Source organism: Aquarana catesbeiana, linkage group LG06 (genome assembly GCF_042186555.1).
Source record: "Aquarana catesbeiana isolate 2022-GZ linkage group LG06, ASM4218655v1, whole genome shotgun sequence".
NCBI classification, from domain to species: Eukaryota; Metazoa; Chordata; class Amphibia; order Anura; family Ranidae; genus Aquarana; species Aquarana catesbeiana.
In genome coordinates this window covers 127906267-127978355 of record NC_133329.1, presented here as the reverse complement: position 1 = coordinate 127978355, position 72089 = coordinate 127906267, and positions in this window count along the sequence as shown.

Here is a 72089-nt window from a genome sequence, read left to right as displayed (position 1 = left end):
GAAAAAATGAAAGTATGACAGTTGGAAGAAATGACAAAATATGACAGTTGGAAGAAATGAAAAAATATGACAGTTGAAAAAAATGATAAAATATGACAGTTGGAAAAAATGACAGTTGGAAATAATGACAAAATATGACAGTTGGAAAAAATGATAAAATATGATAGTTGTAAAAAATGTTAAAATTGACCAATTGTCCACAAACTTGCGCTTTTTGACCAAAATCACGCTTTTTATCCAAAATTGCACTTTATGATCAAAATTGCCCATAATTGCTCAAAATCACAATTTTCGCCAAAAAATCACCCAAAACTGCTAAAAATTGCACTTTTTGCCAAAAATTGCCTAAAATCACACTTTTTGACCAAAATCACACTTTTTGCCCAAAATTGCACTTTATGACCAAAATTGCACTTTATGACCAAAAAAAATCTCACTTCTTGGAAAAATGAAAGTATGACAGTTGGAAGAAATGACAAAATATGACAGCTGGAAGAAATGAAAAAATATGACAGTTGGAAAAAATGATAAAATATGACAGTTGGAAAAAAATACAAAATATGTCAGTTGGAAAAAATGACAGTTGGAAATAATGACAAAATATGACAGTTGGAAAAAATGATAAAATATGACAGTTGGAAAAATGACAGTTGGAAATAATGACAAAATATGACAGTTGGAAAAAATGTTAAAATTGACCAATTGTCCACAAACTTGCGCTTTTTGACCAAAATCACGCTTTTTACCCAAAATTGCACTTTATGATCAAAATTGCCCATAATTGCTCAAAATCACAATTTTCGCCAAAAAATCACCCAAAACTGCTAAAAATTGCACTTTTTGCCCAAAATTGCCTAAAATCACGCTTTTTGACCAAAATCACACTTTTTGCCCAAAATTGCACTTTATGACCAAAATTGCACTTTATGACCAAAAAAATCTCACTTCTTGGAAAAAATGAAAGTATGACAGTTGGAAGAAATGACAAAATATGACAGTTGGAAGAAATGAAAAAATATGACAGTTGAAAAAATGATAAAATATGACAGTTGGAAAAAATGACAGTTGGAAATAATGACAAAATATGACAGTTGGAAAAAATGATAAAATATGACAGTTGGAAAAAAATACAAAATATGTCAGTTGGAAAAAATGACAGTTGGAAATAATGACAAAATATGACAGTTGGAAAAAATGATAAAATATGATAGTTGTAAAAATGATAAAATATGACAGTTGGAAAAAATGACAGTTGGAAATAATGACAAAATATGACAGTTGGAAAAAATGTTAAAATTGACCAATTGTCCACAAACTTGCGCTTTTTGACCAAAATCACGCTTTTTACCCAAAATTGCACTTTATGATCAAAATTGCCCATAATTGCTCAAAATCACAATTTTCGCCAAAAAATCACCCAAAACTGCTAAAAATTGCACTTTTTGCCCAAAATTGCCTAAAATCACACTTTTTGACCAAAATCACACTTTTTGCCCAAAATTGCACTTTATGACCAAAATTGCACTTTATGACCAAAAAAATCTCACTTCTTGGAAAAAATGAAAGTATGACAGTTGGAAGAAATGACAAAATATTACAGTTGGAAGAAATGAAAAAATATGACAGTTGAAAAAAATGATAAAATATGACAGTTGGAAAAAATGACAGTTGGAAATAATGACAAAATATGACAGTTGGAAAAAATGATAAAATATGATAGTTGTAAAAAATGTTAAAATTGACCAATTGTCCACAAATTTGCGCTTTTTGACCAAAATCACGCTTTTTATCCAAAATTGCACTTTATGATCAAAATTGCCCATAATTGCTCAAAATCACAATTTTCGCCAAAAAATCACCCAAAACTGCTAAAAATTGCACTTTTTGCCAAAAATTGCCTAAAATCACACTTTTTGACCAAAATCACACTTTTTGCCCAAAATTGCACTTTATGACCAAAATTGCACTTTATGACCAAAAAAAATCTCACTTCTTGGAAAAATGAAAGTATGACAGTTGGAAGAAATGACAAAATATGACAGTTGGAAGAAATGAAAAAATATGACAGTTGAAAAAAATGATAAAATATGACAGTTGGAAAAAAATACAAAATATGTCAGTTGGAAAAAATGACAGTTGGAAATAATGACAATATATGACAGTTGGAAAAAATGATAAAATATGACAGTTGGAAAAAATGACAGTTGGAAATAATGACAAAATATGACAGTTGGAAAAAATGTTAAAATTGACCAATTGTCCACAAACTTGCGCTTTTTGACCAAAATCACGCTTTTTACCCAAAATTGCACTTTATGATCAAAATTGCCCATAATTGCTCAAAATCACAATTTTCACCAAAAAATCACCCAAAACTGCTAAAAATTGCACTTTTTGCCCAAAATTGCCTAAAATCACACTTTTTGACCAAAATCACACTTTTTGCCCAAAATTGCACTTTATGACCAAAATTGCACTTTATGACCAAAAAAATCTCACTTCTTGGAAAAAATGAAAGTATGACAGTTGGAAGAAATGACAAAATATGACAGTTGGAAGAAATGAAAAAATATGACAGTTGAAAAAATGATAAAATATGACAGTTGGAAAAAATGACAGTTGGAAATAATGACAAAATATGACAGTTGGAAAAAATGATAAAATATGATAGTTGTAAAAAATGTTAAAATTGACCAATTGTCCACAAACTTGCGCTTTTTGACCAAAATCACGCTTTTTACCCAAAATTGCACTTTATGATCAAAATTGCCCATAATTGCTCAAAATCACAATTTTCGCCAAAAAATCACCCAAAACTGCTAAAAATTGCACTTTTTGCCCAAAATTGCCTAAAATCACACTTTTTGACCAAAATCACACTTTTTGCCCAAAATTGCACTTTATGACCAAAAAAATCTCACTTCTTGGAAAAAATGAAAGTATGACAGTTGGAAGAAATGACAAAATATGACAGTTGGAAGAAATGAAAAAATATGACAGTTGGAAAAAATGATAAAATATGACAGTTGGAAAAAATGACAGTTGGAAATAATGACAAAATATGACAGTTGGAAAAAATGACAAAATATGACAGTTGTAAAAAATGTTAAAATTGACCAATTGTCCACAAACTTGCGCTTTTTGACCAAAATCACGCTTTTTACCCAAAATTGCACTTTATGATCAAAATTGCCCATAATTGCTCAAAATCACAATTTTCGCCAAAAAATCACCCAAAACTGCTAAAAATTGCACTTTTTGCCCAAAATTGGCTAAAATCACACTTTTTGACCAAAATCACACTTTTTGCCCAAAATTGCACTTTATGACCAAAATTTCACTTTATGACCAAAAAAATCTCACTTCTTGGAAAAAATGAAAGTATGACAGTTGGAAGAAATGACAAAATATGACAGTTGGAAGAAATGAAAAAATATGACAGTTGAAAAAAATGATAAAATATGACAGTTGGAAAAAATGACAGTTGGAAATAATGACAAAATATGACAGTTGGAAAAAATGATAAAATTGACCAATTGTCCACAAACTTGCGCTTTTTGACCAAAATCACGCTTTTTACCCAAAATTGCACTTTATGATCAAAATTGCCCATAATTGCTCAAAATCACAATTTTCGCCAAAAAATCATCCAAAACTGCTAAAAATTGCACTTTTTGCCCAAAATTGCCTAAAATCACACTTTTTGACCAAAATCACACTTTTTGCCCAAAATTGCACTTTATGACCAAAATTGCACTTTATGACCAAAAAAATCTCACTTCTTGGAAAAAATGAAAGTATGACAGTTGGAAGAAATGACAAAATATGACAGTTGGAAGAAATGAAAAAATATGACAGTTGAAAAAATGATAAAATATCACAGTTGGAAAAAATGACAGTTGGAAATAATGACAAAATATGACAGTTGGAAAAAATGATAAAATATGACAGTTGGAAAAAAATACAAAATATGTCAGTTGGAAAAAATGACAGTTGGAAATAATGACAAAATATGACAGTTGGAAAAAATGATAAAATATGATAGTTGTAAAAATGATAAAATATGACAGTTGGAAAAAATGACAGTTGGAAATAATGACAAAATATGACAGTTGGAAAAAATGTTAAAATTGACCAATTGTCCACAAACTTGCGCTTTTTGACCAAAATCACGCTTTTTACCCAAAATTGCACTTTATGATCAAAATTGCCCATAATTGCTCAAAATCACAATTTTCGCCAAAAAATCACTCAAAACTGCTAAAAATTGCACTTTTTGCCCAAAATTGCCTAAAATCACACTTTTTGACCAAAATCACACTTTTTGCCCAAAATTGCACTTTATGACCAAAATTGCACTTGATGACCAAAAAAATCTCACTTCTTGGAAAAAATGAAAGTATGACAGTTGGAAGAAATGACAAAATATGACAGTTGGAAGAAATGAAAAAATATGACAGTTGAAAAAAATGATAAAATATGACAGTTGGAAAAAATGACAGTTGGAAAAAATGACAGTTGGAAATAATGACAAAATATGACAGTTGGAAAAAATGATAAAATATGATAGTTGTAAAAAATGTTAAAATTGACCAATTGTCCACAAATTTGCGCTTTTTGACCAAAATCACGCTTTTTATCCAAAATTGCACTTTATGATCAAAATTGCCCATAATTGCTCAAAATCACAATTTTCGCCAAAAAATCACCCAAAACTGCTAAAAATTGCACTTTTTGCCAAAAATTGCCTAAAATCACACTTTTTGACCAAAATCACACTTTTTGCCCAAAATTGCACTTTATGACCAAAATTGCACTTTATGACCAAAAAAAATCTCACTTCTTGGAAAAATGAAAGTATGACAGTTGGAAGAAATGACAAAATATGACAGTTGGAAGAAATGAAAAAATATGACAGTTGGAAAAAATGATAAAATATGACAGTTGGAAAAAAATACAAAATATGTCAGTTGGAAAAAATGACAGTTGGAAATAATGACAAAATATGACAGTTGGAAAAAATGATAAAATATGACAGTTGGAAAAAATGACAGTTGGAAATAATGACAAAATATGACAGTTGGAAAAAATGATAAAATTGACCAATTGTCCACAAACTTGCGCTTTTTGACCAAAATCACGCTTTTTACCCAAAATTGCACTTTATGATCAAAATTGCCCATAATTGCTCAAAATCACAATTTTCGCCAAAAAATCATCCAAAACTGCTAAAAATTGCACTTTTTGCCCAAAATTGCCTAAAATCACACTTTTTGACCAAAATCACACTTTTTGCCCAAAATTGCACTTTATGACCAAAATTGCACTTTATGACCAAAAAAATCTCACTTCTTGGAAAAAATGAAAGTATGACAGTTGGAAGAAATGACAAAATATGACAGTTGGAAGAAATGAAAAAATATGACAGTTGAAAAAATGATAAAATATCACAGTTGGAAAAAATGACAGTTGGAAATAATGACAAAATATGACAGTTGGAAAAAATGATAAAATATGACAGTTGGAAAAAAATACAAAATATGTCAGTTGGAAAAAATGACAGTTGGAAATAATGACAAAATATGACAGTTGGAAAAAATGATAAAATATGATAGTTGTAAAAATGATAAAATATGACAGTTGGAAAAAATGACAGTTGGAAATAATGACAAAATATGACAGTTGGAAAAAATGTTAAAATTGACCAATTGTCCACAAACTTGCGCTTTTTGACCAAAATCACGCTTTTTACCCAAAATTGCACTTTATGATCAAAATTGCCCATAATTGCTCAAAATCACAATTTTCGCCAAAAAATCACTCAAAACTGCTAAAAATTGCACTTTTTGCCCAAAATTGCCTAAAATCACACTTTTTGACCAAAATCACACTTTTTGCCCAAAATTGCACTTTATGACCAAAATTGCACTTGATGACCAAAAAAATCTCACTTCTTGGAAAAAATGAAAGTATGACAGTTGGAAGAAATGACAAAATATGACAGTTGGAAGAAATGAAAAAATATGACAGTTGAAAAAAATGATAAAATATGACAGTTGGAAAAAATGACAGTTGGAAAAAATGACAGTTGGAAATAATGACAAAATATGACAGTTGGAAAAAATGATAAAATATGATAGTTGTAAAAAATGTTAAAATTGACCAATTGTCCACAAATTTGCGCTTTTTGACCAAAATCACGCTTTTTATCCAAAATTGCACTTTATGATCAAAATTGCCCATAATTGCTCAAAATCACAATTTTCGCCAAAAAATCACCCAAAACTGCTAAAAATTGCACTTTTTGCCAAAAATTGCCTAAAATCACACTTTTTGACCAAAATCACACTTTTTGCCCAAAATTGCACTTTATGACCAAAATTGCACTTTATGACCAAAAAAAATCTCACTTCTTGGAAAAATGAAAGTATGACAGTTGGAAGAAATGACAAAATATGACAGTTGGAAGAAATGAAAAAATATGACAGTTGGAAAAAATGATAAAATATGACAGTTGGAAAAAAATACAAAATATGTCAGTTGGAAAAAATGACAGTTGGAAATAATGACAAAATATGACAGTTGGAAAAAATGATAAAATATGACAGTTGGAAAAAATGACAGTTGGAAATAATGACAAAATATGACAGTTGGAAAAAATGTTAAAATTGACCAATTGTCCACAAACTTGCGCTTTTTGACCAAAATCACGCTTTTTACCCAAAATTGCACTTTATGATCAAAATTGCCCATAATTGCTCAAAATCACAATTTTCGCCAAAAAATCATCCAAAACTGCTAAAAATTGCACTTTTTGCCCAAAATTGCCTAAAATCACACTTTTTGACCAAAATCACACTTTTTGCCCAAAATTGCACTTTATGACCAAAATTGCACTTTATGACCAAAAAAATCTCACTTCTTGGAAAAAATGAAAGTATGACAGTTGGAAGAAATGACAAAATATGAAAGTTGGAAGAAATGAAAAAATATGACAGTTGAAAAAATGATAAAATATGACAGTTGGAAAAAATGACAGTTGGAAATAATGACAAAATATGACAGTTGGAAAAAATGATAAAATATGACAGTTGGAAAAAAATACAAAATATGTCAGTTGGAAAAAATGACAGTTGGAAATAATGACAAAATATGACAGTTGGAAAAAATGATAAAATATGATAGTTGTAAAAATGATAAAATATGACAGTTGGAAAAAATGACAGTTGGAAATAATGACAAAATATGACAGTTGGAAAAAATGTTAAAATTGACCAATTGTCCACAAACTTGCGCTTTTTGACCAAAATCACGCTTTTTACCCAAAATTGCACTTTATGATCAAAATTGCCCATAATTGCTCAAAATCACAATTTTCGCCAAAAAATCACTCAAAACTGCTAAAAATTGCACTTTTTGCCCAAAATTGCCTAAAATCACACTTTTTGACCAAAATCACACTTTTTGCCCAAAATTGCACTTTATGACCAAAATTGCACTTGATGACCAAAAAAATCTCACTTCTTGGAAAAAATGAAAGTATGACAGTTGGAAGAAATGACAAAATATGACAGTTGGAAGAAATGAAAAAATATGACAGTTGAAAAAAATGATAAAATATGACAGTTGGAAAAAATGACAGTTGGAAAAAATGACAGTTGGAAATAATGACAAAATATGACAGTTGGAAAAAATGATAAAATATGATAGTTGTAAAAAATGTTAAAATTGACCAATTGTCCACAAATTTGCGCTTTTTGACCAAAATCACGCTTTTTATCCAAAATTGCACTTTATGATCAAAATTGCCCATAATTGCTCAAAATCACAATTTTCGCCAAAAAATCACCCAAAACTGCTAAAAATTGCACTTTTTGCCAAAAATTGCCTAAAATCACACTTTTTGACCAAAATCACACTTTTTGCCCAAAATTGCACTTTATGACCAAAATTGCACTTTATGACCAAAAAAAATCTCACTTCTTGGAAAAATGAAAGTATGACAGTTGGAAGAAATGACAAAATATGACAGTTGGAAGAAATGAAAAAATATGACAGTTGGAAAAAATGATAAAATATGACAGTTGGAAAAAAATACAAAATATGTCAGTTGGAAAAAATGACAGTTGGAAATAATGACAAAATATGACAGTTGGAAAAAATGATAAAATATGACAGTTGGAAAAAATGACAGTTGGAAATAATGACAAAATATGACAGTTGGAAAAAATGTTAAAATTGACCAATTGTCCACAAACTTGCGCTTTTTGACCAAAATCACGCTTTTTACCCAAAATTGCACTTTATGATCAAAATTGCCCATAATTGCTCAAAATCACAATTTTCGCCAAAAAATCATCCAAAACTGCTAAAAATTGCACTTTTTGCCCAAAATTGCCTAAAATCACACTTTTTGACCAAAATCACACTTTTTGCCCAAAATTGCACTTTATGACCAAAATTGCACTTTATGACCAAAAAAATCTCACTTCTTGGAAAAAATGAAAGTATGACAGTTGGAAGAAATGACAAAATATGAAAGTTGGAAGAAATGAAAAAATATGACAGTTGAAAAAATGATAAAATATGACAGTTGGAAAAAATGACAGTTGGAAATAATGACAAAATATGACAGTTGGAAAAAATGATAAAATATGACAGTTGGAAAAAAATACAAAATATGTCAGTTGGAAAAAATGACAGTTGGAAATAATGACAAAATATGACAGTTGGAAAAAATGATAAAATATGATAGTTGTAAAAATGATAAAATATGACAGTTGGAAAAAATGACAGTTGGAAATAATGACAAAATATGACAGTTGGAAAAAATGTTAAAATTGACCAATTGTCCACAAACTTGCGCTTTTTGACCAAAATCACGCTTTTTACCCAAAATTGCACTTTATGATCAAAATTGCCCATAATTGCTCAAAATCACAATTTTCGCCAAAAAATCACCCAAAACTGCTAAAAATTGCACTTTTTGCCCAAAATTGCCTAAAATCACACTTTTTGACCAAAATCACACTTTTTGCCCAAAATTGCACTTTATGACCAAAAAAATCTCACTTCTTGGAAAAAAATGAAAGTATGGCAGTTGGAAGAAATGACAAAATATGACAGTTGGAAGAAATGAAAAAATATGACAGTTGAAAAAAATGATAAAATATGACAGTTGGAAAAAATGACAGTTGGAAATAATGACTGTGACGAAAATATAAGCGTAGGATAGTTTTGCCTTAACTAGATGTGGTGTGATCTGTAGTAGTGTAATTGTAGATGTAGTTTAATTCTGGGTTATTAGAAATATAGTATTCTATGTCAGTCATGCACATATGTTCTTTCATTAGCATTTGAAAAGGACAGATTTTTTCTAGGATCAATGTGACACCTAGATGCCAATAAAAGTTCCCATTAGAGTAAACATAGATTGCCAGCTTCCTGAGGCTCAAAGAAATCTGCTAGTCATCTTGGCCACACGGATCTGCAGGGGGCATTCACAAGGCTCCGGACAGTCTGTAAGCTTTGATTAAAATCAAGAGATCTAAGGAACCATTTTTATCTCTCATAAAAGCTAAAATATTAACGGCAGAGAGATGAAAATAATTCCTTGTGATCGTACACCTGATGGGTTACGTTTACATGTGACTCTGTATGTTTAGCAGGTGTGGAATCCTGGAGAACCACACAAAACCGTTATATGGCGCCTGATTGCGGCAGGCAGGCAGTGATTGGTACTGTTGCGATCGGCATGATGCGCTGGTATCGGAAATCCTATTCATGACCCAGCAATCAGCGCCATTCTGGGCCAATTTGACTCTGGTCATTTCAGAACACAAAACATTTGTGGGCTGAGACAGGAACACCCCCCCAGGGTTGATTGGAAAAGGGCTAAAGTCCAGCCCGCATCCATATTTCAATAAATTGGGTAGCCTGAGATATGGACATTGTTCTTCCACGAAGCCAGTTCGAAACTGGGGAGTTCCCATATGTTCCAGTATGCTTCTACTAACGGAAAGATTTACTTGGTAAAGTTTATTTCTGTTTTTATCCCTTTTTATTTTCATAGCAAATTGCCATTGGTGTGTCTTTCTGCATTTTTTGTATCTTTTTTGGTAACTCCTTTTTCTTTGTATATCTTATATGCACTGCCCACTTTCGGGATATTAAATGATAAAATTAATAAGTGACTTCTGTGTACTAAGCTAGGACTCATATCTCTGGAGAGGTTGTTGTATTTTAGTGCCTAAGTACTCGGTTTAAGTTACGTACCAATCGGTATGCAATTGCACTGTGTGTTGGCAGATTGCATGCAGATTGTAAGCTAACAGATCTTCCAGACAGAGATCTGTGTGTGTGGTGGCTCAGCAGACCAGTCTGCGGACAAACTGTTGGGTGGTGGCAGGCTATCGTTTATTGTGTGTCTGGTGTGTGGGTGTGGGGACAGTGGGAAGAGTGATTAACACCGGGGTTCAAGCTTGCAGGATAGCTGGAGGAATCCTAGAAGTGTGTAGTAATTGCTAGATTGCTCCCCAACCCTTAGAGTGCACCAGATTGTATGTAAGATTTGTATCTGCCTGTGTGTGGTCAGCTAGCTGGATTGGAGTGGAGTCTCCCTCTAGTGGTGGCCAAAGGTAGTGGAGGCTGTGAAAATACTACAGCCAGTCTTACATGCGCAGTATAAGTTCCCCCTTATTCCCTTAGTTCTCATATCCCCGGTCACGGAACGCACGTCGCGGTTAGTTAGTAGTCATGGGCGTGCGAATTCGTGACAGATTGGCGGCAGCGAGCGGAATTTGCTTAGTACATTAGTACATGGTTTATTCATTTAACCTGTGTACTAAAGGTTGGAAGCTTGTTAGAAGCAACTGACCTACAGAAGCTCACTCAGTGCATAATTTTTGTTTTGTAGAAGACATACTTGGCTATTTGCTCCCCACCCCCTCTTGTTTTTTCTTTTCTATCTTTTATTTGGGCAAAAAACTTGAAGATGGTAACCCACGAGATGATATGCTGGTACAAGAGGCAATCCGAAGAGACCGCGATTGACCTCTGTGAGCTAAGAGGCATCAGTACAGTCGGCAAGACGAGGACCCAGCTTTTATGTGCGTTGATAGAGGATGACCATGAACAGTTCACCATGGCATCTAAACCCAGAGACTGTGCCATTCCAGATGACTGTGTGAGACAGCATGATTCTGTTCTCAAACCCTCTCAGCGGAAGAAATCACTACAGCAGATGAAGCAAAGAGGGAGAGAGCACAAACTGAACAGTACCCAAATCCAGCATGGAAATGCAACATCACCTCCATCTGCATCAAGAACTACAAGAGCCAGACCTACATCTGTGGAAACCTTGAAGTGTTTTGTCTGTAACCAAGGTGGACATTACTCGAGCCTTTGTCCAAAGAGGAGGAGGCCTAGCCCACCAGCAAGTGTGAAAAGTGCTCCCCCTACTGTGTTGCTTGTTGGGGAAAATGTAGGAGACCGAGCGGATAACCTGCAGCCAGTTACCGCAAGTAACAGCGTTACAGTCGGACTCCGAGGTATGGGATCAGAGGATGTCCTAGCTCTTCCAGGATTGAGGTGCTGTGAGGATGTGATCCCAGGGGAAGCCATGTTTGTCACCGGAGGTGGAGGAGCCATCTCTGCCGTGCCTATGGCTTGTGTTTCGTTGAACCTGGACTCTGAAAGCCAAATGAAAGAAGTGGGCAGAGCAGATCCCACGTATGTAGGAGGCCATGCGGATAGCCTGCAGCTGGTTACCGCAGGTAACAGTGTTACAGTTGGACTCCGAGCTATGGGATCAGAGGATGTCCTAGCTCTTCCAGGATTGAGGAGCTGTGAGGATGTGATCCCAGGGGAAGCCATGGTTGTCACAGGAGGTGGAGGAGCCATCCCTGTCATGCTTATGGCTTGTGTTTCGTTGAACCTGGACTCTGAAATCCAAATGAAAGAAGTGGGCAGAGCAGATCCCACGTATGTAGGAGGCCATGCGGATAGCCTGCAGCTGGTTACCGCAGGTAACAGTGTTACAGTTGGACTCCAAGTTATGGGATCAGGGGATGTCCTAGCTCTTCCAGGATTGAGGAGCTGTGAGGATGTGATCCCAGGGGAAGCCATGGTTGTCACAGGAGGTGGAGGAGCCATCCCTGCCATGCCTATGGCTTGTGTTTCGTTGAACCAGGAATCTGAAAGCCAGGTGAAAGAAGTGGGCAAAGCAGATCCCACAAATGTAGGAGGCCGTGTGGATACCCTGCAGCTGGTTACCGCAGGTAATAATGTTTCAGTCGGACTCCGAGATACGGGATCCACGGATGTCCTAGCTCTTTCAGGATCGAGGAGCCATGAGGATGTGGTCCCAAAGAAAGCCACAGTTATCACAGGGGTTGGAGGAGTCATCCCTGTGTTACCAACAGCTTGTGTTGCTCTGCTCAGAGGATCAAAAAGCAAAGTGAGAGAAGTAGGCATAGCAGATGCCAGTAATGTACTATCGGGTACTGACCGGGTGCAGTTGGTAGCCCGCTATGAGCCAAATTCATCCCCCCTGAAACCTGCATCTCCACCTGAAGCCCCGGATTCACGTAAAGTACTGTTGGGTGACTCAGTGCACGTTGGGAACTCTGGGGAGGGTCAGGGGACTAGTGACTGTGTGCCAGGTCCTGGCCCTAATGGGTTTCTGGAGCCAAGGCCCAGAGAGGAAACTAAAGTCACAATGAACTCTGAAATTGATAATGTTTTGTGTGATGTAAAAAGTCATGATCTGTGCTGTGCAGATATTCCCTCTGCTGCAGTTGTGACTCCCGGGGCCCACCGGGCTGCCCCGAACTGGTCACTGCCCACTGCTACAGAGGGACTGTCTGTGAAAGGGCCCAATCCAACTGGGTCGGACCCTTGTGAACTTGGTGAAGCAGGCCTGAGGTCCCCTCACACCGTTGTCTCCCTGGTGTCTGTGGCAGATCGCTCTGAGTCCCCTGAGGCTGTTAAAAATGACATCAGCCTGGAAGAGTACAGAGGTCTGGCTGACGGATTGCCAGTTGGGGATGGCGGGATGAGGGTGTATGGGGAACAGGACTGTGACTCTGTAACCACATGTAAAGAAAAGGAATGTTTTGAAGTACCTGCTGAAAAGGCCAATTGTGTTTCAGTAGATCCTGGTACGGACAAGCAAGGTGTGCTTGTAACCTTATGTGAGGCAAAGTCTTCTGTAGTCTGCTCCTCTGCCATCACAGCTACCAGTACTTCCATTGTGGATTCTGGGCTGTGCATCACAGAGGAAAGACCACAGAGTGAGGGGGCAAATCTGATCCAATCTGACTCTACTCCCTTGGCAGTTGTGGCTGACAGCACTGAGTTCTTAGGGGATGATACATTTGTTGCCAGCCCAGAAGAACTCAGGTGTTGTGCCAACAGATGCTCTGCTGAGGATGGAGTAGGAGTATGGGATGTGGGTCAAAGGACAACCCCCGGTGGAATTCAGTCTTCTGTGATCTTCTCCTCTGTCACCACAGTTGCGAGTACTGCTATTGCGGATTCATTGCTGTGTGTCACTGAGGGAATATTACAGGGTGACAGGGCAAATTTGGCCCCATCAGGGCTTACCATCTCAGCAGCTGCAGCTGACAACACCGGGTACTTTCTGGCTGATAAGTCTGATGTTAGCCCAGAGGAACTGAGGTGTTGTGCTGGCAGGCCTTCTGCTGAGGAGGACAGAGTAGGAGAGTATGACACGGGTCAGAGCATGACCCCTGGCAGAATAAAGTCTTTCGTGGCTTTATCCTCTGTCCACACAGCTATGAGTATCATGATTGAGGATTCATTTCTGTGCATAACAGGGGAAGAACCACAGGATTATGGGGGAAAACTGACCCCATCTGAATCTGCTCTCTCAGAGGCTGCAGCTGATGGCACTGCGTTCCTACAGGCTGATATGTTTGGTGTCAGCGTAGAGGAATTCAGGGGTTGTGCTGGCAGGCCTTCTGTTGAGGCAGAACGAGAAAAAGTGTGGGAGACAGGCCAAAGAGTGGAGGCCCTGGTACCCAGGTCATGGAACCAGGCCCAGATCACCCAGGGACGGCCTTATGCCAGGCTCAAACATCTGGGTGTGGTAGCTCATAGAGTACTACCAGATGGCCAGGGCCAATGGCTGAGAATGCTGACAACACACAATGACAAATTTGCCTGTACCCTTTCAGTAGGTAGTCAGTGGCCAGTGGATGAAGTGGATCCGCAGGGCAATCTACTGGCCAATCCTGATCCAGACCCGTTAGGATCAGTCAGAGAGGGGTGCGGTCGCCCTCTCCTATCTGCAAAGGGACAGGCTGAAATGTCGGTGGTGCCAAGCTTCAGTTGGGGGAACCTTCACCCCCCATCTTAGGGAATCTTCCATGCAGACGCGTTAGCTGACCCGTTTAGGCTCAGCTGTGCGTCATCTGGAAGGGGGAGATGTGACGAAAATATAAGCGTAGGATAGTTTTGCCTTAACTAGATGTGGTGTGATCTGTAGTAGTGTAATTGTAGATGTAGTTTAATTCTGGGTTATTAGAAATATAGTATTCTATGTCAGTCATGCACATATGTTCTTTCATTAGCATTTGAAAAGGACAGATTTTTTCTAGGATCAATGTGACACCTAGATGCCAATAAAAGTTCCCATTAGAGTAAACATAGATTGCCAGCTTCCTGAGGCTCAAAGAAATCTGCTAGTCATCTTGGCCACACGGATCTGCAGGGGGCATTCACAAGGCTCCGGACAGTCTGTAAGCTTTGATTAAAATCAAGAGATCTAAGGAACCATTTTTATCTCTCATAAAAGCTAAAATATTAACGGCAGAGAGATGAAAATAATTCCTTGTGATCGTACACCTGATGGGTTACGTTTACATGTGACTCTGTATGTTTAGCAGGTGTGGAATCCTGGAGAACCACACAAAACCGTTATATGGCGCCTGATTGCGGCAGGCAGGCAGTGATTGGTACTGTTGCGATCGGCATGATGCGCTGGTATCGGAAATCCTATTCATGACCCAGCAATCAGCGCCATTCTGGGCCAATTTGACTCTGGTCATTTCAGAACACAAAACATTTGTGGGCTGAGACAGGAACACCCCCCCAGGGTTGATTGGAAAAGGGCTAAAGTCCAGCCCGCATCCATATTTCAATAAATTGGGTAGCCTGAGATATGGACATTGTTCTTCCACGAAGCCAGTTCGAAACTGGGGAGTTCCCATATGTTCCAGTATGCTTCTACTAACGGAAAGATTTACTTGGTAAAGTTTATTTCTGTTTTTATCCCTTTTTATTTTCATAGCAAATTGCCATTGGTGTGTCTTTCTGCATTTTTTGTATCTTTTTTGGTAACTCCTTTTTCTTTGTATATCTTATATGCACTGCCCACTTTCGGGATATTAAATGATAAAATTAATAAGTGACTTCTGTGTACTAAGCTAGGACTCATATCTCTGGAGAGGTTGTTGTATTTTAGTGCCTAAGTACTCGGTTTAAGTTACGTACCAATCGGTATGCAATTGCACTGTGTGTTGGCAGATTGCATGCAGATTGTAAGCTAACAGATCTTCCAGACAGAGATCTGTGTGTGTGGTGGCTCAGCAGACCAGTCTGCGGACAAACTGTTGGGTGGTGGCAGGCTATCGTTTATTGTGTGTCTGGTGTGTGGGTGTGGGGACAGTGGGAAGAGTGATTAACACCGGGGTTCAAGCTTGCAGGATAGCTGGAGGAATCCTAGAAGTGTGTAGTAATTGCTAGATTGCTCCCCAACCCTTAGAGTGCACCAGATTGTATGTAAGATTTGTATCTGCCTGTGTGTGGTCAGCTAGCTGGATTGGAGTGGAGTCTCCCTCTAGTGGTGGCCAAAGGTAGTGGAGGCTGTGAAAATACTACAGCCAGTCTTACATGCGCAGTATAAGTTCCCCCTTATTCCCTTAGTTCTCATATCCCCGGTCACGGAACGCACGTCGCGGTTAGTTAGTAGTCGTGGGCGTGCGAATTCGTGACAATGACAAAATATGACAGTTGGAAAAAAATACAAAATATGTCAGTTGGAAAAAATGACAGTTGGAAATAATGACAAAATATGACAGTTGGAAAAAATGATAAAATATGACAGTTGGAAAAAATGACAGTTGGAAATAATGACAAAATATGACAGTTGGAAAAAATGTTAAAATTGACCAATTGTCCACAAACTTGCGCTTTTTGACCAAAATCACGCTTTTTACCCAAAATTGCACTTTATGATCAAAATTGCCCATAATTGCTCAAAATCACAATTTTCGCCAAAAAATCACCCAAAACTGCTAAAAATTGAACTTTTTGCCCAAAATTGCCTAAAATCACACTTTTTGACCAAAATCACACTTTTTGCCCAAAATTGCACTTTATGACCAAAATTGCACTTTATGACCAAAAATATCTCACTTCTTGGAAAAAATGAAAGTATGACAGTTGGAAGAAATGACAAAATATGACAGTTGGAAGAAATGAAAAAATATGACAGTTGAAAAAATGATAAAATATGACAGTTGGAAAAAATGACAGTTGGAAATAATGACAAAATATGACAGTTGGAAAAAATGATAAAATATGACAGTTGGAAAAAAATACAAAATATGTCAGTTGGAAAAAATGACAGTTGGAAATAATGACAAAATATGACAGTTGGAAAAAATGATAAAATATGATAGTTGTAAAAATGATAAAATATGACAGTTGGAAAAAATGACAGTTGGAAATAATGACAAAATATGACAGTTGGAAAAAATGTTAAAATTGACCAATTGTCCACAAACTTGCGCTTTTTGACCAAAATCACGCTTTTTACCCAAAATTGCACTTTATGATCAAAATTGCCCATAATTGCTCAAAATCACAATTTTCGCCAAAAAATCACTCAAAACTGCTAAAAATTGCACTTTTTGCCCAAAATTGCCTAAAATCACACTTTTTGACCAAAATCACACTTTTTGCCCAAAATTGCACTTTATGACCAAAATTGCACTTGATGACCAAAAAAATCTCACTTCTTGGAAAAAATGAAAGTATGACAGTTGGAAGAAATGACAAAATATGACAGTTGGAAGAAATGAAAAAATATGACAGTTGAAAAAAATGATAAAATATGACAGTTGGAAAAAATGACAGTTGGAAAAAATGACAGTTGGAAATAATGACAAAATATGACAGTTGGAAAAAATGATAAAATATGATAGTTGTAAAAAATGTTAAAATTGACCAATTGTCCACAAATTTGCGCTTTTTGACCAAAATCACGCTTTTTATCCAAAATTGCACTTTATGATCAAAATTGCCCATAATTGCTCAAAATCACAATTTTCGCCAAAAAATCACCCAAAACTGCTAAAAATTGCACTTTTTGCCAAAAATTGCCTAAAATCACTCTTTTTGACCAAAATCACACTTTTTGCCCAAAATTGCACTTTATGACCAAAATTGCACTTTATGACCAAAAAAAATCTCACTTCTTGGAAAAATGAAAGTATGACAGTTGGAAGAAATGACAAAATATGACAGTTGGAAGAAATGAAAAAATATGACAGTTGGAAAAAATGATAAAATATGACAGTTGGAAAAAAATACAAAATATGTCAGTTGGAAAAAATGACAGTTGGAAATAATGACAAAATATGACAGTTGGAAAAAATGATAAAATATGACAGTTGGAAAAAATGACAGTTGGAAATAATGACAAAATATGACAGTTGGAAAAAATGATAAAATTGACCAATTGTCCACAAACTTGCGCTTTTTGACCAAAATCACGCTTTTTACCCAAAATTGCACTTTATGATCAAAATTGCCCATAATTGCTCAAAATCACAATTTTCGCCAAAAAATCATCCAAAACTGCTAAAAATTGCACTTTTTGCCCAAAATTGCCTAAAATCACACTTTTTGACCAAAATCACACTTTTTGCCCAAAATTGCACTTTATGACCAAAATTGCACTTTATGACCAAAAAAATCTCACTTCTTGGAAAAAATGAAAGTATGACAGTTGGAAGAAATGACAAAATATGACAGTTGGAAGAAATGAAAAAATATGACAGTTGAAAAAATGATAAAATATCACAGTTGGAAAAAATGACAGTTGGAAATAATGACAAAATATGACAGTTGGAAAAAATGATAAAATATGACAGTTGGAAAAAAATACAAAATATGTCAGTTGGAAAAAATGACAGTTGGAAATAATGACAAAATATGACAGTTGGAAAAAATGATAAAATATGATAGTTGTAAAAATGATAAAATATGACAGTTGGAAAAAATGACAGTTGGAAATAATGACAAAATATGACAGTTGGAAAAAATGTTAAAATTGACCAATTGTCCACAAACTTGCGCTTTTTGACCAAAATCACGCTTTTTACCCAAAATTGCACTTTATGATCAAAATTGCCCATAATTGCTCAAAATCACAATTTTCGCCAAAAAATCACTCAAAACTGCTAAAAATTGCACTTTTTGCCCAAAATTGCCTAAAATCACACTTTTTGACCAAAATCACACTTTTTGCCCAAAATTGCACTTTATGACCAAAATTGCACTTGATGACCAAAAAAATCTCACTTCTTGGAAAAAATGAAAGTATGACAGTTGGAAGAAATGACAAAATATGACAGTTGGAAGAAATGAAAAAATATGACAGTTGAAAAAAATGATAAAATATGACAGTTGGAAAAAATGACAGTTGGAAAAAATGACAGTTGGAAATAATGACAAAATATGACAGTTGGAAAAAATGATAAAATATGATAGTTGTAAAAAATGTTAAAATTGACCAATTGTCCACAAATTTGCGCTTTTTGACCAAAATCACGCTTTTTATCCAAAATTGCACTTTATGATCAAAATTGCCCATAATTGCTCAAAATCACAATTTTCGCCAAAAAATCACCCAAAACTGCTAAAAATTGCACTTTTTGCCAAAAATTGCCTAAAATCACACTTTTTGACCAAAATCACACTTTTTGCCCAAAATTGCACTTTATGACCAAAATTGCACTTTATGACCAAAAAAAATCTCACTTCTTGGAAAAATGAAAGTATGACAGTTGGAAGAAATGACAAAATATGACAGTTGGAAGAAATGAAAAAATATGACAGTTGGAAAAAATGATAAAATATGACAGTTGGAAAAAAATACAAAATATGTCAGTTGGAAAAAATGACAGTTGGAAATAATGACAAAATATGACAGTTGGAAAAAATGATAAAATATGACAGTTGGAAAAAATGACAGTTGGAAATAATGACAAAATATGACAGTTGGAAAAAATGTTAAAATTGACCAATTGTCCACAAACTTGCGCTTTTTGACCAAAATCACGCTTTTTACCCAAAATTGCACTTTATGATCAAAATTGCCCATAATTGCTCAAAATCACAATTTTCGCCAAAAAATCATCCAAAACTGCTAAAAATTGCACTTTTTGCCCAAAATTGCCTAAAATCACACTTTTTGACCAAAATCACACTTTTTGCCCAAAATTGCACTTTATGACCAAAATTGCACTTTATGACCAAAAAAATCTCACTTCTTGGAAAAAATGAAAGTATGACAGTTGGAAGAAATGACAAAATATGAAAGTTGGAAGAAATGAAAAAATATGACAGTTGAAAAAATGATAAAATATGACAGTTGGAAAAAATGACAGTTGGAAATAATGACAAAATATGACAGTTGGAAAAAATGATAAAATATGACAGTTGGAAAAAAATACAAAATATGTCAGTTGGAAAAAATGACAGTTGGAAATAATGACAAAATATGACAGTTGGAAAAAATGATAAAATATGATAGTTGTAAAAATGATAAAATATGACAGTTGGAAAAAATGACAGTTGGAAATAATGACAAAATATGACAGTTGGAAAAAATGTTAAAATTGACCAATTGTCCACAAACTTGCGCTTTTTGACCAAAATCACGCTTTTTACCCAAAATTGCACTTTATGATCAAAATTGCCCATAATTGCTCAAAATCACAATTTTCGCCAAAAAATCACCCAAAACTGCTAAAAATTGCACTTTTTGCCCAAAATTGCCTAAAATCACACTTTTTGACCAAAATCACACTTTTTGCCCAAAATTGCACTTTATGACCAAAAAAATCTCACTTCTTGGAAAAAAATGAAAGTATGGCAGTTGGAAGAAATGACAAAATATGACAGTTGGAAGAAATGAAAAAATATGACAGTTGAAAAAAATGATAAAATATGACAGTTGGAAAAAATGACAGTTGGAAATAATGACAAAATATGACAGTTGGAAAAAAATACAAAATATGTCAGTTGGAAAAAATGACAGTTGGAAATAATGACAAAATATGACAGTTGGAAAAAATGATAAAATATGACAGTTGGAAAAAATGACAGTTGGAAATAATGACAAAATATGACAGTTGGAAAAAATGTTAAAATTGACCAATTGTCCACAAACTTGCGCTTTTTGACCAAAATCACGCTTTTTACCCAAAATTGCACTTTATGATCAAAATTGCCCATAATTGCTCAAAATCACAATTTTCGCCAAAAAATCACCCAAAACTGCTAAAAATTGAACTTTTTGCCCAAAATTGCCTAAAATCACACTTTTTGACCAAAATCACACTTTTTGCCCAAAATTGCACTTTATGACCAAAATTGCACTTTATGACCAAAAATATCTCACTTCTTGGAAAAAATGAAAGTATGACAGTTGGAAGAAATGACAAAATATGACAGTTGGAAGAAATGAAAAAATATGACAGTTGAAAAAATGATAAAATATGACAGTTGGAAAAAATGACAGTTGGAAATAATGACAAAATATGACAGTTGGAAAAAATGATAAAATATGACAGTTGGAAAAAAATACAAAATATGTCAGTTGGAAAAAATGACAGTTGGAAATAATGACAAAATATGACAGTTGGAAAAAATGATAAAATATGATAGTTGTAAAAATGATAAAATATGACAGTTGGAAAAAATGACAGTTGGAAATAATGACAAAATATGACAGTTGGAAAAAATGTTAAAATTGACCAATTGTCCACAAACTTGCGCTTTTTGACCAAAATCACGCTTTTTACCCAAAATTGCACTTTATGATCAAAATTGCCCATAATTGCTCAAAATCACAATTTTCGCCAAAAAATCACCCAAAACTGCTAAAAATTGCACTTTTTGCCCAAAATTGCCTAAAATCACACTTTTTGACCAAAATCACACTTTTTGCCCAAAATTGCACTTTATGACCAAAATTGCACTTTATGACCAAAAAAAATCCCACTTCTTGGAAAAATGAAAGTATGACAGTTGGAAGAAATGACAAAATATGACAGTTGGAAGAAATGAAAAAATATGACAGTTGGAAAAAATGATAAAATATGACAGTTGGAAAAAAATACAAAATATGTCAGTTGGAAAAAATGACAGTTGGAAATAATGACAAAATATGACAGTTGGAAAAAATGATAAAATATGACAGTTGGAAAAAATGACAGTTGGAAATAATGACAAAATATGACAGTTGGAAAAAATGATAAAATTGACCAATTGTCCACAAACTTGCGCTTTTTGACCAAAATCACGCTTTTTACCCAAAATTGCACTTTATGATCAAAATTGCCCATAATTGCTCAAAATCACAATTTTCGCCAAAAAATCATCCAAAACTGCTAAAAATTGCACTTTTTGCCCAAAATTGCCTAAAATCACACTTTTTGACTAAAATCACACTTTTTGCCCAAAATTGCACTTTATGACCAAAATTGCACTTTATGACCAAAAAAATCTCACTTCTTGGAAAAAATGAAAGTATGACAGTTGGAAGAAATGACAAAATATGACAGTTGGAAGAAATGAAAAAATATGACAGTTGAAAAAATGATAAAATATCACAGTTGGAAAAAATGACAGTTGGAAATAATGACAAAATATGACAGTTGGAAAAAATGATAAAATATGACAGTTGGAAAAAAATACAAAATATGTCAGTTGGAAAAAATGACAGTTGGAAATAATGACAAAATATGACAGTTGGAAAAAATGATAAAATATGATAGTTGTAAAAATGATAAAATATGACAGTTGGAAAAAATGACAGTTGGAAATAATGACAAAATATGACAGTTGGAAAAAATGTTAAAATTGACCAATTGTCCACAAACTTGCGCTTTTTGACCAAAATCACGCTTTTTACCCAAAATTGCACTTTATGATCAAAATTGCCCATAATTGCTCAAAATCACAATTTTCGCCAAAAAATCACTCAAAACTGCTAAAAATTGCACTTTTTGCCCAAAATTGCCTAAAATCACACTTTTTGACCAAAATCACACTTTTTGCCCAAAATTGCACTTTATGACCAAAATTGCACTTGATGACCAAAAAAATCTCACTTCTTGGAAAAAATGAAAGTATGACAGTTGGAAGAAATGACAAAATATGACAGTTGGAAGAAATGAAAAAATATGACAGTTGAAAAAAATGATAAAATATGACAGTTGGAAAAAATGACAGTTGGAAAAAATGACAGTTGGAAATAATGACAAAATATGACAGTTGGAAAAAATGATAAAATATGATAGTTGTAAAAAATGTTAAAATTGACCAATTGTCCACAAATTTGCGCTTTTTGACCAAAATCACGCTTTTTATCCAAAATTGCACTTTATGATCAAAATTGCCCATAATTGCTCAAAATCACAATTTTCGCCAAAAAATCACCCAAAACTGCTAAAAATTGCACTTTTTGCCAAAAATTGCCTAAAATCACACTTTTTGACCAAAATCACACTTTTTGCCCAAAATTGCACTTTATGACCAAAATTGCACTTTATGACCAAAAAAAATCTCACTTCTTGGAAAAATGAAAGTATGACAGTTGGAAGAAATGACAAAATATGACAGTTGGAAGAAATGAAAAAATATGACAGTTGGAAAAAATGATAAAATATGACAGTTGGAAAAAAATACAAAATATGTCAGTTGGAAAAAATGACAGTTGGAAATAATGACAAAATATGACAGTTGGAAAAAATGATAAAATATGACAGTTGGAAAAAATGACAGTTGGAAATAATGACAAAATATGACAGTTGGAAAAAATGTTAAAATTGACCAATTGTCCACAAACTTGCGCTTTTTGACCAAAATCACGCTTTTTACCCAAAATTGCACTTTATGATCAAAATTGCCCATAATTGCTCAAAATCACAATTTTCGCCAAAAAATCATCCAAAACTGCTAAAAATTGCACTTTTTGCCCAAAATTGCCTAAAATCACACTTTTTGACCAAAATCACACTTTTTGCCCAAAATTGCACTTTATGACCAAAATTGCACTTTATGACCAAAAAAATCTCACTTCTTGGAAAAAATGAAAGTATGACAGTTGGAAGAAATGACAAAATATGAAAGTTGGAAGAAATGAAAAAATATGACAGTTGAAAAAATGATAAAATATGACAGTTGGAAAAAATGACAGTTGGAAATAATGACAAAATATGACAGTTGGAAAAAATGATAAAATATGACAGTTGGAAAAAAATACAAAATATGTCAGTTGGAAAAAATGACAGTTGGAAATAATGACAAAATATGACAGTTGGAAAAAATGATAAAATATGATAGTTGTAAAAATGATAAAATATGACAGTTGGAAAAAATGACAGTTGGAAATAATGACAAAATATGACAGTTGGAAAAAATGTTAAAATTGACCAATTGTCCACAAACTTGCGCTTTTTGACCAAAATCACGCTTTTTACCCAAAATTGCACTTTATGATCAAAATTGCCCATAATTGCTCAAAATCACAATTTTCGCCAAAAAATCACCCAAAACTGCTAAAAATTGCACTTTTTGCCCAAAATTGCCTAAAATCACACTTTTTGACCAAAATCACACTTTTTGCCCAAAATTGCACTTTATGACCAAAAAAATCTCACTTCTTGGAAAAAAATGAAAGTATGGCAGTTGGAAGAAATGACAAAATATGACAGTTGGAAGAAATGAAAAAATATGACAGTTGAAAAAAATGATAAAATATGACAGTTGGAAAAAATGACAGTTGGAAATAATGACAAAATATGACAGTTGGAAAAAAATACAAAATATGTCAGTTGGAAAAAATGACAGTTGGAAATAATGACAAAATATGACAGTTGGAAAAAATGATAAAATATGACAGTTGGAAAAAATGACAGTTGGAAATAATGACAAAATATGACAGTTGGAAAAAATGTTAAAATTGACCAATTGTCCACAAACTTGCGCTTTTTGACCAAAATCACGCTTTTTACCCAAAATTGCACTTTATGATCAAAATTGCCCATAATTGCTCAAAATCACAATTTTCGCCAAAAAATCACCCAAAACTGCTAAAAATTGAACTTTTTGCCCAAAATTGCCTAAAATCACACTTTTTGACCAAAATCACACTTTTTGCCCAAAATTGCACTTTATGACCAAAATTGCACTTTATGACCAAAAATATCTCACTTCTTGGAAAAAATGAAAGTATGACAGTTGGAAGAAATGACAAAATATGACAGTTGGAAGAAATGAAAAAATATGACAGTTGAAAAAATGATAAAATATGACAGTTGGAAAAAATGACAGTTGGAAATAATGACAAAATATGACAGTTGGAAAAAATGATAAAATATGACAGTTGGAAAAAAATACAAAATATGTCAGTTGGAAAAAATGACAGTTGGAAATAATGACAAAATATGACAGTTGGAAAAAATGATAAAATATGATAGTTGTAAAAATGATAAAATATGACAGTTGGAAAAAATGACAGTTGGAAATAATGACAAAATATGACAGTTGGAAAAAATGTTAAAATTGACCAATTGTCCACAAACTTGCGCTTTTTGACCAAAATCACGCTTTTTACCCAAAATTGCACTTTATGATCAAAATTGCCCATAATTGCTCAAAATCACAATTTTCGCCAAAAAATCACCCAAAACTGCTAAAAATTGCACTTTTTGCCCAAAATTGCCTAAAATCACACTTTTTGACCAAAATCACACTTTTTGCCCAAAATTGCACTTTATGACCAAAATTGCACTTTATGACCAAAAAAATTTCACTTCTTGGAAAAAATGAAAGTATGACAGTTGGAAGAAATGACAAAATATGACAGTTGGAAGAAATGAAAAAATATGACAGTTGAAAAAAATGATAAAATATGACAGTTGGAAAAAATGACAGTTGGAAATAATGACAAAATATGACAGTTGGAAAAAATGATAAAATATGATAGTTGCAAAAAATGTTAAAATTGACCAATTGTCCACAAACTTGCGCTTTTTGACCAAAATCACGCTTTTTATCCAAAATTGCACTTTATGATCAAAATTGCCCATAATTGCTCAAAATCACAATTTTCGCCAAAAAATCACCCAAAACTGCTAAAAATTGCACTTTTTGCCAAAAATTGCCTAAAATCACACTTTTTGACCAAAATCACACTTTTTGCCCAAAATTGCACTTTATGACCAAAATTGCACTTTATGACCAAAAAAAATCTCACTTCTTGGAAAAATGAAAGTATGACAGTTGGAAGAAATGACAAAATATGACAGCGGGAAGAAATGAAAAAATATGACAGTTGGAAAAAATGATAAAATATGACAGTTGGAAAAAAATACAAAATATGTCAGTTGGAAAAAAATGACAGTTGGAAATAATGACAAAATATGACAGTTGGAAAAAATGATAAAATATGACAGTTGGAAAAAATGACAGTTGGAAATAATGACAAAATATGACAGTTGGAATAAATGTTAAAATTGACCAATTGTCCACAAACTTGCGCTTTTTGACCAAAATCACGCTTTTTACCCAAAATTGCACTTTATGATCAAAATTGCCCATAATTGCTCAAAATCACAATTTTCGCCAAAAAATCACCCAAAACTGCTTAAAATTGCACTTTTTCCCCAAAATTGCCTAAAATCACACTTTTTGACCAAAATCACACTTTTTGCCCAAAATTGCACTTTATGACCAAAATTGCACTTTATGACCAAAATTGCACTTTATGACCAAAACAATCTCACTTCTTGGAAAAAATGAAAGTATGACAGTTGGAAGAAATGACAAAATATGACAGTTGGAAGAAATGAAAAAATATGACAGTTGGAAAAAATGATAAAACATGGCAGTTGGAAAAAATGACAGTTGGAAATAATGACAAAATATGACAGTTGGAAAAAATGATAAAATATGATAGTTGTAAAAAATGTTAAAATTGACCAATTGTCCACAAACTTGCGCTTTTTGACCAAAATCACGCTTTTTACCCAAAATTGCACTTTATGATCAAAATTGCCCATAATTGCTCAAAATCACAATTTTTGCCAAAAAATCACCCAAAACTGCTAAAAATTGCACTTTTTGCCCAAAATTGCCTAAAATCACACTTTTTGACCAAAATCACACTTTTTGCCCAAAATTGCACTTTATGACCAAAAAAATCTCACTTCTTGGAAAAAATGAAAGTATGACAGGTGGAAGAAATGACAAAATATGACAGTTGGAAGAAATGATAAAATATGACAGTTGGAAAAAATGACAGTTGGAAATAATGACAAAATATGACAGTTGGAAAAAATGATAAAATATGACAGTTGGAAGAAATGACAAAATATGACAGTTGGAAGAAATGAAAAAATATGACAGTTGGAAAAAATGACAGTTGGAAATAATGACAAAATATGACAGTTGGAAAAATTGACAAAATATGACAGTTGTAAAAAATGTTAAAATTGACCAATTGTCCACAAACTTGCGCTTTTTGACCAAAATCACGCTTTTTACCCAAAATTGCACTTTATGATCAAAATTGCCCATAATTGCTCAAAATCACAATTTTTGCCAAAAAATCACCCAAAACTGCTAAAAATTGCACTTTTTGCCCAAAATTGGCTAAAATCACACTTTTTGACCAAAATCACACTTTTTGCCCAAAATTGCACTTTATGACCAAAATTGCACTTTATGACCAAAAAAATCTCACTTCTTGGAAAAAATGAAAGTATGACAGTTGGAAGAAATGACAAAATATGACAGTTGGAAGAAATGAAAAAATATGACAGTTGAAAAAAATGATAAAATATGACAGTTGGAAAAAATGACAGTTGGAAATAATGACAAAATATGACAGTTGGAAAAAATGATAAAATATGATAGTTGTAAAAAATGTTAAAATTGACCAATTGTCCACAAACTTGCGCTTTTTGACCAAAATCACGCTTTTTATCCAAAATTGCACTTTATGATCAAAATTGCCCATAATTGCTCAAAATTACAATTTTCGCCAAAAAATCACCCAAAACTGCTAAAAATTGCACTTTTTGCCAAAAATTGCCTAAAATCACACTTTTTGACCAAAATCACACTTTTTGCCCAAAATTGCACTTTATGACCAAAATTGCACTTTATGACCAAAAAAAATCTCACTTCTTGGAAAAATGAAAGTATGACAGTTGGAAGAAATGACAAAATATGACAGCTGGAAGAAATGAAAAAATATGACAGTTGGAAAAAATGATAAAATATGACAGTTGGAAAAAAATACAAAATATGTCAGTTGGAAAAAATGACAGTTGGAAATAATGACAAAATATGACAGTTGGAAAAAATGATAAAATATGACAGTTGGAAAAAATGACAGTTGGAAATAATGACAAAATATGACAGTTGGAAAAAATGTTAAAATTGACCAATTGTCCACAAACTTGCGCTTTTTGACCAAAATCACGCTTTTTACCCAAAATTGCACTTTATGATCAAAATTGCCCATAATTGCTCAAAATCACAATTTTCGCCAAGAAATCACCCAAAAATGCTAAAAATTGCACTTTTTGCCCAAAATTGCCTAAAATCACACTTTTTGACCAAAATCACACTTTTTGCCCAAAATTGCACTTTATGACCAAAATTGCACTTTATGACCAAAAATATCTCACTTCTTGGAAAAAATGAAAGTATGACAGTTGGAAGAAATGACAAAATATGACAGTTGGAAGAAATGAAAAAATATGACAGTTGAAAAAATGATAAAATATGACAGTTGGAAAAAATGACAGTTGGAAATAATGACAAAATATGACAGTTGGAAAAAATGATAAAATATGACAGTTGGAAAAAAATACAAAATATGTCAGTTGGAAAAAATGACAGTTGGAAATAATGACAAAATATGACAGTTGGAAAAAATGATAAAATATGATAGTTGTAAAAATGATAAAATATGACAGTTGGAAAAAATGACAGTTGGAAATAATGACAAAATATGACAGTTGGAAAAAATGTTAAAATTGACCAATTGTCCACAAACTTGCGCTTTTTGACCAAAATCACGCTTTTTACCCAAAATTGCACTTTATGATCAAAATTGCCCATAATTGCTCAAAATCACAATTTTCGCCAAAAAATCACCCAAAACTGCTAAAAATTGCACTTTTTGCCCAAAATTGCCTAAAATCACACTTTTTGACCAAAATCACACTTTTTGCCCAAAATTGCACTTTATGACCAAAATTGCACTTTATGACCAAAAAAATCTCACTTCTTGGAAAAAATGAAAGTATGACAGTTGGAAGAAATGACAAAATATTACAGTTGGAAGAAATGAAAAAATATGACAGTTGAAAAAAATGATAAAATATGACAGTTGGAAAAAATGACAGTTGGAAATAATGACAAAATATGACAGTTGGAAAAAATGATAAAATATGATAGTTGTAAAAAATGTTAAAATTGACCAATTGTCCACAAATTTGCGCTTTTTGACCAAAATCACGCTTTTTATCCAAAATTGCACTTTATGATTAAAATTGCCCATAATTGCTCAAAATCACAATTTTCGCCAAAAAATCACCCAAAACTGCTAAAAATTGCACTTTTTGCCAAAAATTGCCTAAAATCACACTTTTTGACCAAAATCACACTTTTTGCCCAAAATTGCACTTTATGACCAAAATTGCACTTTATGACCAAAAAAAATCTCACTTCTTGGAAAAATGAAAGTATGACAGTTGGAAGAAATGACAAAATATGACAGTTGGAAGAAATGAAAAAATATGACAGTTGAAAAAAATGATAAAATATGACAGTTGGAAAAAAATACAAAATATGTCAGTTGGAAAAAATGACAGTTGGAAATAATGACAATATATGACAGTTGGAAAAAATGATAAAATATGACAGTTGGAAAAAATGACATTTGGAAATAATGACAAAATATGACAGTTGGAAAAAATGTTAAAATTGACCAATTGTCCACAAACTTGCGCTTTTTGACCAAAATCACGCTTTTTACCCAAAATTGCACTTTATGATCAAAATTGCCCATAATTGCTCAAAATCACAATTTTCACCAAAAAATCACCCAAAACTGCTAAAAATTGCACTTTTTGCCCAAAATTGCCTAAAATCACACTTTTTGACCAAAATCACACTTTTTGCCCAAAATTGCACTTTATGACCAAAATTGCACTTTATGACCAAAAAAATCTCACTTCTTGGAAAAAATGAAAGTATGACAGTTGGAAGAAATGACAAAATATGACAGTTGGAAGAAATGAAAAAATATGACAGTTGAAAAAATGATAAAATATGACAGTTGGAAAAAATGACAGTTGGAAATAATGACAAAATATGACAGTTGGAAAAAATGATAGAATATGACAGTTGGAAAAAAATACAAAATATGTCAGTTGGAAAAAATGACAGTTGGAAATAATGACAAAATATGACAGTTGGAAAAAATGATAAAATATGATAGTTGTAAAAATGATAAAATATGACAGTTGGAAAAAATGACAGTTGGAAATAATGACAAAATATGACAGTTGGAAAAAATGACAGTTGGAAATAATGACAAAATATGACAGTTGGAAAAATTGACAAAATATGACAGTTGTAAAAAATGTTAAAATTGACCAATTGTCCACAAACTTGCGCTTTTTGACCAAAATCACGCTTTTTACCCAAAATTGCACTTTATGATCAAAATTGCCCATAATTGCTCAAAATCACAATTTTTGCCAAAAAATCACCCAAAACTGCTAAAAATTGCACTTTTTGCCCAAAATTGGCTAAAATCACACTTTTTGACCAAAATCACACTTTTTGCCCAAAATTGCACTTTATGACCAAAATTGCACTTTATGACCAAAAAAATCTCACTTCTTGGAAAAAATGAAAGTATGACAGTTGGAAGAAATGACAAAATATGACAGTTGGAAGAAATGAAAAAATATGACAGTTGAAAAAAATGATAAAATATGACAGTTGGAAAAAATGACAGTTGGAAATAATGACAAAATATGACAGTTGGAAAAAATGATAAAATATGATAGTTGTAAAAAATGTTAAAATTGACCAATTGTCCACAAACTTGCGCTTTTTGACCAAAATCACGCTTTTTATCCAAAATTGCACTTTATGATCAAAATTGCCCATAATTGCTCAAAATTACAATTTTCGCCAAAAAATCACCCAAAACTGCTAAAAATTGCACTTTTTGCCAAAAATTGCCTAAAATCACACTTTTTGACCAAAATCACACTTTTTGCCCAAAATTGCACTTTATGACCAAAATTGCACTTTATGACCAAAAAAAATCTCACTTCTTGGAAAAATGAAAGTATGACAGTTGGAAGAAATGACAAAATATGACAGCTGGAAGAAATGAAAAAATATGACAGTTGGAAAAAATGATAAAATATGACAGTTGGAAAAAAATACAAAATATGTCAGTTGGAAAAAATGACAGTTGGAAATAATGACAAAATATGACAGTTGGAAAAAATGATAAAATATGACAGTTGGAAAAAATGACAGTTGGAAATAATGACAAAATATGACAGTTGGAAAAAATGTTAAAATTGACCAATTGTCCACAAACTTGTGCTTTTTGACCAAAATCACGCTTTTTACCCAAAATTGCACTTTATGATCAAAATTGCCCATAATTGCTCAAAATCACAATTTTCGCCAAAAAATCACCCAAAACTGCTAAAAATTGCACTCTTTGCCCAAAATTGCCTAAAATCACACTTTTTGACCAAAATCACACTTTTTGCCCAAAATTGCACTTTATGACCAAAATTGCACTTTATGACCAAAAATATCTCACTTCTTGGAAAAAATGAAAGTATGACAGTTGGAAGAAATGACAAAATATGACAGTTGGAAGAAATGAAAAAATATGACAGTTGAAAAAATGATAAAATATGACAGTTGGAAAAAATGACAGTTGGAAATAATGACAAAATATGACAGTTGGAAAAAATGATAAAATATGACAGTTGGAAAAAAATACAAAATATGTCAGTTGGAAAAAATGACAGTTGGAAATAATGACAAAATATGACAGTTGGAAAAAATGATAAAATATGATAGTTGTAAAAATGATAAAATATGACAGTTGGAAAAAATGACAGTTGGAAATAATGACAAAATATGACAGTTGGAAAAAATGTTAAAATTGACCAATTGTCCACAAACTTGCGCTTTTTGACCAAAATCACGCTTTTTACCCAAAATTGCACTTTATGATCAAAATTGCCCATAATTGCTCAAAATCACAATTTTCGCCAAAAAATCACCCAAAACTGCTAAAAATTGCACTTTTTGCCCAAAATTGCCTAAAATCACACTTTTTGACCAAAATCACACTTTTTGCCCAAAATTGCACTTTATGACCAAAATTGCACTTTATGACCAAAAAAATCTCACTTCTTGGAAAAAATGAAAGTATGACAGTTGGAAGAAATGACAAAATATTACAGTTGGAAGAAATGAAAAAATATGACAGTTGAAAAAAATGATAAAATATGACAGTTGGAAAAAATGACAGTTGGAAATAATGACAAAATATGACAGTTGGAAAAAATGATAAAATATGATAGTTGTAAAAAATGTTAAAATTGACCAATTGTCCACAAATTTGCGCTTTTTGACCAAAATCACGCTTTTTATCCAAAATTGCACTTTATGATCAAAATTGCCCATAATTGCTCAAAATCACAATTTTCGCCAAAAAATCACCCAAAACTGCTAAAAATTGCACTTTTTGCCAAAAATTGCCTAAAATCACACTTTTTGACCAAAATCACACTTTTTGCCCAAAATTGCACTTTATGACCAAAATTGCACTTTATGACCAAAAAAAATCTCACTTCTTGGAAAAATGAAAGTATGACAGTTGGAAGAAATGACAAAATATGACAGTTGGAAGAAATGAAAAAATATGACAGTTGAAAAAAATGATAAAATATGACAGTTGGAAAAAAATACAAAATATGTCAGTTGGAAAAAATGACAGTTGGAAATAATGACAATATATGACAGTTGGAAAAAATGATAAAATATGACAGTTGGAAAAAATGACAGTTGGAAATAATGACAAAATATGACAGTTGGAAAAAATGTTAAAATTGACCAATTGTCCACAAACTTGCGCTTTTTGACCAAAATCACGCTTTTTACCCAAAATTGCACTTTATGATCAAAATTGCCCATAATTGCTCAAAATCACAATTTTCACCAAAAAATCACCCAAAACTGCTAAAAATTGCACTTTTTGCCCAAAATTGCCTAAAATCACACTTTTTGACCAAAATCACACTTTTTGCCCAAAATTGCACTTTATGACCAAAATTGCACTTTATGACCAAAAAAATCTCACTTCTTGGAAAAAATGAAAGTATGACAGTTGGAAGAAATGACAAAATATGACAGTTGGAAGAAATGAAAAAATATGACAGTTGAAAAAATGATAAAATATGACAGTTGGAAAAAATGACAGTTGGAAATAATGACAAAATATGACAGTTGGAAAAAATGATAGAATATGACAGTTGGAAAAAAATACAAAATATGTCAGTTGGAAAAAATGACAGTTGGAAATAATGACAAAATATGACAGTTGGAAAAAATGATAAAATATGATAGTTGTAAAAATGATAAAATATGACAGTTGGAAAAAATGACAGTTGGAAATAATGACAAAATATGACAGTTGGAAAAAATGTTAAAATTGACCAATTGTCCACAAACTTGCGCTTTTTGACCAAAATCACGCTTTTTACCCAAAATTGCACTTTATGATCAAAATTGCCCATAATTGCTCAAAATCACAATTTTCGCCAAAAAATCACCCAAAATTGCTAAAAATTGCACTTTTTGACCAAAATTGCCTAAAATCACACTTTTTGACCAAAATCACACTTTTTGCCCAAAATTGCACTTTATGACCAAAATTACACTTTATGACCAAAAAAATCTCACTTCTTGGAAAAAATGAAAGTATGACAGTTGGAAGAAATGACAAAATATGACAGTTGGAAGAAATGAAAAAATATGACAGTTGGAAAAAATGATAAAACATGGCAGTTGGAAAAAATGACAGTTGGAAATAATGACAAAATATGACAGTTGGAAAAAATGATAAAATATGATAGTTGTAAAAAATGTTAAAATTGACCAATTGTCCACAAACTTGCGCTTTTTGACCAAAATCACGCTTTTTACCCAAAATTGCACTTTATGATCAAAATTGCCCATAATTGCTCAAAATCACAATTTTCGCCAAAAAATCACCCAAAACTGCTAAAAATTGCACTTTTTGCCCAAAATTGCCTAAAATCACACTTTTTGACCAAAATCACACTTTTTGCCCAAAATTGCACTTTATGACCAAAAAAATCTCACTTCTTGGAAAAAATGAAAGTATGACAGTTGGAAGAAATGACAAAATATGACAGTTGGAAGAAATGAAAAAATATGACAGTTGGAAAAAATGATAAAATATGACAGTTGGAAAAAATGACAGTTGGAAATAATGACAAAATATGACAGTTGGAAAAAATGACAAAATATGACAGTTGTAAAAAATGTTAAAATTGACCAATTGTCCACAAACTTGCGCTTTTTGACCAAAATCACGCTTTTTACCCAAAATTGCACTTTATGATCAAAATTGCCCATAATTGCTCAAAATCACAATTTTCGCCAAAAAATCACCCAAAACTGCTAAAAATTGCACTTTTTGCCCAAAATTGGCTAAAATCACACTTTTTGACCAAAATCACACTTTTTGCCCAAAATTGCACTTTATGACCAAAATTGCACTTTATGACCAAAAAAATCTCACTTCTTGGAAAAAATGAAAGTATGACAGTTGGAAGAAATGACAAAATATGACAGTTGGAAGAAATGAAAAAATATGACAGTTGAAAAAAATGATAAAATATGACAGTTGGAAAAAATGACAGTTGGAAATAATGACAAAATATGACAGTTGGAAAAAATGATAAAATATGATAGTTGTAAAAAATGTTAAAATTGACCAATTGTCCACAAACTTGCGCTTTTTGACCAAAATCACGCTTTTTATCCAAAATTGCACTTTATGATCAAAATTGCCCATAATTGCTCAAAATCACAATTTTCGCCAAAAAATCACCCAAAACTGCTAAAAATTGCACTTTTTGCCAAAAATTGCCTAAAATCACACTTTTTGACCAAAATCACACTTTTTGCCCAAAATTGCACTTTATGACCAAAATTGCACTTTATGACCAAAAAAAATCTCACTTCTTGGAAAAATGAAAGTATGACAGTTGGAAGAAATGACAAAATATGACAGCTGGAAGAAATGAAAAAATATGACAGTTGGAAAAAATGATAAAATATGACAGTTGGAAAAAAATACAAAATATGTCAGTTGGAAAAAATGACAGTTGGAAATAATGACAAAATATGACAGTTGGAAAAAATGATAAAATATGACAGTTGGAAAAAATGACAGTTGGAAATAATGACAAAATATGACAGTTGGAAAAAATGTTAAAATTGACCAATTGTCCACAAACTTGCGCTTTTTGACCAAAATCACGCTTTTTACCCAAAATTGCACTTTATGATCAAAATTGCCCATAATTGCTCAAAATCACAATTTTCGCCAAAAAATCACCCAAAACTGCTAAAAATTGCACTTTTTGCCCAAAATTGCCTAAAATCACGCTTTTTGACCAAAATCACACTTTTTGCCCAAAATTGCACTTTATGACCAAAATTGCACTTTATGACCAAAAAAATCTCACTTCTTGGAAAAAATGAAAGTATGACAGTTGGAAGAAATGACAAAATATGACAGTTGGAAGAAATGAAAAAATATGACAGTTGAAAAAATGATAAAATATGACAGTTGGAAAAAATGACAGTTGGAAATAATGACAAAATATGACAGTTGGAAAAAATGATAAAATATGACAGTTGGAAAAAAATACAAAATATGTCAGTTGGAAAAAATGACAGTTGGAAATAATGACAAAATATGACAGTTGGAAAAAATGATAAAATATGATAGTTGTAAAAATGATAAAATATGACAGTTGGAAAAAATGACAGTTGGAAATAATGACAAAATATGACAGTTGGAAAAAATGTTAAAATTGACCAATTGTCCACAAACTTGCGCTTTTTGACCAAAATCACGCTTTTTACCCAAAATTGCACTTTATGATCAAAATTGCCCATAATTGCTCAAAATCACAATTTTCGCCAAAAAATCACCCAAAACTGCTAAAAATTGCACTTTTTGCCCAAAATTGCCTAAAATCACACTTTTTGACCAAAATCACACTTTTTGCCCAAAATTGCACTTTATGACCAAAATTGCACTTTATGACCAAAAAAATCTCACTTCTTGGAAAAAATGAAAGTATGACAGTTGGAAGAAATGACAAAATATTACAGTTGGAAGAAATGAAAAAATATGACAGTTGAAAAAAATGATAAAATATGACAGTTGGAAAAAATGACAGTTGGAAATAATGACAAAATATGACAGTTGGAAAAAATGATAAAATATGATAGTTGTAAAAAATGTTAAAATTGACCAATTGTCCACAAATTTGCGCTTTTTGACCAAAATCACGCTTTTTATCCAAAATTGCACTTTATGATCAAAATTGCCCATAATTGCTCAAAATCACAATTTTCGCCAAAAAATCACCCAAAACTGCTAAAAATTGCACTTTTTGCCAAAAATTGCCTAAAATCACACTTTTTGACCAAAATCACACTTTTTGCCCAAAATTGCACTTTATGACCAAAATTGCACTTTATGACCAAAAAAAATCTCACTTCTTGGAAAAATGAAAGTATGACAGTTGGAAGAAATGACAAAATATGACAGTTGGAAGAAATGAAAAAATATGACAGTTGAAAAAAATGATAAAATATGACAGTTGGAAAAAAATACAAAATATGTCAGTTGGAAAAAATGACAGTTGGAAATAATGACAATATATGACAGTTGGAAAAAATGATAAAATATGACAGTTGGAAAAAATGACAGTTGGAAATAATGACAAAATATGACAGTTGGAAAAAATGTTAAAATTGACCAATTGTCCACAAACTTGCGCTTTTTGACCAAAATCACGCTTTTTACCCAAAATTGCACTTTATGATCAAAATTGCCCATAATTGCTCAAAATCACAATTTTCACCAAAAAATCACCCAAAACTGCTAAAAATTGCACTTTTTGCCCAAAATTGTCTAAAATCACACTTTTTGACCAAAATCACACTTTTTGCCCAAAATTGCACTTTATGACCAAAATTGCACTTTATGACCAAAAAAATCTCACTTCTTGGAAAAAATGAAAGTATGACAGTTGGAAGAAATGACAAAATATGACAGTTGGAAGAAATGAAAAAATATGACAGTTGAAAAAATGATAAAATATGACAGTTGGAAAAAATGACAGTTGGAAATAATGACAAAATATGACAGTTGGAAAAAATGATAGAATATGACAGTTGGAAAAAAATACAAAATATGTCAGTTGGAAAAAATGACAGTTGGAAATAATGACAAAATATGACAGTTGGAAAAAATGATAAAATATGATAGTTGTAAAAATGATAAAATATGACAGTTGGAAAAAATGACAGTTGGAAATAATGACAAAATATGACAGTTGGAAAAAATGTTAAAATTGACCAATTGTCCACAAACTTGCGCTTTTTGACCAAAATCACGCTTTTTACCCAAAATTGCACTTTATGATCAAAATTGCCCATAATTGCTCAAAATCACAATTTTCGCCAAAAAATCACCCAAAATTGCTAAAAATTGCACTTTTTGACCAAAATTGCCTAAAATCACACTTTTTGACCAAAATCACACTTTTTGCCCAAAATTGCACTTTATGACCAAAATTACACTTTATGACCAAAAAAATCTCACTTCTTGGAAAAAATGAAAGTATGACAGTTGGAAGAAATGACAAAATATGACAGTTGGAAGAAATGAAAAAATATGACAGTTGGAAAAAATGATAAAACATGGCAGTTGGAAAAAATGACAGTTGGAAATAATGACAAAATATGACAGTTGGAAAAAATGATAAAATATGATAGTTGTAAAAAATGTTAAAATTGACCAATTGTCCACAAACTTGCGCTTTTTGACCAAAATCACGCTTTTTACCCAAAATTGCACTTTATGATCAAAATTGCCCATAATTGCTCAAAATCACAATTTTCGCCAAAAAATCACCCAAAACTGCTAAAAATTGCACTTTTTGCCCAAAATTGCCTAAAATCACACTTTTTGACCAAAATCACACTTTTTGCCCAAAATTGCACTTTATGACCAAAAAAATCTCACTTCTTGGAAAAAATGAAAGTATGACAGTTGGAAGAAATGACAAAATATGACAGTTGGAAGAAATGAAAAAATATGACAGTTGGAAAAAATGATAAAATATGACAGTTGGAAAAAATGACAGTTGGAAATAATGACAAAATATGACAGTTGGAAAAAATGACAAAATATGACAGTTGTAAAAAATGTTAAAATTGACCAATTGTCCACAAACTTGCGCTTTTTGACCAAAATCACGCTTTTTACCCAAAATTGCACTTTATGATCAAAATTGCCCATAATTGCTCAAAATCACAATTTTCGCCAAAAAATCACCCAAAACTGCTAAAAATTGCACTTTTTGCCCAAAATTGGCTAAAATCACACTTTTTGACCAAAATCACACTTTTTGCCCAAAATTGCACTTTATGACCAAAATTTCACTTTATGACCAAAAAAATCTCACTTCTTGGAAAAAATGAAAGTATGACAGTTGGAAGAAATGACAAAATATGACAGTTGGAAGAAATGAAAAAATATGACAGTTGAAAAAAATGATAAAATATGACAGTTGGAAAAAATGACAGTTGGAAATAATGACAAAATATGACAGTTGGAAAAAATGATAAAATATGATAGTTGTAAAAAATGTTAAAATTGACCAATTGTCCACAAACTTGCGCTTTTTGACCAAAATCACGCTTTTTATCCAAAATTGCACTTTATGATCAAAATTGCCCATAATTGCTCAAAATCACAATTTTCGCCAAAAAATCACCCAAAACTGCTAAAAATTGCACTTTTTGCCAAAAATTGCCTAAAATCACACTTTTTGACCAAAATCACACTTTTTGCCCAAAATTGCACTTTATGACCAAAATTGCACTTTATGACCAAAAAAAATCTCACTTCTTGGAAAAATGAAAGTATGACAGTTGGAAGAAATGACAAAATATGACAGCTGGAAGAAATGAAAAAATATGACAGTTGGAAAAAATGATAAAATATGACAGTTGGAAAAAAATACAAAATATGTCAGTTGGAAAAAATGACAGTTGGAAATAATGACAAAATATGACAGTTGGAAAAAATGATAAAATATGACAGTTGGAAAAAATGACAGTTGGAAATAATGACAAAATATGACAGTTGGAAAAAATGTTAAAATTGACCAATTGTCCACAAACTTGCGCTTTTTGACCAAAATCACGCTTTTTACCCAAAATTGCACTTTATGATCAAAATTGCCCATAATTGCTCAAAATCACAATTTTCGCCAAAAAATCACCCAAAACTGCTAAAAATTGCACTTTTTGCCCAAAATTGCCTAAAATCACGCTTTTCGACCAAAATCACACTTTTTGCCCAAAATTGCACTTTATGACCAAAATTGCACTTTATGACCAAAAAAATCTCACTTCTTGGAAAAAATGAAAGTATGACAGTTGGAAGAAATGACAAAATATGACAGTTGGAAGAAATGAAAAAATATGACAGTTGAAAAAATGATAAAATATGACAGTTGGAAAAAATGACAGTTGGAAATAATGACAAAATATGACAGTTGGAAAAAATGATAAAATATGACAGTTGGAAAAAAATACAAAATATGTCAGTTGGAAAAAATGACAGTTGAAAATAATGACAAAATATGACAGTTGGAAAAAATGATAAAATATGATAGTTGTAAAAATGATAAAATATGACAGTTGGAAAAAATGACAGTTGGAAATAATGACAAAATATGACAGTTGGAAAAAATGTTAAAATTGACCAATTGTCCACAAACTTGCGCTTTTTGACCAAAATCACGCTTTTTACCCAAAATTGCACTTTATGATCAAAATTGCCCATAATTGCTCAAAATCACAATTTTCGCCAAAAAATCACCCAAAACTGCTAAAAATTGCACTTTTTGCCCAAAATTGCCTAAAATCACACTTTTTGACCAAAATCACACTTTTTGCCCAAAATTGCACTTTATGACCAAAATTGCACTTTATGACCAAAAAAATCTCACTTCTTGGAAAAAATGAAAGTATGACAGTTGGAAGAAATGACAAAATATGACAGTTGGAAGAAATGAAAAAATATGACAGTTGGAAAAAATGATAAAACATGGCAGTTGGAAAAAATGACAGTTGGAAATAATGACAAAATATGACAGTTGGAAAAAATGATAAAATATGATAGTTGTAAAAAATGTTAAAATTGACCAATTGTCCACAAACTTGCGCTTTTTGACCAAAATCACGCTTTTTACCCAAAATTGCACTTTATGATCAAAATTGCCCATAATTGCTCAAAATCACAATTTTCGCCAAAAAATCACCCAAAACTGCTAAAAATTGCACTTTTTGCCCAAAATTGCCTAAAATCACACTTTTTGACCAAAATCACACTTTTTGCGCAAAATTGCACTTTATGACCAAAAAAATCTCACTTCTTGGAAAAAATGAAAGTATGACAGTTGGAAGAAATGACAAAATATGACAGTTGGAAGAAATGACAAAATATGACAGTTGGAAAAAATGATAAAATATGACAGTTGGAAGAAATTACAAAATATGACAGTTGGAAGAAATGAAAAAATATGACAGTTGGAAAAAATGATAAAATATGACAGTTGGAAAAAATGACAGTTGGAAATAATGACAAAATATGACAGTTGGAAAAAATGACAAAATATGACAGTTGTAAAAAATGTTAAAATTGACCAATTGTCCACAAACTTGCGCTTTTTGACCAAAATCACGCTTTTTACCCAAAATTGCACTTTATGATCAAAATTGCCCATAATTCCTCAAAATCACAATTTTCGCCAAAAAATCACCCAAAACTGCTAAAAATTGCACTTTTTGCCCAAAATTGCCTAAAATCACACTTTTTGACCAAAATCACACTTTTTGCCCAAAATTGCACTTTATGACCAAAAAAATCTCACTTCTTGGAAAAAATGAAAGTATGACAGTTGGAAGAAATGACAAAATATGACAGTTGGAAGAAATGATAAAATATGACAGTTGGAAAAAATGACAGTTGGAAATAATGACAAAATATGACAGTTGGAAAAAATGATAAAATATGACAGTTGGAAGAAATGACAAAATATGACAGTTGGAAGAAATGAAAAAATATGACAGTTGGAAAAAATGATAAAATATGACAGTTGGAAAAAATGACAGTTGGAAATAATGACAAAATATGACCAAAAAAAATCTCACTTCTTGGAAAAATGAAAGTATGACAGTTGGAAGAAATGACAAAATATGACAGCTGGAAGAAATGAAAAAATATGACAGTTGGAAAAAATGATAAAATATGACAGTTGGAAAAAAATACAAAATATGTCAGTTGGAAAAAATGACAGTTGGAAATAATGACAAAATATGACAGTTGGAAAAAATGACAGTTGGAAATAATGACAAAATATGACAGTTGTAAAAAATGTTAAAATTGACCAATTGTCCACAAACTTGCGCTTTTTGACCAAAATCACGCTTTTTACCCAAAATTGCACTTTATGATCAAAATTGCCCATAATTGCTCAAAATCACAATTTTCGCCAAAAAATCACCCAAAACTGCTAAAAATTGCACGTTTTCCCCAAAATTGCCTAAAATCACACTTTTTGACCAAAATCACAATTTTTGCCCAAAATTGCACTTTATGACCAAAAAAATCTCACTTCTTGGAAAAAATGAAAGTATGACAGTTGGAAGAAATGACAAAATATGACAGTTGGAAGAAATGAAAAAATATGACAGTTGGAAAAAATGATAAAACATGGCAGTTGGAAAAAATGACAGTTGGAAATAATGACAAAATATGACAGTTGGAAAAAATGATAAAATATGATAGTTGTAAAAAATGTTAAAATTGACCAATTGTCCACAAACTTGCGCTTTTTGACCAAAATCACGCTTTTTACCCAAAATTGCACTTTATGATCAAAATTGCCCATAATTGCTCAAAATCACAATTTTCGCCAAAAAATCACCCAAAACTGCTAAAAATTGCACTTTTTGCCCAAAATTGCCTAAAATCACACTTTTTGACCAAAATCACAATTTTTGCCCAAAATTGCACTTTATGACCAAAAAAATCTCACTTCTTGGAAAAAATGAAAGTATGACAGTTGGAAGAAATGACAAAATATGACAGTTGGAAGAAATGAAAAAATATGACAGTTGGAAAAAATGATAAAATATGACAGTTGGAAAAAATGACAGTTGGAAATAATGACAAAATATGACAGTTGGAAAAAATGACAAAATATGACAGTTGTAAAAAATGTTAAAATTGACCAATTGTCCACAAACTTGCGCTTTTTGACCAAAATCACGCTTTTTACCCAAAATTGCACTTTATGATCAAAATTGCCCATAATTGCTCAAAATCACAATTTTCGCCAAAAAATCACCCAAAACTGCTAAAAATTGCACTTTTTGCCCAAAATTGGCTAAAATCACACTTTTTGACCAAAATCACACTTTTTGCCCAAAATTGCACTTTATGACCAAAATTTCACTTTATGACCAAAAAAATCTCACTTCTTGGAAAAAATGAAAGTATGACAGTTGGAAGAAATGACAAAATATGACAGTTGGAAGAAATGAAAAAATATGACAGTTGAAAAAAATGATAAAATATGACAGTTGGAAAAAATGACAGTTGGAAATAATGACAAAATATGACAGTTGGAAAAAATGATAAAATATGATAGTTGTAAAAAATGTTAAAATTGACCAATTGTCCACAAACTTGCGCTTTTTGACCAAAATCACGCTTTTTATCCAAAATTGCACTTTATGATCAAAATTGCCCATAATTGCTCAAAATCACAATTTTCGCCAAAAAATCACCCAAAACTGCTAAAAATTGCACTTTTTGCCAAAAATTGCCTAAAATCACACTTTTTGACCAAAATCACACTTTTTGCCCAAAATTGCACTTTATGACCAAAATTGCACTTTATGACCAAAAAAAATCTCACTTCTTGGAAAAATGAAAGTATGACAGTTGGAAGAAATGACAAAATATGACAGCTGGAAGAAATGAAAAAATATGACAGTTGGAAAAAATGATAAAATATGACAGTTGGAAAAAAATACAAAATATGTCAGTTGGAAAAAATGACAGTTGGAAATAATGACAAAATATGACAGTTGGAAAAAATGACAGTTGGAAATAATGACAAAATATGACAGTTGTAAAAAATGTTAAAATTGACCAATTGTCCACAAACTTGCGCTTTTTGACCAAAATCACGCTTTTTACCCAAAATTGCACTTTATGATCAAAATTGCCCATAATTGCTCAAAATCACAATTTTCGCCAAAAAATCACCCAAAACTGCTAAAAATTGCACGTTTTCCCCAAAATTGCCTAAAATCACACTTTTTGACCAAAATCACACTTTTTGCCCAAAATTGCACTTTATGACCAAAATTGCACTTTATGACCAAAAAAATCTCACTTCTTGGAAAAATGAAAGTATGACAGTTGGAAGAAATGACAAAATATGACAGTTGGAAGAAATGAAAAAATATGACAGTTGAAAAAAATGATAAAATATGACAGTTGGAAAAAATGACAGTTGGAAATAATGACAAAATATGACAGTTGGAAAAAATGATAAAATATGATAGTTGTAAAAAATGTTAAAATTGACCAATTGTCCACAAACTTGCGCTTTTTGACCAAAATCACGCTTTTTATCCAAAATTGCACTTTATGATCAAAATTGCCCATAATTGCTCAAAATCACAATTTTCGCCAAAAAATCACCCAAAACTGCTAAAAATTGCACTTTTTGTCAAAAATTGCCTAAAATCACACTTTTTGACCAAAATCACACTTTTTGCCCAAAATTGCACTTTATGACCAAAATTGCACTTTATGACCAAAAAAAATCTCACTTCTTGGAAAAATGAAAGTATGACAGTTGGAAGAAATGACAAAATATGACAGCTGGAAGAAATGAAAAAATATGACAGTTGGAAAAAATGATAAAATATGACAGTTGGAAAAAAATACAAAATATGTCAGTTGGAAAAAATGACAGTTGGAAATAATGACAAAATATGACAGTTGGAAAAAATGATAAAATATGACAGTTGGAAAAAATGACAGTTGGAAATAATGACAAAATATGACAGTTGGAAAAAATGTTAAAATTGACCAATTGTCCACAAACTTGCGCTTTTTGACCAAAATCACGCTTTTTACCCAAAATTGCACTTTATGATCAAAATTGCCCATAATTGCTCAAAATCACAATTTTCGCCAAAAAATCACCCAAAACTGCTAAAAATTGCACCTTTTCCCCATAATTGCCTAAAATCACACTTTTTGACCAAAATCACACTTTTTGCCCAAAATTGCACTTTATGACCAAAATTGCACTTTATGACCAAAAAAATCTCACTTCTTGGAAAAATGAAAGTATGACAGTTGGAAGAAATGACAAAATATGACAGTTGGAAGAAATGAAAAAATATGACAGTTGAAAAAAATGATAAAATATGACAGTTGGAAAAAATGACAGTTGGAAATAATGACAAAATATGACAGTTGGAAAAAATGATAAAATATGATAGTTGTAAAAAATGTTAAAATTGACCAATTGTCCACAAACTTGCGCTTTTTGACCAAAATCACGCTTTTTATCCAAAATTGCACTTTATGATCAAAATTGCCCATAATTGCTCAAAATCACAATTTTCGCCAAAAAATCACCCAAAACTGCTAAAAATTGCACTTTTTGTCAAAAATTGCCTAAAATCACACTTTTTGACCAAAATCACACTTTTTGCCCAAAATTGCACTTTATGACCAAAATTGCACTTTATGACCAAAAAAAATCTCACTTCTTGGAAAAATGAAAGTATGACAGTTGGAAGAAATGACAAAATATGACAGCTGGAAGAAATGAAAAAATATGACAGTTGGAAAAAATGATAAAATATGACAGTTGGAAAAAAATACAAAATATGTCAGTTGGAAAAAATGACAGTTGGAAATAATGACAAAATATGACAGTTGGAAAAAATGATAAAATATGACAGTTGGAAAAAATGACAGTTGGAAATAATGACAAAATATGACAGTTGGAAAAAATGTTAAAATTGACCAATTGTCCACAAACTTGCGCTTTTTGACCAAAATCACGCTTTTTACCCAAAATTGCACTTTATGATCAAAATTGCCCATAATTGCTCAAAATCACAATTTTCGCCAAAAAATCATCCAAAACTGCTAAAAATTGCACTTTTTGCCCAAAATTGCCTAAAATCACACTTTTTAACCAAAATCACACTTTTTGCCCAAAATTGCACTTTATGACCAAAATTGCACTTTATGACCAAAAAAATCTCACTTCTTGGAAAAAATGAAAGTATGACAGTTGGAAGAAATGACAAAATATGACAGTTGGAAGAAATGAAAAAATATGACAGTTGAAAAAATGATAAAATATGACAGTTGGAAAAAATGACAGTTGGAAATAATGACAAAATATGACAGTTGGAAAAAATGATAAAATATGATAGTTGTAAAAAATGTTAAAATTGACCAATTGTCCACAAACTTGCGCTTTTTGACCAAAATCACGCTTTTTATCCAAAATTGCACTTTATGATCAAAATTGCCCATAATTGCTCAAAATCACAATTTTCGCCAAAAAATCACCCAAAACTGCTAAAAATTGCACTTTTTGCCAAAAATTGCCTAAAATCACACTTTTTGACCAAAATCACACTTTTTGCCCAAAATTGCACTTTATGACCAAAATTGCACTTTATGACCAAAAAAAATCTCACTTCTTGGAAAAATGAAAGTATGACAGTTGGAAGAAATGACAAAATATGACAGCTGGAAGAAATGAAAAAATATGACAGTTGGAAAAAATGATAAAATATGACAGTTGGAAAAAAATACAAAATATGTCAGTTGGAAAAAATGACAGTTGGAAATAATGACAAAATATGACAGTTGGAAAAAATGATAAAATATGACAGTTGGAAAAAATGACAGTTGGAAATAATGACAAAATATGACAGTTGGAAAAAATGTTAAAATTGACCAATTGTCCACAAACTTGCGCTTTTTGACCAAAATCACGCTTTTTACCCAAAATTGCACTTTATGATCAAAATTGCCCATAATTGCTCAAAATCACAATTTTCGCCAAAAAATCACCCAAAACTGCTAAAAATTGCACTTTTTGCCCAAAATTGCCTAAAATCACGCTTTTTGACCAAAATCACACTTTTTGCCCAAAATTGCACTTTATGACCAAAATTGCACTTTATGACCAAAAAAATCTCACTTCTTGGAAAAAATGAAAGTATGACAGTTGGAAGAAATGACAAAATATGACAGTTGGAAGAAATGAAAAAATATGACAGTTGAAAAAATGATAAAATATGACAGTTGGAAAAAATGACAGTTGGAAATAATGACAAAATATGACAGTTGGAAAAAATGATAAAATATGACAGTTGGAAAAAAATACAAAATATGTCAGTTGGAAAAAATGACAGTTGGAAATAATGACAAAATATGACAGTTGGAAAAAATGATAAAATATGATAGTTGTAAAAATGATAAAATATGACAGTTGGAAAAAATGACAGTTGGAAATAATGACAAAATATGACAGTTGGAAAAAATGTTAAAATTGACCAATTGTCCACAAACTTGCGCTTTTTGACCAAAATCACGCTTTTTACCCAAAATTGCACTTTATGATCAAAATTGCCCATAATTGCTCAAAATCACAATTTTCGCCAAAAAATCACCCAAAACTGCTAAAAATTGCACTTTTTGCCCAAAATTGCCTAAAATCACACTTTTTGACCAAAATCACACTTTTTGCCCAAAATTGCACTTTATGACCAAAATTGCACTTTATGACCAAAAAAATCTCACTTCTTGGAAAAAATGAAAGTATGACAGTTGGAAGAAATGACAAAATATTACAGTTGGAAGAAATGAAAAAATATGACAGTTGAAAAAAATGATAAAATATGACAGTTGGAAAAAATGACAGTTGGAAATAATGACAAAATATGACAGTTGGAAAAAATGATAAAATATGATAGTTGTAAAAAATGTTAAAATTGACCAATTGTCCACAAATTTGCGCTTTTTGACCAAAATCACGCTTTTTATCCAAAATTGCACTTTATGATCAAAATTGCCCATAATTGCTCAAAATCACAATTTTCGCCAAAAAATCACCCAAAACTGCTAAAAATTGCACTTTTTGCCAAAAATTGCCTAAAATCACACTTTTTGACCAAAATCACACTTTTTGCCCAAAATTGCACTTTATGACCAAAATTGCACTTTATGACCAAAAAAAATCTCACTTCTTGGAAAATGAAAGTATGACAGTTGGAAGAAATGACAAAATATGACAGTTGGAAGAAATGAAAAAATATGACAGTTGAAAAAAATGATAAAATATGACAGTTGGAAAAAAATACAAAATATGTCAGTTGGAAAAAATGACAGTTGGAAATAATGACAATATATGACAGTTGGAAAAAATGATAAAATATGACAGTTGGAAAAAATGACAGTTGGAAATAATGACAAAATATGACAGTTGGAAAAAATGTTAAAATTGACCAATTGTCCACAAACTTGCGCTTTTTGACCAAAATCACGCTTTTTACCCAAAATTGCACTTTATGATCAAAATTGCCCATAATTGCTCAAAATCACAATTTTCACCAAAAAATCACCCAAAACTGCTAAAAATTGCACTTTTTGCCCAAAATTGTCTAAAATCACACTTTTTGACCAAAATCACACTTTTTGCCCAAAATTGCACTTTATGACCAAAATTGCACTTTATGACCAAAAAAATCTCACTTCTTGGAAAAAATGAAAGTATGACAGTTGGAAGAAATGACAAAATATGACAGTTGGAAGAAATGAAAAAATATGACAGTTGAAAAAATGATAAAATATGACAGTTGGAAAAAATGACAGTTGGAAATAATGACAAAATATGACAGTTGGAAAAAATGATAGAATATGACAGTTGGAAAAAAATACAAAATATGTCAGTTGGAAAAAATGACAGTTGGAAATAATGACAAAATATGACAGTTGGAAAAAATGATAAAATATGATAGTTGTAAAAATGATAAAATATGACAGTTGGAAAAAATGACAGTTGGAAATAATGACAAAATATGACAGTTGGAAAAAATGTTAAAATTGACCAATTGTCCACAAACTTGCGCTTTTTGACCAAAATCACGCTTTTTACCCAAAATTGCACTTTATGATCAAAATTGCCCATAATTGCTCAAAATCACAATTTTCGCCAAAAAATCACCCAAAATTGCTAAAAATTGCACTTTTTGACCAAAATTGCCTAAAATCACACTTTTTGACCAAAATCACACTTTTTGCCCAAAATTGCACTTTATGACCAAAATTACACTTTATGACCAAAAAAATCTCACTTCTTGGAAAAAATGAAAGTATGACAGTTGGAAGAAATGACAAAATATGACAGTTGGAAGAAATGAAAAAATATGACAGTTGGAAAAAATGATAAAACATGGCAGTTGGAAAAAATGACAGTTGGAAATAATGACAAAATATGACAGTTGGAAAAAATGATAAAATATGATAGTTGTAAAAAATGTTAAAATTGACCAATTGTCCACAAACTTGCGCTTTTTGACCAAAATCACGCTTTTTACCCAAAATTGCACTTTATGATCAAAATTGCCCATAATTGCTCAAAATCACAATTTTCGCCAAAAAATCACCCAAAACTGCTAAAAATTGCACTTTTTGCCCAAAATTGCCTAAAATCACACTTTTTGACCAAAATCACAATTTTTGCCCAAAATTGCACTTTATGACCAAAAAAATCTCACTTCTTGGAAAAAATGAAAGTATGACAGTTGGAAGAAATGACAAAATATGACAGTTGGAAGAAATGAAAAAATATGACAGTTGGAAAAAATGATAAAATATGACAGTTGGAAAAAATGACAGTTGGAAATAATGACAAAATATGACAGTTGGAAAAAATGACAAAATATGACAGTTGTAAAAAATGTTAAAATTGACCAATTGTCCACAAACTTGCGCTTTTTGACCAAAATCACGCTTTTTACCCAAAATTGCACTTTATGATCAAAATTGCCCATAATTGCTCAAAATCACAATTTTCGCCAAAAAATCACCCAAAACTGCTAAAAATTGCACTTTTTGCCCAAAATTGGCTAAAATCACACTTTTTGACCAAAATCACACTTTTTGCCCAAAATTGCACTTTATGACCAAAATTTCACTTTATGACCAAAAAAATCTCACTTCTTGGAAAAAATGAAAGTATGACAGTTGGAAGAAATGACAAAATATGACAGTTGGAAGAAATGAAAAAATATGACAGTTGAAAAAAATGATAAAATATGACAGTTGGAAAAAATGACAGTTGGAAATAATGACAAAATATGACAGTTGGAAAAAATGATAAAATATGATAGTTGTAAAAAATGTTAAAATTGACCAATTGTCCACAAACTTGCGCTTTTTGACCAAAATCACGCTTTTTATCCAAAATTGCACTTTATGATCAAAATTGCCCATAATTGCTCAAAATCACAATTTTCGCCAAAAAATCACCCAAAACTGCTAAAAATTGCACTTTTTGCCAAAAATTGCCTAAAATCACACTTTTTGACCAAAATCACACTTTTTGCCCAAAATTGCACTTTATGACCAAAATTGCACTTTATGACCAAAAAAAATCTCACTTCTTGGAAAAATGAAAGTATGACAGTTGGAAGAAATGACAAAATATGACAGCTGGAAGAAATGAAAAAATATGACAGTTGGAAAAAATGATAAAATATGACAGTTGGAAAAAAATACAAAATATGTCAGTTGGAAAAAATGACAGTTGGAAATAATGACAAAATATGACAGTTGGAAAAAATGATAAAATATGACAGTTGGAAAAAATGACAGTTGGAAATAATGACAAAATATGACAGTTGGAAAAAATGTTAAAATTGACCAATTGTCCACAAACTTGCGCTTTTTGACCAAAATCACGCTTTTTACCCAAAATTGCACTTTATGATCAAAATTGCCCATAATTGCTCAAAATCACAATTTTCGCCAAAAAATCACCCAAAACTGCTAAAAATTGCACTTTTTGCCCAAAATTGCCTAAAATCACGCTTTTCGACCAAAATCACACTTTTTGCCCAAAATTGCACTTTATGACCAAAATTGCACTTTATGACCAAAAAAATCTCACTTCTTGGAAAAAATGAAAGTATGACAGTTGGAAGAAATGACAAAATATGACAGTTGGAAGAAATGAAAAAATATGACAGTTGAAAAAATGATAAAATATGACAGTTGGAAAAAATGACAGTTGGAAATAATGACAAAATATGACAGTTGGAAAAAATGATAAAATATGACAGTTGGAAAAAAATACAAAATATGTCAGTTGGAAAAAATGACAGTTGGAAATAATGACAAAATATGACAGTTGGAAAAAATGATAAAATATGATAGTTGTAAAAATGATAAAATATGACAGTTGGAAAAAATGACAGTTGGAAATAATGACAAAATATGACAGTTGGAAAAAATGTTAAAATTGACCAATTGTCCACAAACTTGCGCTTTTTGACCAAAATCACGCTTTTTACCCAAAATTGCACTTTATGATCAAAATTGCCCATAATTGCTCAAAATCACAATTTTCGCCAAAAAATCACCCAAAACTGCTAAAAATTGCACTTTTTGCCCAAAATTGCCTAAAATCACACTTTTTGACCAAAATCACACTTTTTGCCCAAAATTGCACTTTATGACCAAAATTGCACTTTATGACCAAAAAAATCTCACTTCTTGGAAAAAATGAAAGTATGACAGTTGGAAGAAATGACAAAATATGACAGTTGGAAGAAATGAAAAAATATGACAGTTGGAAAAAATGATAAAACATGGCAGTTGGAAAAAATGACAGTTGGAAATAATGACAAAATATGACAGTTGGAAAAAATGATAAAATATGATAGTTGTAAAAAATGTTAAAATTGACCAATTGTCCACAAACTTGCGCTTTTTGACCAAAATCACGCTTTTTACCCAAAATTGCACTTTATGATCAAAATTGCCCATAATTGCTCAAAATCACAATTTTCGCCAAAAAATCACCCAAAACTGCTAAAAATTGCACTTTTTGCCCAAAATTGCCTAAAATCACACTTTTTGACCAAAATCACACTTTTTGCCCAAAATTGCACTTTATGACCAAAAAAATCTCACTTCTTGGAAAAAATGAAAGTATGACAGTTGGAAGAAATGACAAAATATGACAGTTGGAAGAAATGATAAAATATGACAGTTGGAAAAAATGACAGTTGGAAATAATGACAAAATATGACAGTTGGAAAAAATGATAAAATATGACAGTTGGAAGAAATTACAAAATATGACAGTTGGAAGAAATGAAAAAATATGACAGTTGGAAAAAATGATAAAATATGACAGTTGGAAAAAATGACAGTTGGAAATAATGACAAAATATGACAGTTGGAAAAAATGACAAAATATGACAGTTGTAAAAAATGTTAAAATTGACCAATTGTCCACAAACTTGCGCTTTTTGACCAAAATCACGCTTTTTACCCAAAATTGCACTTTATGATCAAAATTGCCCATAATTCCTCAAAATCACAATTTTCGCCAAAAAATCACCCAAAACTGCTAAAAATTGCACTTTTTGCCCAAAATTGCCTAAAATCACACTTTTTGACCAAAATCACACTTTTTGCCCAAAATTGCACTTTATGACCAAAAAAATCTCACTTCTTGGAAAAAATGAAAGTATGACAGTTGGAAGAAATGACAAAATATGACAGTTGGAAGAAATGATAAAATATGACAGTTGGAAAAAATGACAGTTGGAAATAATGACAAAATATGACAGTTGGAAAAAATGATAAAATATGACAGTTGGAAGAAATGACAAAATATGACAGTTGGAAGAAATGAAAAAATATGACAGTTGGAAAAAATGATAAAATATGACAGTTGGAAAAAATGACAGTTGGAAATAATGACAAAATATGACAGTTGGAAAAAATGACAAAATATGACAGTTGTAAAAAATGTTAAAATTGACCAATTGTCCACAAACTTGCGCTTTTTGACCAAAATCACGCTTTTTACCCAAAATTGCACTTTATGATCAAAATTGCCCATAATTGCTCAAAATCACAATTTTCGCCAAAAAATCACCCAAAACTGCTAAAAATTGCACCTTTTCCCCAAAATTGCCTAAAATCACACTTTTTGACCAAAATCACACTTTTTGCCCAAAATTGCACTTTATGACCAAAATTGCACTTTATGACCAAAAAAATCTCACTTCTTGGAAAAATGAAAGTATGACAGTTGGAAGAAATGACAAAATATGACAGTTGGAAGAAATGAAAAAATATGACAGTTGAAAAAAATGATAAAATATGACAGTTGGAAAAAATGACAGTTGGAAATAATGACAAAATATGACAGTTGGAAAAAATGATAAAATATGATAGTTGTAAAAAATGTTAAAATTGACCAATTGTCCACAAACTTGCGCTTTTTGACCAAAATCACGCTTTTTATCCAAAATTGCACTTTATGATCAAAATTGCCCATAATTGCTCAAAATCACAATTTTCGCCAAAAAATCACCCAAAACTGCTAAAAATTGCACTTTTTGTCAAAAATTGCCTAAAATCACACTTTTTGACCAAAATCACACTTTTTGCCCAAAATTGCACTTTATGACCAAAATTGCACTTTATGACCAAAAAAAATCTCACTTCTTGGAAAAATGAAAGTATGACAGTTGGAAGAAATGACAAAATATGACAGCTGGAAGAAATGAAAAAATATGACAGTTGGAAAAAATGATAAAATATGACAGTTGGAAAAAAATACAAAATATGTCAGTTGGAAAAAATGACAGTTGGAAATAATGACAAAATATGACAGTTGGAAAAAATGATAAAATATGACAGTTGGAAAAAATGACAGTTGGAAATAATGACAAAATATGACAGTTGGAAAAAATGTTAAAATTGACCAATTGTCCACAAACTTGCGCTTTTTGACCAAAATCACGCTTTTTACCCAAAATTGCACTTTATGATCAAAATTGCCCATAATTGCTCAAAATCACAATTTTCGCCAAAAAATCACCCAAAACTGCTAAAAATTGCACTTTTTGCCCAAAATTGCCTAAAATCACGCTTTTTGACCAAAATCACACTTTTTGCCCAAAATTGCACTTTATGACCAAAATTGCACTTTATGACCAAAAAAATCTCACTTCTTGGAAAAAATGAAAGTATGACAGTTGGAAGAAATGACAAAATATGACAGTTGGAAGAAATGAAAAAATATGACAGTTGAAAAAATGATAAAATATGACAGTTGGAAAAAATGACAGTTGGAAATAATGACAAAATATGACAGTTGGAAAAAATGATAAAATATGATAGTTGTAAAAAATGTTAAAATTGACCAATTGTCCACAAACTTGCGCTTTTTGACCAAAATCACGCTTTTTATCCAAAATTGCACTTTATGATCAAAATTGCCCATAATTGCTCAAAATCACAATTTTCGCCAAAAAATCACCCAAAACTGCTAAAAATTGCACTTTTTGTCAAAAATTGCCTAAAATCACACTTTTTGACCAAAATCACACTTTTTGCCCAAAATTGCACTTTATGACCAAAATTGCACTTTATGACCAAAAAAAATCTCACTTCTTGGAAAAATGAAAGTATGACAGTTGGAAGAAATGACAAAATATGACAGCTGGAAGAAATGAAAAAATATGACAGTTGGAAAAAATGATAAAATATGACAGTTGGAAAAAAATACAAAATATGTCAGTTGGAAAAAATGACAGTTGGAAATAATGACAAAATATGACAGTTGGAAAAAATGATAAAATATGACAGTTGGAAAAAATGACAGTTGGAAATAATGACAAAATATGACAGTTGGAAAAAATGTTAAAATTGACCAATTGTCCACAAACTTGCGCTTTTTGACCAAAATCACGCTTTTTACCCAAAATTGCACTTTATGATCAAAATTGCCCATAATTGCTCAAAATCACAATTTTCGCCAAAAAATCATCCAAAACTGCTAAAAATTGCACTTTTTGCCCAAAATTGCCTAAAATCACACTTTTTGACCAAAATCACACTTTTTGCCCAAAATTGCACTTTATGACCAAAATTGCACTTTATGACCAAAAAAATCTCACTTCTTGGAAAAAATGAAAGTATGACAGTTGGAAGAAATGACAAAATATGACAGTTGGAAGAAATGAAAAAATATGACAGTTGAAAAAATGATAAAATATGACAGTTGGAAAAAATGACAGTTGGAAATAATGACAAAATATGACAGTTGGAAGAAATGACAAAATATGACAGTTGGAAGAAATGAAAAAATATGACAGTTGAAAAAAATGATAAAATATGACAGTTGGAAAAAATGACAGTTGGAAAAAATGACAGTTGGAAATAATGACAAAATATGACAGTTGGAAAAAATGATAAAATATGATAGTTGTAAAAAATGTTAAAATTGACCAATTGTCCACAAATTTGCGCTTTTTGACCAAAATCACGCTTTTTATCCAAAATTGCACTTTATGATCAAAATTGCCCATAATTGCTCAAAATCACAATTTTCGCCAAAAAATCACCCAAAACTGCTAAAAATTGCACTTTTTGCCAAAAATTGCCTAAAATCACACTTTTTGACCAAAATCACACTTTTTGCCCAAAATTGCACTTTATGACCAAAATTGCACTTTATGACCAAAAAAAATCTCACTTCTTGGAAAAATGAAAGTATGACAGTTGGAAGAAATGACAAAATATGACAGTTGGAAGAAATGAAAAAAATATGACAGTTGGAAAAAATGATAAAATATGACAGTTGGAAAAAATACAAAATATGTCAGTTGGAAAAAATGACAGTTGGAAATAATGACAAAATATGACAGTTGGAAAAAATGATAAAATATGACAGTTGGAAAAAATGACAGTTGGAAATAATGACAAAATATGACAGTTGGAAAAAATGTTAAAATTGACCAATTGTCCACAAACTTGCGCTTTTTGACCAAAATCACGCTTTTTACCCAAAATTGCACTTTATGATCAAAATTGCCCATAATTGCTCAAAATCACAATTTTCGCCAAAAAATCATCCAAAACTGCTAAAAATTGCACTTTTTGCCCAAAATTGCCTAAAATCACACTTTTTGACCAAAATCACACTTTTTGCCCAAAATTGCACTTTATGACCAAAATTGCACTTTATGACCAAAATTGCACTTTATGACCAAAAAAATCTCACTTCTTGGAAAAAATGAAAGTATGACAGTTGGAAGAAATGACAAAATATGAAAGTTGGAAGAAATGAAAAAATATGACAGTTGAAAAAATGATAAAATATGACAGTTGGAAAAAATGACAGTTGGAAATAATGACAAAATATGACAGTTGGAAAAAATGATAAAATATGACAGTTGGAAAAAAATACAAAATATGTCAGTTGGAAAAAATGACAGTTGGAAATAATGACAAAATATGACAGTTGGAAAAAATTATAAAATATGATAGTTGTAAAAATGATAAAATATGACAGTTGGAAAAAATGACAGTTGGAAATAATGACAAAATATGACAGTTGGAAAAAATGTTAAAATTGACCAATTGTCCACAAACTTGCGCTTTTTGACCAAAATCACGCTTTTTACCCAAAATTGCACTTTATGATCAAAATTGCCCATAATTGCTCAAAATCACAATTTTCGCCAAAAAATCACCCAAAACTGCTAAAAATTGCACTTTTTGCCCAAAATTGCCTAAAATCACACTTTTTGACCAAAATCACACTTTTTGCCCAAAATTGCACTTTATGACCAAAAAAATCTCACTTCTTGGAAAAAATGAAAGTATGACAGCTGGAAGAAATGACAAAATATGACAGTTGGAAGAAATGAAAAAATATGACAGTTGAAAAAAATGATAAAATATGACAGTTGGAAAAAATGACAGTTGGAAATAATGACAAAATATGACAGTTGGAAAAAAATACAAAATATGTCAGTTGGAAAAAATGACAGTTGGAAATAATGACAAAATATGACAGTTGGAAAAAATGATAAAATATGACAGTTGGAAAAAATGACAGTTGGAAATAATGACAAAATATGACAGTTGGAAAAAATGTTAAAATTGACCAATTGTCCACAAACTTGCGCTTTTTGACCAAAATCACGCTTTTTACCCAAAATTGCACTTTATGATCAAAATTGCCCATAATTGCTCAAAATCACAATTTTCGCCAAAAAATCACCCAAAACTGCTAAAAATTGAACTTTTTGCCAAAAATTGCCTAAAATCACACTTTTTGACCAAAATCACACTTTTTGCCCAAAATTGCACTTTATGACCAAAATTGCACTTTATGACCAAAAAAATCTCACTTCTTGGAAAAAATGAAAGTATGACAGTTGGAAGAAATGACAAAATATGACAGTTGGAAGAAATGAAAAAATATGACAGTTGAAAAAATGATAAAATATGACAGTTGGAAAAAATGACAGTTGGAAATAATGACAAAATATGACAGTTGGAAAAAATGATAAAATATGATAGTTGTAAAAAATGTTAAAATTGACCAATTGTCCACAAACTTGCGCTTTTTGACCAAAATCACGCTTTTTATCCAAAATTGCACTTTATGATCAAAATTGCCCATAATTGCTCAAAATCACAATTTTCGCCAAAAAATCACCCAAAACTGCTAAAAATTGCACTTTTTGCCAAAAATTGCCTAAAATCACACTTTTTGACCAAAATCACACTTTTTGCCCAAAATTGCACTTTATGACCAAAATTGCACTTTATGACCAAAAAAAATCTCACTTCTTGGAAAAATGAAAGTATGACAGTTGGAAGAAATGACAAAATATGACAGCTGGAAGAAATGAAAAAATATGACAGTTGGAAAAAATGATAAAATATGACAGTTGGAAAAAAATACAAAATATGTCAGTTGGAAAAAATGACAGTTGGAAATAATGACAAAATATGACAGTTGGAAAAAATGATAAAATATGACAGTTGGAAAAAATGACAGTTGGAAATAATGACAAAATATGACAGTTGGAAAAAATGTTAAAATTGACCAATTGTCCACAAACTTGCGCTTTTTGACCAAAATCACGCTTTTTACCCAAAATTGCACTTTATGATCAAAATTGCCCATAATTGCTCAAAATCACAATTTTCGCCAAAAAATCACCCAAAACTGCTAAAAATTGCACTTTTTGCCCAAAATTGCCTAAAATCACGCTTTTTGACCAAAATCACACTTTTTGCCCAAAATTGCACTTTATGACCAAAATTGCACTTTATGACCAAAAAAATCTCACTTCTTGGAAAAAATGAAAGTATGACAGTTGGAAGAAATGACAAAATATGACAGTTGGAAGAAATGAAAAAATATGACAGTTGAAAAAATGATAAAATATGACAGTTGGAAAAAATGACAGTTGGAAATAATGACAAAATATGACAGTTGGAAAAAATGATAAAATATGACAGTTGGAAAAAAATACAAAATATGTCAGTTGGAAAAAATGACAGTTGGAAATAATGACAAAATATGACAGTTGGAAAAAATGATAAAATATGATAGTTGTAAAAATGATAAAATATGACAGTTGGAAAAAATGACAGTTGGAAATAATGACAAAATATGACAGTTGGAAAAAATGTTAAAATTGACCAATTGTCCACAAACTTGCGCTTTTTGACCAAAATCACGCTTTTTACCCAAAATTGCACTTTATGATCAAAATTGCCCATAATTGCTCAAAATCACAATTTTCGCCAAAAAATCACCCAAAACTGCTAAAAATTGCACTTTTTGCCCAAAATTGCCTAAAATCACACTTTTTGACCAAAATCACACTTTTTGCCCAAAATTGCACTTTATGACCAAAATTGCACTTTATGACCAAAAAAATCTCACTTCTTGGAAAAAATGAAAGTATGACAGTTGGAAGAAATGACAAAATATTACAGTTGGAAGAAATGAAAAAATATGACAGTTGAAAAAAATGATAAAATATGACAGTTGGAAAAAATGACAGTTGGAAATAATGACAAAATATGACAGTTGGAAAAAATGATAAAATATGATAGTTGTAAAAAATGTTAAAATTGACCAATTGTCCACAAATTTGCGCTTTTTGACCAAAATCACGCTTTTTATCCAAAATTGCACTTTATGATCAAAATTGCCCATAATTGCTCAAAATCACAATTTTCGCCAAAAAATCACCCAAAACTGCTAAAAATTGCACTTTTTGCCAAAAATTGCCTAAAATCACACTTTTTGACCAAAATCACACTTTTTGCCCAAAATTGCACTTTATGACCAAAATTGCACTTTATGACCAAAAAAAATCTCACTTCTTGGAAAAATGAAAGTATGACAGTTGGAAGAAATGACAAAATATGACAGTTGGAAGAAATGAAAAAATATGACAGTTGAAAAAAATGATAAAATATGACAGTTGGAAAAAAATACAAAATATGTCAGTTGGAAAAAATGACAGTTGGAAATAATGACAATATATGACAGTTGGAAAAAATGATAAAATATGACAGTTGGAAAAAATGACAGTTGGAAATAATGACAAAATATGATAGTTGGAAAAAATGTTAAAATTGACCAATTGTCCACAAACTTGCGCTTTTTGACCAAAATCACGCTTTTTACCCAAAATTGCACTTTATGATCAAAATTGCCCATAATTGCTCAAAATCACAATTTTCGCCAAAAAATCACCCAAAATTGTATGACAGTTGGAAGAAATGACAAAATATGACAGTTGGAAGAAATGAAAAAATATGACAGTTGAAAAAATGATAAAATATGACAGTTGGAAAAAATGACAGTTGGAAATAATGACAAAATATGACAGTTGGAAAAAATGATAGAATATGACAGTTGGAAAAAAATACAAAATATGTCAGTTGGAAAAAATGACAGTTGGAAATAATGACAAAATATGACAGTTGGAAAAAATGATAAAATATGATAGTTGTAAAAATGATAAAATATGACAGTTGGAAAAAATGACAGTTGGAAATAATGACAAAATATGACAGTTGGAAAAAATGTTAAAATTGACCAATTGTCCACAAACTTGCGCTTTTTGACCAAAATCACGCTTTTTACCCAAAATTGCACTTTATGATCAAAATTGCCCATAATTGCTCAAAATCACAATTTTCGCCAAAAAATCACCCAAAATTGCTAAAAATTGCACTTTTTGACCAAAATTGCCTAAAATCACACTTTTTGACCAAAATCACACTTTTTGCCCAAAATTGCACTTTATGACCAAAATTACACTTTATGACCAAAAAAATCTCACTTCTTGGAAAAAATGAAAGTATGACAGTTGGAAGAAATGACAAAATATGACAGTTGGAAGAAATGAAAAAATATGACAGTTGGAAAAAATGATAAAACATGGCAGTTGGAAAAAATGACAGTTGGAAATAATGACAAAATATGACAGTTGGAAAAAATGATAAAATATGATAGTTGTAAAAAATGTTAAAATTGACCAATTGTCCACAAACTTGCGCTTTTTGACCAAAATCACGCTTTTTACCCAAAATTGCACTTTATGATCAAAATTGCCCATAATTGCTCAAAATCACAATTTTCGCCAAAAAATCACCCAAAACTGCTAAAAATTGAACTTTTTGCCAAAAATTGCCTAAAATCACACTTTTTGACCAAAATCACACTTTTTGCCCAAAATTGCACTTTATGACCAAAATTGCACTTTATGACCAAAAAAATCTCACTTCTTGGAAAAAATGAAAGTATGACAGTTGGAAGAAATGACAAAATATGACAGTTGGAAGAAATGAAAAAATATGACAGTTGAAAAAATGATAAAATATGACAGTTGGAAAAAATGACAGTTGGAAATAATGACAAAATATGACAGTTGGAAAAAATGATAAAATATGATAGTTGTAAAAAATGTTAAAATTGACCAATTGTCCACAAACTTGCGCTTTTTGACCAAAATCACGCTTTTTATCCAAAATTGCACTTTATGATCAAAATTGCCCATAATTGCTCAAAATCACAATTTTCGCCAAAAAATCACCCAAAACTGCTAAAAATTGCACTTTTTGCCAAAAATTGCCTAAAATCACACTTTTTGACCAAAATCACACTTTTTGCCCAAAATTGCACTTTATGACCAAAATTGCACTTTATGACCAAAAAAAATCTCACTTCTTGGAAAAATGAAAGTATGACAGTTGGAAGAAATGACAAAATATGACAGCTGGAAGAAATGAAAAAATATGACAGTTGGAAAAAATGATAAAATATGACAGTTGGAAAAAAATACAAAATATGTCAGTTGGAAAAAATGACAGTTGGAAATAATGACAAAATATGACAGTTGGAAAAAATGATAAAATATGACAGTTGGAAAAAATGACAGTTGGAAATAATGACAAAATATGACAGTTGGAAAAAATGTTAAAATTGACCAATTGTCCACAAACTTGCGCTTTTTGACCAAAATCACGCTTTTTACCCAAAATTGCACTTTATGATCAAAATTGCCCATAATTGCTCAAAATCACAATTTTCGCCAAAAAATCACCCAAAACTGCTAAAAATTGCACTTTTTGCCCAAAATTGCCTAAAATCACGCTTTTTGACCAAAATCACACTTTTTGCCCAAAATTGCACTTTATGACCAAAATTGCACTTTATGACCAAAAAAATCTCACTTCTTGGAAAAAATGAAAGTATGACAGTTGGAAGAAATGACAAAATATGACAGTTGGAAGAAATGAAAAAATATGACAGTTGAAAAAATGATAAAATATGACAGTTGGAAAAAATGACAGTTGGAAATAATGACAAAATATGACAGTTGGAAAAAATGATAAAATATGACAGTTGGAAAAAAATACAAAATATGTCAGTTGGAAAAAATGACAGTTGGAAATAATGACAAAATATGACAGTTGGAAAAAATGATAAAATATGATAGTTGTAAAAATGATAAAATATGACAGTTGGAAAAAATGACAGTTGGAAATAATGACAAAATATGACAGTTGGAAAAAATGTTAAAATTGACCAATTGTCCACAAACTTGCGCTTTTTGACCAAAATCACGCTTTTTACCCAAAATTGCACTTTATGATCAAAATTGCCCATAATTGCTCAAAATCACAATTTTCGCCAAAAAATCACCCAAAACTGCTAAAAATTGCACTTTTTGCCCAAAATTGCCTAAAATCACACTTTTTGACCAAAATCACACTTTTTGCCCAAAATTGCACTTTATGACCAAAATTGCACTTTATGACCAAAAAAATCTCACTTCTTGGAAAAAATGAAAGTATGACAGTTGGAAGAAATGACAAAATATTACAGTTGGAAGAAATGAAAAAATATGACAGTTGAAAAAAATGATAAAATATGACAGTTGGAAAAAATGACAGTTGGAAATAATGACAAAATATGACAGTTGGAAAAAATGATAAAATATGATAGTTGTAAAAAATGTTAAAATTGACCAATTGTCCACAAATTTGCGCTTTTTGACCAAAATCACGCTTTTTATCCAAAATTGCACTTTATGATCAAAATTGCCCATAATTGCTCAAAATCACAATTTTCGCCAAAAAATCACCCAAAACTGCTAAAAATTGCACTTTTTGCCAAAAATTGCCTAAAATCACACTTTTTGACCAAAATCACACTTTTTGCCCAAAATTGCACTTTATGACCAAAATTGCACTTTATGACCAAAAAAAATCTCACTTCTTGGAAAAATGAAAGTATGACAGTTGGAAGAAATGACAAAATATGACAGTTGGAAGAAATGAAAAAATATGACAGTTGAAAAAAATGATAAAATATGACAGTTGGAAAAAAATACAAAATATGTCAGTTGGAAAAAATGACAGTTGGAAATAATGACAATATATGACAGTTGGAAAAAATGATAAAATATGACAGTTGGAAAAAATGACAGTTGGAAATAATGACAAAATATGATAGTTGGAAAAAATGTTAAAATTGACCAATTGTCCACAAACTTGCGCTTTTTGACCAAAATCACGCTTTTTACCCAAAATTGCACTTTATGATCAAAATTGCCCATAATTGCTCAAAATCACAATTTTCGCCAAAAAATCACCCAAAATTGTATGACAGTTGGAAGAAATGACAAAATATGACAGTTGGAAGAAATGAAAAAATATGACAGTTGAAAAAATGATAAAATATGACAGTTGGAAAAAATGACAGTTGGAAATAATGACAAAATATGACAGTTGGAAAAAATGATAGAATATGACAGTTGGAAAAAAATACAAAATATGTCAGTTGGAAAAAATGACAGTTGGAAATAATGACAAAATATGACAGTTGGAAAAAATGATAAAATATGATAGTTGTAAAAATGATAAAATATGACAGTTGGAAAAAATGACAGTTGGAAATAATGACAAAATATGACAGTTGGAAAAAATGTTAAAATTGACCAATTGTCCACAAACTTGCGCTTTTTGACCAAAATCACGCTTTTTACCCAAAATTGCACTTTATGATCAAAATTGCCCATAATTGCTCAAAATCACAATTTTCGCCAAAAAATCACCCAAAATTGCTAAAAATTGCACTTTTTGACCAAAATTGCCTAAAATCACACTTTTTGACCAAAATCACACTTTTTGCCCAAAATTGCACTTTATGACCAAAATTACACTTTATGACCAAAAAAATCTCACTTCTTGGAAAAAATGAAAGTATGACAGTTGGAAGAAATGACAAAATATGACAGTTGGAAGAAATGAAAAAATATGACAGTTGGAAAAAATGATAAAACATGGCAGTTGGAAAAAATGACAGTTGGAAATAATGACAAAATATGACAGTTGGAAAAAATGATAAAATATGATAGTTGTAAAAAATGTTAAAATTGACCAATTGTCCACAAACTTGCGCTTTTTGACCAAAATCACGCTTTTTACCCAAAATTGCACTTTATGATCAAAATTGCCCATAATTGCTCAAAATCACAATTTTCGCCAAAAAATCACCCAAAACTGCTAAAAATTGCACTTTTTGCCCAAAATTGCCTAAAATCACACTTTTTGACCAAAATCACAATTTTTGCCCAAAATTGCACTTTATGACCAAAAAAATCTCACTTCTTGGAAAAAATGAAAGTATGACAGTTGGAAGAAATGACAAAATATGACAGTTGGAAGAAATGAAAAAATATGACAGTTGGAAAAAATGATAAAATATGACAGTTGGAAAAAATGACAGTTGGAAATAATGACAAAATATGACAGTTGGAAAAAATGACAAAATATGACAGTTGTAAAAAATGTTAAAATTGACCAATTGTCCACAAACTTGCGCTTTTTGACCAAAATCACGCTTTTTACCCAAAATTGCACTTTATGATCAAAATTGCCCATAATTGCTCAAAATCACAATTTTCGCCAAAAAATCACCCAAAACTGCTAAAAATTGCACTTTTTGCCCAAAATTGGCTAAAATCACACTTTTTGACCAAAATCACACTTTTTGCCCAAAATTGCACTTTATGACCAAAATTTCACTTTATGACCAAAAAAATCTCACTTCTTGGAAAAAATGAAAGTATGACAGTTGGAAGAAATGACAAAATATGACAGTTGGAAGAAATGAAAAAATATGACAGTTGAAAAAAATGATAAAATATGACAGTTGGAAAAAATGACAGTTGGAAATAATGACAAAATATGACAGTTGGAAAAAATGATAAAATATGATAGTTGTAAAAAATGTTAAAATTGACCAATTGTCCACAAACTTGCGCTTTTTGACCAAAATCACGCTTTTTATCCAAAATTGCACTTTATGATCAAAATTGCCCATAATTGCTCAAAATCACAATTTTCGCCAAAAAATCACCCAAAACTGCTAAAAATTGCACTTTTTGCCAAAAATTGCCTAAAATCACACTTTTTGACCAAAATCACACTTTTTGCCCAAAATTGCACTTTATGACCAAAATTGCACTTTATGACCAAAAAAAATCTCACTTCTTGGAAAAATGAAAGTATGACAGTTGGAAGAAATGACAAAATATGACAGCTGGAAGAAATGAAAAAATATGACAGTTGGAAAAAATGATAAAATATGACAGTTGGAAAAAAATACAAAATATGTCAGTTGGAAAAAATGACAGTTGGAAATAATGACAAAATATGACAGTTGGAAAAAATGATAAAATATGACAGTTGGAAAAAATGACAGTTGGAAATAATGACAAAATATGACAGTTGGAAAAAATGTTAAAATTGACCAATTGTCCACAAACTTGCGCTTTTTGACCAAAATCACGCTTTTTACCCAAAATTGCACTTTATGATCAAAATTGCCCATAATTGCTCAAAATCACAATTTTCGCCAAAAAATCACCCAAAACTGCTAAAAATTGCACTTTTTGCCCAAAATTGCCTAAAATCACGCTTTTCGACCAAAATCACACTTTTTGCCCAAAATTGCACTTTATGACCAAAATTGCACTTTATGACCAAAAAATCTCACTTCTTGGAAAAAATGAAAGTATGACAGTTGGAAGAAATGACAAAATATGACAGTTGGAAGAAATGAAAAAATATGACAGTTGAAAAAATGATAAAATATGACAGTTGGAAAAAATGACAGTTGGAAATAATGACAAAATATGACAGTTGGAAAAAATGATAAAATATGACAGTTGGAAAAAAATACAAAATATGTCAGTTGGAAAAAATGACAGTTGGAAATAATGACAAAATATGACAGTTGGAAAAAATGATAAAATATGATAGTTGTAAAAATGATAAAATATGACAGTTGGAAAAAATGACAGTTGGAAATAATGACAAAATATGACAGTTGGAAAAAATGTTAAAATTGACCAATTGTCCACAAACTTGCGCTTTTTGACCAAAATCACGCTTTTTACCCAAAATTGCACTTTATGATCAAAATTGCCCATAATTGCTCAAAATCACAATTTTCGCCAAAAAATCACCCAAAACTGCTAAAAATTGCACTTTTTGCCCAAAATTGCCTAAAATCACACTTTTTGACCAAAATCACACTTTTTGCCCAAAATTGCACTTTATGACCAAAATTGCACTTTATGACCAAAAAAATCTCACTTCTTGGAAAAAATGAAAGTATGACAGTTGGAAGAAATGACAAAATATGACAGTTGGAAGAAATGAAAAAATATGACAGTTGGAAAAAATGATAAAACATGGCAGTTGGAAAAAATGACAGTTGGAAATAATGACAAAATATGACAGTTGGAAAAAATGATAAAATATGATAGTTGTAAAAAATGTTAAAATTGACCAATTGTCCACAAACTTGCGCTTTTTGACCAAAATCACGCTTTTTACCCAAAATTGCACTTTATGATCAAAATTGCCCATAATTGCTCAAAATCACAATTTTCGCCAAAAAATCACCCAAAACTGCTAAAAATTGCACTTTTTGCCCAAAATTGCCTAAAATCACACTTTTTGACCAAAATCACACTTTTTATCCAAAATTGCACTTTATGACCAAAAAAATCTCACTTCTTGGAAAAAATGAAAGTATGACAGTTGGAAGAAATGACAAAATATGACAGTTGGAAGAAATGATAAAATATGACAGTTGGAAAAAATGACAGTTGGAAATAATGACAAAATATGACAGTTGGAAAAAATGATAAAATATGACAGTTGGAAGAAATTACAAAATATGACAGTTGGAAGAAATGAAAAAATATGACAGTTGGAAAAAATGATAAAATATGACAGTTGGAAAAAATGACAGTTGGAAATAATGACAAAATATGACAGTTGGAAAAAATGACAAAATATGACAGTTGTAAAAAATGTTAAAATTGACCAATTGTCCACAAACTTGCGCTTTTTGACCAAAATCACGCTTTTTACCCAAAATTGCACTTTATGATCAAAATTGCCCATAATTCCTCAAAATCACAATTTTCGCCAAAAAATCACCCAAAACTGCTAAAAATTGCACTTTTTGCCCAAAATTGCCTAAAATCACACTTTTTGACCAAAATCACACTTTTTGCCCAAAATTGCACTTTATGACCAAAAAAATCTCACTTCTTGGAAAAAATGAAAGTATGACAGTTGGAAGAAATGACAAAATATGACAGTTGGAAGAAATGATAAAATATGACAGTTGGAAAAAATGACAGTTGGAAATAATGACAAAATATGACAGTTGGAAAAAATGATAAAATATGACAGTTGGAAGAAATGACAAAATATGACAGTTGGAAGAAATGAAAAAATATGACAGTTGGAAAAAATGATAAAATATGACAGTTGGAAAAAATGACAGTTGGAAATAATGACAAAATATGACAGTTGGAAAAAATGACAAAATATGACAGTTGTAAAAAATGTTAAAATTGACCAATTGTCCACAAACTTGCGCTTTTTGACCAAAATCACGCTTTTTACCCAAAATTGCACTTTATGATCAAAATTGCCCATAATTGCTCAAAATCACAATTTTCGCCAAAAAATCACCCAAAACTGCTAAAAATTGCACCTTTTCCCCAAAATTGCCTAAAATCACACTTTTTGACCAAAATCACACTTTTTGCCCAAAATTGCACTTTATGACCAAAATTGCACTTTATGACCAAAAAAATCTCACTTCTTGGAAAAATGAAAGTATGACAGTTGGAAGAAATGACAAAATATGACAGTTGGAAGAAATGAAAAAATATGACAGTTGAAAAAAATGATAAAATATGACAGTTGGAAAAAATGACAGTTGGAAATAATGACAAAATATGACAGTTGGAAAAAATGATAAAATATGATAGTTGTAAAAAATGTTAAAATTGACCAATTGTCCACAAACTTGCGCTTTTTGACCAAAATCACGCTTTTTATCCAAAATTGCACTTTATGATCAAAATTGCCCATAATTGCTCAAAATCACAATTTTCGCCAAAAAATCACCCAAAACTGCTAAAAATTGCACTTTTTGCCAAAAATTGCCTAAAATCACACTTTTTGACCAAAATCACACTTTTTGCCCAAAATTGCACTTTATGACCAAAATTGCACTTTATGACCAAAAAAAATCTCACTTCTTGGAAAAATGAAAGTATGACAGTTGGAAGAAATGACAAAATATGACAGCTGGAAGAAATGAAAAAATATGACAGTTGGAAAAAATGATAAAATATGACAGTTGGAAAAAAATACAAAATATGTCAGTTGGAAAAAATGACAGTTGGAAATAATGACAAAATATGACAGTTGGAAAAAATGATAAAATATGACAGTTGGAAAAAATGACAGTTGGAAATAATGACAAAATATGACAGTTGGAAAAAATGTTAAAATTGACCAATTGTCCACAAACTTGCGCTTTTTGACCAAAATCACGCTTTTTACCCAAAATTGCACTTTATGATCAAAATTGCCCATAATTGCTCAAAATCACAATTTTCGCCAAAAAATCACCAAAAACTGCTAAAAATTGCACCTTTTCCCCATAATTGCCTAAAATCACACTTTTTGACCAAAATCACACTTTTTGCCCAAAATTGCACTTTATGACCAAAATTGCACTTTATGACCAAAAAAATCTCACTTCTTGGAAAAATGAAAGTATGACAGTTGGAAGAAATGACAAAATATGACAGTTGGAAGAAATGAAAAAATATGACAGTTGAAAAAAATGATAAAATATGACAGTTGGAAAAAATGACAGTTGGAAATAATGACAAAATATGACAGTTGGAAAAAATGATAAAATATGATAGTTGTAAAAAATGTTAAAATTGACCAATTGTCCACAAACTTGCGCTTTTTGACCAAAATCACGCTTTTTATCCAAAATTGCACTTTATGATCAAAATTGCCCATAATTGCTCAAAATCACAATTTTCGCCAAAAAATCACCCAAAACTGCTAAAAATTGCACTTTTTGTCAAAAATTGCCTAAAATCACACTTTTTGACCAAAATCACACTTTTTGCCCAAAATTGCACTTTATGACCAAAATTGCACTTTATGACCAAAAAAAATCTCACTTCTTGGAAAAATGAAAGTATGACAGTTGGAAGAAATGACAAAATATGACAGCTGGAAGAAATGAAAAAATATGACAGTTGGAAAAAATGATAAAATATGACAGTTGGAAAAAAATACAAAATATGTCAGTTGGAAAAAATGACAGTTGGAAATAATGACAAAATATGACAGTTGGAAAAAATGATAAAATATGACAGTTGGAAAAAATGACAGTTGGAAATAATGACAAAATATGACAGTTGGAAAAAATGTTAAAATTGACCAATTGTCCACAAACTTGCGCTTTTTGACCAAAATCACGCTTTTTACCCAAAATTGCACTTTATGATCAAAATTGCCCATAATTGCTCAAAATCACAATTTTCGCCAAAAAATCATCCAAAACTGCTAAAAATTGCACTTTTTGCCCAAAATTGCCTAAAATCACACTTTTTGACCAAAATCACACTTTTTGCCCAAAATTGCACTTTATGACCAAAATTGCACTTTATGACCAAAAAAATCTCACTTCTTGGAAAAAATGAAAGTATGACAGTTGGAAGAAATGACAAAATATGACAGTTGGAAGAAATGAAAAAATATGACAGTTGAAAAAATGATAAAATATGACAGTTGGAAAAAATGACAGTTGGAAATAATGACAAAATATGACAGTTGGAAAAAATGATAAAATATGACAGTTGGAAAAAAATACAAAATATGTCAGTTGGAAAAAATGACAGTTGGAAATAATGACAAAATATGACAGTTGGAAAAAATGATAAAATATGATAGTTGTAAAAATGATAAAATATGACAGTTGGAAAAAATGACAGTTGGAAATAATGACAAAATATGACAGTTGGAAAAAATGTTAAAATTGACCAATTGTCCACAAACTTGCGCTTTTTGACCAAAATCACGCTTTTTACCCAAAATTGCACTTTATGATCAAAATTGCCCATAATTGCTCAAAATCACAATTTTCGCCAAAAAATCACTCAAAACTGCTAAAAATTGCACTTTTTGCCCAAAATTGCCTAAAATCACACTTTTTGACCAAAATCACACTTTTTGCCCAAAATTGCACTTTATGACCAAAATTGCACTTGATGACCAAAAAAATCTCACTTCTTGGAAAAAATGAAAGTATGACAGTTGGAAGAAATGACAAAATATGACAGTTGGAAGAAATGAAAAAATATGACAGTTGAAAAAAATGATAAAATATGACAGTTGGAAAAAATGACAGTTGGAAAAAATGACAGTTGGAAATAATGACAAAATATGACAGTTGGAAAAAATGATAAAATATGATAGTTGTAAAAAATGTTAAAATTGACCAATTGTCCACAAATTTGCGCTTTTTGACCAAAATCACGCTTTTTATCCAAAATTGCACTTTATGATCAAAATTGCCCATAATTGCTCAAAATCACAATTTTCGCCAAAAAATCACCCAAAACTGCTAAAAATTGCACTTTTTGCCAAAAATTGCCTAAAATCACACTTTTTGACCAAAATCACACTTTTTGCCCAAAATTGCACTTTATGACCAAAATTGCACTTTATGACCAAAAAAAATCTTACTTCTTGGAAAAATGAAAGTATGACAGTTGGAAGAAATGACAAAATATGACAGTTGGAAGAAATGAAAAAAATATGACAGTTGGAAAAAATGATAAAATATGGCAGTTGGAAAAAAATACAAAATATGTCAGTTGGAAATAATGACAAAATATGACAGTTAGAAAAAATGATAAAATATGACAGTTGGAAAAAATGACAGTTGGAAATAATGACAAAATATGACAGTTGGAAAAAATGTTAAAATTGACCAATTGTCCACAAACTTGCGCTTTTTGACCAAAATCACGCTTTTTACCCAAAATTGCACTTTATGATCAAAATTGCCCATAATTGCTCAAAATCACAATTTTCGCCAAAAAATCATCCAAAACTGCTAAAAATTGCACTTTTTGCCCAAAATTGCCGAAAATCACACTTTTTGACCAAAATCACACTTTTTGCCCAAAATTGCACTTTATGACCAAAATTGCACTTTATGACCAAAATTGCACTTTATGACCAAAAAAATCTCACTTCTTGGAAAAAATGAAAGTATGACAGTTGGAAGAAATGACAAAATATGAAAGTTGGAAGAAATGAAAAAATATGACAGTTGAAAAAATGATAAAATATGACAGTTGGAAAAAATGACAGTTGGAAATAATGACAAAATATGACAGTTGGAAAAAATGATAAAATATGACAGTTGGAAAAAAATACAAAATATGTCAGTTGGAAAAAATGACAGTTGGAAATAATGACAAAATATGACAGTTGGAAAAAATTATAAAATATGATAGTTGTAAAAATGATAAAATATGACAGTTGGAAAAAATGACAGTTGGAAATAATGACAAAATATGACAGTTGGAAAAAATGTTAAAATTGACCAATTGTCCACAAACTTGCGCTTTTTGACCAAAATCACGCTTTTTACCCAAAATTGCACTTTATGATCAAAATTGCCCATAATTGCTCAAAATCACAATTTTCGCCAAAAAATCACCCAAAACTGCTAAAAATTGCACTTTTTGCCCAAAATTGCCTAAAATCACACTTTTTGACCAAAATCACACTTTTTGCCCAAAATTGCACTTTATGACCAAAAAAATCTCACTTCTTGGAAAAAATGAAAGTATGACAGCTGGAAGAAATGACAAAATATGACAGTTGGAAGAAATGAAAAAATATGACAGTTGAAAAAAATGATAAAATATGACAGTTGGAAAAAATGACAGTTGGAAATAATGACAAAATATGACAGTTGGAAAAAAATACAAAATATGTCAGTTGGAAAAAATGACAGTTGGAAATAATGACAAAATATGACAGTTGGAAAAAATGATAAAATATGACAGTTGGAAAAAATGACAGTTGGAAATAATGACAAAATATGACAGTTGGAAAAAATGTTAAAATTGACCAATTGTCCACAAACTTGCGCTTTTTGACCAAAATCACGCTTTTTACCCAAAATTGCACTTTATGATCAAAATTGCCCATAATTGCTCAAAATCACAATTTTCGCCAAAAAATCACCCAAAACTGCTAAAAATTGAACTTTTTGCCAAAAATTGCCTAAAATCACACTTTTTGACCAAAATCACACTTTTTGCCCAAAATTGCACTTTATGACCAAAATTGCACTTTATGACCAAAAATATCTCACTTCTTGGAAAAAATGAAAGTATGACAGTTGGAAGAAATGACAAAATATGACAGTTGGAAGAAATGAAAAAATATGACAGTTGAAAAAATGATAAAATATGACAGTTGGAAAAAATGACAGTTGGAAATAATGACAAAATATGACAGTTGGAAAAAATGATAAAATATGACAGTTGGAAAAAAATACAAAATATGTCAGTTGGAAAAAATGACAGTTGGAAATAATGACAAAATATGACAGTTGGAAAAAATGATAAAATATGATAGTTGTAAAAATGATAAAATATGACAGTTGGAAAAAATGACAGTTGGAAATAATGACAAAATATGACAGTTGGAAAAAATGTTAAAATTGACCAATTGTCCACAAACTTGCGCTTTTTGACCAAAATCACGCTTTTTACCCAAAATTGCACTTTATGATCAAAATTGCCCATAATTGCTCAAAATCACAATTTTCGCCAAAAAATCACCCAAAACTGCTAAAAATTGCACTTTTTGCCCAAAATTGCCTAAAATCACACTTTTTGACCAAAATCACACTTTTTGCCCAAAATTGCACTTTATGACCAAAATTGCACTTTATGACCAAAAAAATTTCACTTCTTGGAAAAAATGAAAGTATGACAGTTGGAAGAAATGACAAAATATGACAGTTGGAAGAAATGAAAAAATATGACAGTTGAAAAAAATGATAAAATATGACAGTTGGAAAAAATGACAGTTGGAAATAATGACAAAATATGACAGTTGGAAAAAATGATAAAATATGATAGTTGTAAAAAATGTTAAAATTGACCAATTGTCCACAAACTTGTGCTTTTTGACCAAAATCACGCTTTTTATCCAAAATTGCA